At 40.6% G+C, this 72,089-nt stretch overlaps 2 protein-coding genes across 3 annotated transcripts; one reads left to right on the top strand and one right to left on the bottom strand.

The window, feature by feature from the left end:
- Nucleotides 1–16,130: 16,130 nt before the first annotated feature.
- spata2 (spermatogenesis associated 2) lies at nucleotides 16,131–25,609 on the bottom strand. Of its 2 annotated transcripts, XM_034172602.1 has the most exons (4): nucleotides 25,520–25,609; nucleotides 23,409–24,236; nucleotides 19,975–21,341; nucleotides 16,131–19,793 (listed from the first exon to the last, which is right to left on the bottom strand). In XM_034172602.1, exons 2-3 carry the CDS (start codon nucleotides 23,754–23,756, stop codon nucleotides 19,989–19,991), a joined length of 1,701 nt encoding a protein of 566 aa, XP_034028493.1. In that variant the 5' UTR covers nucleotides 23,757–24,236; nucleotides 25,520–25,609; the 3' UTR covers nucleotides 16,131–19,793; nucleotides 19,975–19,988. The 2 variants fall into 2 exon arrangements, with proteins under 2 accessions (XP_034028493.1, XP_034028492.1); XM_034172601.1 differs by having other exon boundaries at nucleotides 16,131–21,341.
- Nucleotides 25,610–39,308: 13,699 nt separating this feature from the next.
- rnf114 (ring finger protein 114) lies at nucleotides 39,309–66,511 on the top strand. The gene is made up of 6 exons (XM_034172600.1): nucleotides 39,309–39,542; nucleotides 43,373–43,523; nucleotides 54,700–54,806; nucleotides 57,492–57,606; nucleotides 57,703–57,810; nucleotides 64,830–66,511. The coding sequence occupies exons 1-6, from the start codon at nucleotides 39,406–39,408 to the stop codon at nucleotides 64,893–64,895; spliced, it is 684 nt and encodes a 227-aa protein (XP_034028491.1). The 5' UTR covers nucleotides 39,309–39,405; the 3' UTR covers nucleotides 64,896–66,511.
- Nucleotides 66,512–72,089: the final 5,578 nt, after the last annotated feature.

Below are 72,089 nucleotides of genomic sequence, written 5' to 3'. Positions count from 1 at the left end.
TAAGGACGGCCCACGGCGCCTGACGGCGATCTGCGCTTTGAGGCGGCAGCGTCTCGCGGTTTCAAGTTGAAAACTTCCACATTTCAGGCTCTGTTGACCCAGGAAGTCGTCAGAGAACAGAGAACTTTCAGAAGAAGTCGGCATGAGGAGTTTATTCGGACATTCCATTGTTAACTGACATTTTGTAATGAAAGAACATGCGGGCAGAGTCGCATGTCGGGCCGGACCCGACCGCGGGGGGTCGCGACAGGAAAAACACCTGCGTTGGAAACCTTAACGGGCAAGTTGGAACATGCCCAAGCTGTTAACCAATTTCTCAGTTACTCACTTGTTGAAAGCCATCAAAAGCCCTGAATTTTACAAATGGTTTTCAACACGGAGGTGTTTTTCCTGTCGCGGCGCACACAGATTTGCCGAGTCGTCACGGAAACGACTCGGCGAATTTGCGCGCACGTCTTTCATTAAAAAATGTCCTTAAACAGTGGAATGTCCGCATAAAGTCCTCATGCCGGCCTCTTCTGAATCTTCTCTCTTCTCTCACGACGTCCTGGGTGAATTAAGCCTTAAATTAGGATGTTTTCAGCTCGAAACAGGCCGACGACGGCGCCTGGAAGCGCTGCAGGACGTCCCACTCCATGGGAAGTCCTTACACCGACAGAAACACCCCATAATCTCTCATCAGCCGTTAAACTTTTCACTGAAAACCAGCTTAATTTCTTGAATAGTGTCCACTCGGATATTCCTCACAGGTCCAGAAAAAATTTTGATAAAGCAATGCGCGCCGTCTCGAGCAGCGTGTGAAACAAAGGAATTCAGCCGAGAGGGCGGGACCACATCTCACTCAAGGCCTGCCCACAGGGAAATGACGTCACCGACACGTGTGAAAAAACTCACGCATGCGCACGAGGGTTAACGCACGATTGGTGTAATCGCACGACATTCAAATCCATATAGTTAAAAAAAAAATAAAAGGGTCGGTTTGTTATCTAAGAGACCTCGTAATTCTGAGTTTGCAGACTCTGTTTAAGTGTGACTTCAGGATCTGTACAAGCTCCGTGTGCATTGTGATTGAGAGGTGGAGGTGCTTTCCACCTTTATGTTGAACTGTTTGCTGGGTGTTCACGCACCCACCATCACTTGTCTGTTCTTCCTGCCAGCAGTACCCGATCTGACAGCTGGAGGCAGTGGCCACATGGGGACCCAGTGCTTGGTGGCTCCAGGATTGCTTCAGGTCCGGTGGAGTGGAAGGCATGTGGGATCCGGCTCTTTTCTGGACGGGCATCTTCTATCTTCGAGCCTGCTCACACATCACCGTAACTTATTTGACTGTTGATCTCAATTGTGTTGTCTGTTGCTCTGTTGTACACATTCACAACATTAAATTGTTATATTTGGCTTATTCCATTGGCCGTTCATTTGCGCCCCTGGTTGTGGGTCCGTGTTCCTACACTTTTCACAACAGTTTAATTTGGCAGAAAAAAAGCAGGTCACAGACATGACACAAAACTAAAGTCATTTCAAATGGCAACTTTCTGGCTTTAAGAAACACTATAAGAAATCAAGAAAAAAAATTGTGGCAGTCAGTAACGGTTACTTTTTTAGACCAAGCAGAGGGGAAAAAATATGGAATCACTCAATTCTGAGGAAAAAATTATGGAATCATGAAAAACAAAAGAACGCTCCAACACATCACTAGTATTTTGTTGCACCACCTCTGGCTTTTATAACAGCTTGCAGTCTCTGAGGCATGGACTTAATGAGTGACAAACAGTACTCTTCATCAATCTGGCTCTGATTGCTGTTGCCAGATCAGCTTTGCAGGTTGGAGCCTTGTCATGGAGCATTTTCTTCAACTTCCACCAAAGATTTTCAATTGGATTCAGATCCGGACTATTTGCAGGCCATGACATTGACCCTATGTGTCTTTTTGCAAGGAATGTTTTCACAGTTTTTGCTCTATGGCAAGCTGCATTATCATCTTGAAAAATGATTTCATCATCCCCAAACATCCTTTCAATTGATGGGATAAGAAAAGTGTCCAAAATATCAACGTAAACCTGTGCATTTATTGATGATGGAATGACAGCCATCTCCCCAGTGCCTTTACCTGACATGCAGCCCCATATCATCAATGACTGTGGAAATTTACATGTTCTCTTCAGGCAGTCATCTTTATAAATCTCATTGGAATGGCACCAAACAAAAGTTCCAGCATCATCACCTTGCCCAATGCAGATTCGAGATTCATCACTGAATATGACTTTCATCCAGTCATCCACAGTCCACGATTGCTTTTCCTTAGCCCATTGTAACCTTGTTTTTTCTGTTTAGGTGTTAATGATGGCTTTTGTTTAGGTTTTCTGTATGTAAATCCCATTTCCTTTAGGTGGTTTCTTACAGTTCGGTCACAGACGTTGACTCCAGTTTCCTCCCATTCATTCCTCATTTGTTTTGTTGTGCATTTTCGATTTTTGAGACATATTGCTTTAAGTTTTCTGTCTTGGTGCTTTGATGTCTTCCTTGGTCTACCAGTATGTTTGCCTTTAACAACCTTCCCATGTTGTTTGTATTTGGTCCAGAGTTTAGACACAGCTGACTGTGAACAACCAACATCTTTTGCAACATTGCGTGATGATTTACCCTCTTTTAAGAGTTTGATAATCCTCTCCTTTGTTTCAATTGACATCTCTCGTGTTGGAGCCATGATTCATGTCAGTCCACTTGGTGCAACAGCTCTCCAAGGTGTGATCACTCCTTTTTAGATACAGACTAACGAGCAAATCTGATTTGATGCAGGTGTTAGTTTTGGGGATGAAAATTTACAGGGTGATTCCATAATTTATTCCTCAGAATTGAGTGAGTCCATATTTTTTTCCCTCTGCTTGGTCTAAAAAAGTAACCGTTACTGACTGCCACAATTATTTTACCTGATTTCTTATAGTGTTTCTTAAAGCCAGAAAGTTGCCATTTGAAATGACTTTAGTTTTGTGTCATGTCTGTGATCTGCTTTTTTTCTACAAAATTAAACAACTGAATGAACATCCTCTGAGGCCGGTGATTCCAAAATTATTGTCAGGGGTTGTATATATATACACAACCCCAATTCCAATGAAGTTGGGACTTTATGTAAAATGTGAATAAATACAGTGATTTACCAATCTTCTTCAACATATATTCAATTGAATACACCACACATACAAAATATTTAATGTTCAAACTGATAAACTTTACTGTTTTTGTGCAAATATTTGCTCATTTTGAAATGGATGCCTGCAACACGTTTCAAAAAAGCTGGGATAGTGGTATGTTTACCACTGTGTTATATCAGCTTTCAATCTAACAACACTCAATAAGCATTTGCGAACTGAGGACACTAATTGTGAGTGTCATGATTGGGTATAAAAGGAGCATCCTCAAAAGGCTCAGCCATTCACAAGCAAAGTGGTGAGGATCACACTTTGTGAACAACTGTGTGAAAAAATAGTCCAACAGTTTAAGAACAATGTTTCTCAATGCTCAGTTGTAAGGAATGTAGTGATTTCATCATCTACAGTCCATAATATAATCAGAAGATTCAGAGAATCTGGAGAACTTTCTACACGTAAGCAGCAAGGCTGAAAACCAACATTGACCTTCGATCCCTCAGGCGGCACTGTATTAAAAACCAACATCATTGTGTAAAGGATCGAACCGCGTGGGCTCAGGAACACTTCAGAAAACCATTGTCAGTTAACACAGTTCGTCGCTACATCTGCAAGTGCAAGTTAAAACTCTACCATGCAAAGCAAAAGCCATACTGATAACATCCAGAAATGCCGCCGCCTTCTCTGGGCCTGAGCTCATTTGAAATGGACAGACGCAAAGTGGAAAAGTGTGCTGTGGCCTGATGGGTCCATATTTCAGATTGTTTTTGGAAATCACGGACGCCGTGTCCTCTAGACCAAAGAGGAAAAAGACCATCCAGATTGTTACCAGCGCAAAGTTCAAAAGCCAGCATCTGTGTTAGTATGGGGGAGTGTTATTGCCCATGGCATGGGCAACTTACACATCTGTGATGGCACCATCAATGCTGATGCTGAAAGGTACATCCAGGTTTTGGAGCAACACATCTCAAGAGGGATGAAAAAGAAAGTCAGAGAATCTCTCTTAAGATGTGTGGCAATGTCATCACAAACCTCAATGTGTGTGTTGCAGCTGTAATCCAAAGAAGAGGAGTGTGGATTGAACATGTCATCAATTTTTGAACTGTGCAGAAAACAAGAGGCAAAGTGGAAAACCTTTGGTATCAAATGTTAATTTGATGCTTCTGTTACAAGTCTGTAAATAACATTTTTGAATAAGTTCTCATTTCAAAAACTTGTGTACGATCAAAAAGTGTTAACATTTTATTGGCCCACCCTGTATTTCTTCTTAATTCATGCTTAGACCAATGAATGATAAATAGATTGATAAATACATTAATGTATGAGGTGGGTGGTCTGCGTAGTTTTTTTCCCCAGTATAAACACACCCGTTGTGTTATGTGGCCCTGGGATTTGTCAGTGATGAGCAGGAGGATATAGGCACACCTCTTTATGTTAACTGCGTAATTCATCCCGGGGAGAAACATACATGGCCGCCCACCTCATACATTTATGTATTTATACATTTATTTGCCCTTCAGAGGACTAAACATGAATTAAGACTAAATAAAAGGATAAATGTATAAATATATATAAAAATAGCATAAATAATCATATAAAAGTATAAATGTCTAAAGGTATACATGTATTAAAATATAAGTAAATGTATAAATAAAAGCTAAAAATGCATTAATTCATACTTTTATTTCTTCATTCATACATTTTTCCAGATACAGGGGCAGGGCCAGCGGGGCAGTGGCAGAGCTAAGTAGAGCTGTCCTTTCTACAAACCAATAAATATACATGGAAAATTTACTGTGTGACTCCCACTCTGGAATAGAAAGTGGTCGTAATACAGCATGAAGATGGATTTCAACTGCAGTAAAATAAAAGAAGACTCTCCAAGGACCACCCACTTTACTTGTTGATTATTTTAATCTATTATCCCCCAGCAGCTGTAGCCCCCGGACATTTTTCCATATTCCAAACCTAATAATCAGCCACAAAAAACCTTCCACCTTTAAATTTTGAAAGCAGACCTGCCAATGTTGTATTTACTCACATTCCAGTGTCATATGGTGGTTAGTTCAGTGACAGTATTAGATAGAATCCAAAAAGACATGCTTCAGGGAATATCTCCTACTTTATGTGCCAAAGTGAGGAAGACAACATTAAGCCACCAGGCGAGGCTCGACACACAAGTGTGTCTTCTTGTGCTTTAATATATAACACTTTTTAAAGTTCTATTTCTTTTTTCAAATGCGGCTCCCTGACCAACTGTAAAATCATAAAAAATCAAATCAAATCAATTTTATTTATATAGCGCCAAATCACAACAAACAGTTGCCCCAAGGCGCTTTATATTGTAAGGCAAGGCCATACAATAATTACAGAAAACCCCAACGGTCAAAACGACCCCCTGTGAGCAAGCACTTGGCGACAGTGGGAAGAAAAACTCCCTTTTAACAGGAAGAAACCTCCAGCAGAACCAGGCTCAGGGAGGGGCAGTCTTCTGCTGGGACTGGTTGGGGCTGAGGGGAGAGAATCAGGAAAAAGACATGCTGTGGAAGAGAGCAGAGATCAATCACTAATGATTAAATGCAGAGTGGTGCATACAGAGCAAAAAGAGAAAGAAACACTCAGTGCATCATGGGAAGTCTATAGCAGCATAACTAAGGGATGGTTCAGGGTCACCTGATCCAGCCCTAACTATAAGCTTTAGCAAAAAGGAAAGTTTTAAGCCTAATCTTAAAAGTAGAGAGGGTGTCTGTCTCCCTGATCCAAATTGGGAGCTGGTTCCACAGGAGAGGAGCCTGAAAGCTGAAGGCTCTGCCTCCCATTCTACTCTTAAAAACCCTAGGAACTACAAGTAAGCCTGCAGTCTGAGAGCGAAGCGCTCTATTGGGGTGATATGGTACTATGAGGTCCCTAAGATAAGATGGGACCTGATTATTCAAAACCTTATAAGTAAGAAGAAGAATTTTAAATTCTATTCTAGAATTAACAGGAAGCCAATGAAGAGAGGCCAATATGGGTGAAATATGCTCTCTCCTTCTAGTCCCTGTCAGTACTCTAGCAGCAGTATTTTGAATTAACTGAAGGCTTTTCAGGGAACTTTTAGGACAACCTGATAATAAAGAATTACAATAGTCCAGCCTCGAGGAAATAAATGCATGAATTAGTTTTTAGCATCACTCTGAGACAAGACCTTTCTAATTTTAGAGATATTGCGAAAATGCAAAAAAGCAGTCCTACATATTTGCTTAATATGCGCACTGAAGGACATATCCTGATCAAAAATGACTCCAAGATTTCTCACAGTATTACTAGAGGTCAGGGTAATGCCATCCAGAGTAAGGATCTGGTTAGACACCATGTTTCTAAGATATGTGGGGCCAAGTACAATAACTTCAGTTTTATCTTAATTTAAAAGCAGGAAATTAGAGGTCATCCATGTCTTTATGTCTGTAAGACATTCCTGCAGTTTAACTAATTGGTGTGTGTCCTCTGGCTTCATGGATAGATAAAGCTGGGTATCATCTGCGTAACAATGAAAATTTAAGCAATGCTTTCTAATAATACTGCCTAAGGGAAGCATGTATAAAGTGAATAAAATTGGTCCTAGCACAGAACCTTGTGGAACTCCATAATTAACCTTAGTCTGTGAAGAAGACTCCCCATTTACATGAACAAATTGTAATCTATTAGATAAATATGATTCAAACCACCGCAGCGCAGTGCCTTTAATACCTATGGCATGCTCTAATCTCTGTAATAAAATTTTATGGTCAACAGTATAAAAGCAGCACTGAGGTCTAAATTAATGGTAGGGCTTCCTTGAGCAGCCTGGTAGGAATGGCGTCTAATAGACATGTTGATGGTTTGGAGGAAGTAACTAATGAAAATAACTCAGATCAATCGGAGAGAAAGAGTCTAACAAAATACCAGCATTACTGAAAGAAGCCAAAGATAACGATATGTCTTTGGGATGGTTATGAGTAATTTTTTTCTCTAATACTTGTAGTTAAAATTTTATTAGCAAAGAAAGTCATGAAGTCATTACTAGTTAAAGTTAAAGGAATACTCGGCTCAATAGAGTTCTGACTCTTTGTCAGCCTGGCTACAGTGCTGAAAAGAAACCTGGGGTTGTTCTTATTTTCTTCAATTAGTGATGAGTAGTAAGATGTCCTAGCTTTACGGAAGGCTTTTTTATAGAGCAACAGACTTTTTTTCCAGGCTAAGTGAAGAACTTTTATTACACTCCATAATTTCATATGAACACAAATATAAAACTGTGGGGTCAGACATATACAGTGGAAAAGTAAATGTTGCTGCTGATTGCTGCACTTCAATTTCACAAGTACTGATTATTGAATGTCTGTATCTCATGACTATGCAAACACTACAAACATAAACACTGAGTGCAATTCAAGTGAGTGAAGCCATTAGCGAGACAGCAAAGAGAAGTGATCTTTGTGTTCCTCTTCTGTTGAGTAATCATGCTGTAATAATCAGCTTACACTGGGACACATTTACACACAGAATACAAAAACTTGACTCTGTGTAGTATTGCGCTCATCACACGCACACAAGCGGCACACAAAGTTTGCCACAAACAAAGCCGACGTTCATGTTTGTGTGTGTGGCCATGAATGATTTATACAGCATGGGTCCGGGGGCAGGTAGAGGTGTACGTGGAAGAAGAAAGAAAACACAGAGTACGAGTTATTGCTGTCATTACTTGCGAGTTGCCACCTGATGCAAGATGCAGAACAGGTCTGGGAGCACGTTCCAGTAGAGCATCCACCACATCCATGTTTGACCACACTGTGGCAGACAGATGGTTATGTTCTAGAGTTGGGATTGAACTGGTTGCCTATCGGAGTGGTTGTCATCCACCACATCATGGAATCCTGGATGACAAACACCCAGGTAGACAACCCCACATCTGCAAAGTAACCACCTACCTGCTTTAGCCAAGTAAAATGTGGGTGTGTCCCACTGGGCCTTTTCCAGTCACTGGGGTCCTCAGCACTGAGATATTTGCCTGCTGGATCATGCCTACAGAAATGTGCTGCATGGCCAAAATGTCATAAATCATTAAATATAAGGTAATGCTAAAATACCCTTGGCCACATGACCATGTAATCAATGAAAGCCATCTTTGAACTTGTCCAAGGTCTATGTCCCAAGAATGTTCCCTGTGTATTTGAAGATCCAGGCAGTAATAGGACTGGAGTTATGCTGAACACAGACAGGCGGACAGACAGATAGACGCAAAGTATTTGCAGTACCCAATGGCCATATTTTGGCCTTGGGTAAAAATCATTTACAGTCTTGTACAATGAACACACTTTCAGATGACACCTTACTTGTTAGATTTGACCACTTGTAATTTGACCAAAAAGTAAAAATAAATCAATAAAAAACATTGAAATACAGTGAAATATTGGGTAATTGTTGCTTGACCCCTCACCTCTACTATGATACACTTCTAAATTGAGTCCGAACACTCTGTGTATGTATCCCATGTTCCAGACATGTCAGAGGTTCAGAAAAAATATAGTTTAGTTGTGAGTTTACATGTGTGCGGTGAGTAGGTGTGGGTTCATGGCCCATATCAAGCCCATGGACTAAGTCCAGTAGTACCCAAGGACCTTCTGAGGTGACCTAGTAGCAAAGACGTCCATTGGTCACTGGTTACTGTCAAAATCTCACATCTGTACAGTACAGGAAACACCGTCCTAAAAACCTCAGATTCACCTCTGTCCAGTAACCTCATGAGCCCATAAACACTTGCCAGATGTCAAACTGTGAAAATTGTGTTCATACTCTTCAGCTGCTGGAATTTTAAGATGGAAACTCAAAACATCGCTTTTCGTCAGTTGAGGTGGAAAAATGCTATATGTAAAAGTTTTCTTGACCTGTAAATGCACCAAATATTTATTGGTAAAATCATATTTCCATATTACTGTTGTGAAAGTGTCGTGACACGGACCCACAACAGGGGGCGTTAATGAACGGACAATGGATAAGCCAAAAAGTAACAATTTAATGTTGTGAATCGCACAACAACGTACAGACAATAACAATATGGTGGACTGTCAATCATACACCAGGTGACGTGTGGGCAGGCTCGACGATAGAAGACGCCTGGAGAGAGAAGAGCTGGATCCCCACACAGCTTCCAACACCAACGGAGCTGAAGAACACCGGAGCCGCCAAGCCCTGTGCCCCAGGTGGCCACTGTCTTCAGCAGTCAGACCCGGTACTGCTGGCAGAGAACAGAGACAGTCCAGATGAGTGTGAGGACGCACACTCAGCAATCCCACAGTCTGTATTAAGTAAAGGAGGGAAAACCTCCACCTCCAATCACACACACTCGTGCAGCTCCTGGTCAACCACTTACCTGGGTTGGGGTGTGAGGCGAAGCCGTCGCTGTCACACCAAACGCCAATCCCTCAGATAAGGACACACTCCAGGAAAACGGCTGCAACAGAAGTTCAGGTTATTACACACAAAGTGTCAGTCAGCAGAGAAATTACCTGAATGGTAGTTGATTTCTCGGCGAGGAGGTGGAGTTGCAGTCCGGTCTTTGTAGTGGTGGTGATGGGTGACAGCTTGTGTTGATTAATGACAGCTGTCACCTCCAGCAAAGCCGACGCCCTCTCGTGCTTGGAGCCCGCACTTCAAGCAGGGCGCCATCTTGTGGTGGTGGGCCAGCAGTACCTCCTCTTCAGCGGCCCACACAACAATTACCACACATTGTCTTTGCTATACCTATACTATATTATTGATTTGAATAGCAGTTCAATGCAACCACTGAGCAACATTGTTGCCTGTAGTAAATTTATTAAAAGGCAAAGTAGCGGGCAGTCTGTCATCATCTCCCTCTCCCGCTGAACAGTAATGCTGTTTACCCAGCATGTCGTAGACTTCCTCAAGGCTGGTAAAGGATCTTGTCAGCACGTTCTGACACATCTTGTAGAATGGTGGCTCAAAGCAGGCTGGTACTCAACACTTCAGTCACTGCAAAAATCCTGCTGTGTCCACTGCTGATACAAGTATTCCTTTTTTTTTTTTCTTGGGGGGGTAAATCTCAGCAGAAGTAAACCCACATCTCATATTAGCTTTGTGAAAGTGGGGGGTGGCGGCACTGAATTTGATCGAGTTACTGTTTGGAAATGAAGTGATTAGTGACAGACTCCAATCTCACTCTTTTCAAGAACCGGGAGCCAAAATAGAAATCCAACAGTATGATACCGTCTGGTAAAGCTGTCTGAAGCAAACACTTATCAAACACCCAATAACCAGACAATATACTGTGTGTGTGTGTGTGTTTTTAACCAGTAAAAAACCCATTGAGATTAAGAACCTGTTACAATTGAGGACATTCTATCTGTCATCAACATTATGAAACCAACCTCTGGTATTTTGGATGTAGTTCCTTTTAGATTGTTTATGTTTTTGACTCTATTGGGCCTTGTATTGTTAAAATTTTCAATATGTCTTTGTCGACTGGTGTGTTTCCTTGTTCTTTTAAACATGCTGTTGTGGAACCACGGCTAAAGAAAGCAGGATTGGACTCTATGGAACTGAAGAACTTTAGGCCAATATCAAAGACCCCCTTTTTGGCTAAAGTCTTGGAAAAGGTGGTCTGTGTCCAACTTAAATCATTTTTGCAGACTAACAGCATCTATGACACATTTCAGTCCAGGTACCGTGAGTTTCATTCCACTGAAACTGCCCTGTTGAAGGTGGCTAGTGACATTATGATGGCCGCTGATAGTGGTAAATGTTCTGTGCTGGTTTTATTGGATCTGTCATCTGCATTCGATACCGTTGACCATGGCATTTTGATTAATAGATTGCGGGATACGGTTGGCATGTCAGGTCCTGTATTGGAGTGGTTTAGCTCTTACTTGGTTGGTAGAACTTTTAGTGTTTCTGTGAACAATGTGATGTCTGAATCTGCTGATCTTTTGTGGGGTGTCCCGCAGGGCTCAGTCCTGGGTCCGATTTTGTTCCTGCTGTATATCCTTCCTCTTGGTAAGCTGATCCAGCAGTTCTGTGTCCTACCATTTGTATGCCGATGACTTGCAGCTGTACTGTTCTTTTAAGACAACTGAAGCACAGAAAATTTGTTCTCTCATTAGTTGTCTCACTAAAATTACAGAATGGCTTACTGAAAACAGCCTGCAGTTGAATTCTAATAAGACTGAGACATTGATTGTAGCTCCAGATAGTGCTATGTCTGTCATTAAGAATCACCTTGGTAATCTGAGCAGCTCTGTTAAAGGCAGCCTGCGTAACCTGGGTGTCATTTTGGATGGAGGGATGTCTTTGGAACATCACACTAGGCAGCTCGTTAAGAACTGTTTTTTCCAAATTCGAAACATTTCCAAATTACGCAAAATGGTGGCTTTTAATGAGCTAGAGATGATTGTGCATGCATTTGTTTCTTCATGACTTGCTTATTGTAACAGTCTCTTTACATGCCTCAATAAGAAAGAGCTGGCCCGCCTGCAGGTAGTGCAAAATTCTGCTGCACGACTTCTTACCCGCACCCACAGGAGAATGCATATTACTCCTGTCCTCAAGTCCTTACATTGGCTCCCTGTTTTTTACAGGATAAATTACAAAATCCTCGTGCTGACCTTTAGAGCTCTACATGGGCAGGCACCGGAATACATTAAGGACCTGATTCAGCCTTATGTTTCCAGCAGGAGTTTTAGGTCTTCCAATCAGAACCTGCTGATGGTTCCCCGAACTTGTTTTAAAACTCGAGGGGACAGATCTTTTAAAGCTGTGGCACCTCGCCTCTGGAATGAGCTTCCCTGTTCTCTTCGCTCACTAGATTCTGTGGATGTTTTTAGACAGCAACTAAAGACACATTTTTTTAAACTGGCATTTTAGTGTCAATTTATTTTATTGTTCTATATTTATATGTGTTGTTTTTATTGTCTATTTATATCGTGTGAAGCACTTTGTGACCTTGGTCTGTGAAAAGTGCTATATAAATAAAGCTTACTTACTTACTTACTTAGTCTTTTCCAAGGGAGTCCTGACTCCTGACCAAGATGGACATCAGCAAATTCAAAGCACAGTTGCACATTTACACAAACACAAACAAAAGGCAAATAAAAACATGATAAAAAATTTTAAATTACAAGCATATTATAAAAAAGTGCATGTTATGGAGTTGGCCTCAAGTCTTCTCGATTTTGATTTAAAAGCACTCATTAAAATTAATACTATTAATTTCCACTCTTCTTGCAACTTATTCCAGGCAAAAGATGTGGAGTGGACAAAAGCCCTCTAACCCAGTTCCGTACGAGCATATGGAACACAAAACAAAAAGTAATCTTGTGAGCAGAAAGAGTAACAATTAAAAGTACAAATGTAAGAAGACAACAGAGTCCCAGTATTGCTTTGTATTTACACTGCAAAGTGTATCTGAAGGAGGCTAATGAGAGAAACCACCTCCACACCATCTCTGAAGGAGTTCCAGGCTTCTGTTATTGGGATTAGAGAAACTATGCATGGTGCAGCTTTTGTATGTTTCACCGCCAGCTCTCCATCTTACTGGTGGAATGGCACAGAGAACTTACTTTGGGGAAGGAAAAAAAAAGTTACAGTTTCAGCTAGTTTTCTAAGACACACAGGAGACTCGAGCTCATCTGTCTCCCTTGTGTTCTTTCTCTGGACAATTCTTCTCCAAGAGTTGTGCAATGGAATGAATCCAATTTTAACCTTTTTTGAAACTCATACCGTCTGTCCAAGTATAAACCATAGCATGTCAACATGTTGCCACATAAGTTTAAAAAGGTTTATAAAAGTGCACTTGTCAAAGAACGTATTTCAGAGTTGCATACCAGGACATTTAATGCTGATAAATTTGGATACTATAGATTTAGCTAATAATCCTTAATCAGAGTACTGCAGTCTTAGAGCTATGGATATTTACCACCATCTGCTGGTGGTAGAGGAAAAGGACAATGTGCACCAGCCCAAACAGCCAGCAAACTCAAAATACTGTGCATTTGGAAAGTATTCACAGCACTTTACTTTTTCCACATTTTGTTATGTTACTGCCTTATTCCAAAATAGAGTAAATTATTTTTTCCCTCAAAATTCTACTCACAACACCCCATAGTGACAACATGATTTTTTTGTATCTTTAATTTTAACAAATTTATTAAAAATAAACTAGCGTGTTGCCTGTGGGCATCCACGGGCTCTAGATTGGGAAGTGTTTATAAAATAGGTAGCTGACATTTTTAAAGGGTGGTAATAAATTAAGCAAAGCTTGGATAATGAATTGGAATGGCATGTGAGGCCAGAATGTTTTTAGAACATAAGGCCTCAACAATTTTTAAAAGGGAAATTCAACCATTTCATTTCCTGTTAAGTATGTAATTTTTTAATGTTAATTTTCTGTCTTAATGTATTTATAAATTGTTTATGTTCTACACACACACACACACTTATTATTATTACTTCTATTTTGTCATTTGATTTTTAAATGGACCACAATGGAAATAAGTATTTTCAATTTCTTGTGTCATCCATGTATTTTTAATGTATTTACAATTATATTATGTACTTACACTGAACTTACTAAATAAAATCACACACGCACACTTTTAATATATAGATGATTTACCGCCCCGTGCTGGATTGGCATGCGAGTCCAGAATGTAGTTAGTAACGTCCATTGCTCAGTGTTGTTACCTAATATCCGTAGCGTCTCTAAAAACACTAGTCCTATCAACGTTGCATTTTGGCAGAGTTCATCCTTGACCCAAAATACACAAGCATACCCAATGGCAAATGTCAGCTCTCCCCTCTTTCTCTGTAATCAAAGTTACACACACGCACGCACAGAGCTTTTTGTTTTTTCCACATTCTGTCACAAGCATGTGCTTTTAATTTTTAAGCAGGCAGAAACAGAGACAGTCACAATGGCGGAAGACATCAAACACAATACACTTTTCAGTCATGGTACCAACAACATGAAACTTAAATCACTCATGGTAACATCAACATGAGACAACTGACAACCAATTGAACTACAAAAACACAATAAATCAGTATCACTAACAACACTGTTAAACTGACATCAAGCACAATAACATGTAAACCCCCAAAACCCCGAACTCCCATGGTGCTTTGCAGCACAATGTCCATTGTTTACTGGCTAGCTAAAATTGCTCATTTCTCCTTCTCATTCATGCTTGACACAAAATACATAAGCCTACCAAACAACAAATGTCAGCTCTCCCCAATTTCTACGTAATCAAAGCCACGCACACACACAGAGGCCACTTGGTGATCATAATTTAGAAAACTAAGAAATCACACTTGCATAAGTATTCACAGCCTTTGCTCAATACTTGTTGATGTACCTTTGTGGCACGGTGGATTAGTGGTTAGCACTGGTGGTGCCTCACAGCAAGAAGGCCATGGGATCGCTTCCCACCCTTTCTGTGTGGAGTTTGCACGTTCTCCCCGTGTCTGCATGGGTTTCCTCCCACAATCAAAAACATGCTTATTTAGGGTTTGCTCCTTTCTTTGCCCGTGACCAAGGCAGGGTCTCTACATCTGGAGTTGGTCCCCGGGTGCCGGACTGTGGCTGTCCACTGCTCCTAGTGGTTGGATTGTGTCTGACTGTAATGAGGATGGGTTAAATGCAGAGGGAAAATTTCATTTTATGTATATATCCATGTACAATGACAATAAAGACTCTATTCTACTCTATGTCTTCCTGAATATCATGCCACAAGCTTGGCGCAGATATCTTTGGGTGGCTTTGCAGTCCTTCTCAAGCTCCACCAGGCTGGATGGGGAGCATCAGTTCGTGTACTGATGCACTGTCAACTGTGTGGGACCTTATATGTAGACAGGCCTTTACATTTCATGTCCAATCAACTGAATGTACCCCAGGTGGACTCCAATTAAGCTGTAGAAACATCTCAAGGATGATCAGTGGAAAGAGGATGCACCTGAGCTCAATTTTGAGCTTTGTGGAAAAGGCTGTGAATACTTGTACTTATGTACAGGTGATTTCGTAGTTTTTTCATTTTTAATAAATTTGCAAAAATCTCAAACAAAAAAAAAGTTTTATCACATTGTCATTATGGGGCATTGTGTGTAGAGTTTTGAGAGGAAAATTTATTTATTTTGGAATAAGCCTGCAACATAACAAAATGTGGAAAAAATGAAGCACTGTCAATACTTTCCAGATGCACTCACTATAGGCTGAATTACACTAGTACAGACAGAGTTCAGCTCCAGCTCTTCAGATGAAGAGAAGCATGTGTATTAATTCAAATATCACAGCAAGTTGCTACTAAAAATCAATCCTTTGGTTCCAGGTTTTGCTGTGCAATTATTTACACGTACTGACCCAGAATGGTTAAAACATACTGACTGAAGTGTATACCATTTGACACACAAAATAAAGGCAAAAAACCCCCAACTTTTTTTCAGAATTTTATTCCTTAAATTATTTTATAAAATCTCATTTACATTTTAATATATTTTCACCAATTAACAATTTTGGCTATTTTCCCTTTCCACCCCCACATGTTGATAGTAAGGTCAATACCCTTCATTGTAGACATTGTGCAATGTTCCTCAGTGCCATGGTGGTGGGGGTCGGAGGGAGAGCAGATGAATGGGTGATGGTACATGTATGCAGGGGTGAGGGAGAAGAGAAATGGGTTTTGGACTCGCATAGAGCATGGCAAGAAAGGGCAAGGCAAAAACAAAACGTAAGGGAAAGTCTAATTACACCATGGTTACTCTCAATGAGAGAGAGAAGAACAGATGGGGAGGAAGAAAGGTAAAGGGAGTCCCAACTTCCACAAAAACTTAGCGTAGGTTGACCCTACCATTTTTAAATGCCTCAATGACACAAAATAAAAAAATAGCGCTTTTGTTCTTTCAAGATCAGTAATGATCCACTAATGAGTGTAATGTGAGCATCAAGCTCTTAGCTATGTCTTTTTTTGTCCTTCACTACAATACAGAACTGAGTCCACAAACTTAGCAGCAGCCCCAAGAGCTGTTAGCCCTTTGTAGTGATGCACACAAACAGCTAGCCCACTGTTCCAAGTCACAACATAGTACATGGGAAGATGTGCATTATGATTCCTTTCTCCATTTCTTAAAAAGCCAATGTTAACACAAAAAACTATACACTTCAACAAAGCCACTAATTTGTTACACCTACGGTTCTACGTACACATCAGGCAAGCCACAGGATTTTGTTTTCTATTCCAACACATTTGTTCTTCATTTGGCCATTCGATTACCTTTATTAACATGGCTCAATTTCTGAACATCATCTTCATTGCTGGTATGATCAGTGATGAACAGAATCAAAAATGATAAAATATTCCTCTCAAACCATTTTTCAAGGCGCTGTTTCGACAGTAATGGCACACTTCTCAAAAGTCACATTATTTTTGTGATACTGAAGATTGCATTTGCCAACATTAACTTAAGGATATTTTAAACTCCTTAAAAGGAACTGTAAACTATATCCCAACAATGTCAAACCATCTGCAATTAATTATCTTTTTTAAACCAGGAACACTTATTAGATGTGAACCTAAAACTAGGTTTTAAAGGGTAAAAGTATAAAATCTGCCCTTTATAATGGCAACAAAATTTGTTTAATAAGAGTATGTATAAGAGTGTATATACGTACTACTCAAATCTTCCTAGGTATAGCATAGCTCATATGTGCAATATACCTCATTTCACTCCATCACGCTTCACCAGTGGTTGATTTAGCTGTGTTTTGACTTAATACATACCCCTTAAACACCATGTCACGCATTATGTTAAAAGTACAATGGTCAGGCAGCGTAAACACAAAACTGTGTAAATGACAATTCTGCAATTCCAAAAATAATAACATAATACAGCAGAATAAACTTAAGGCATTTCAAGGTGGTTTTTTTTAAACATAACTAAAGGCTATGGGGCCAAAGAGTGTGAAGTAATCCAGACTTACACATTATGAAATGTGATTAAAAACTTGCCCTTGGTGACAATTAATTACAACACACTGTGTTGTCTCTGAAATCAGTCTAATGACAAAAGATCTTATTTAAATTCACAACACAATGTTCTAAATTGTCACTTGTCATTGTTTACTTGCAAGTGAATTCTTAGGCCCTTTACAAATAATTGTGTTTAATGAAATTTTTGGAGCATATGGCAGTGACATGCTTCAGGTATATGCAAAGTATTATAAAGCGCTATGAAAAGTATTATGAAACTAATTTGGTCACAGTGTGATAAAATCCACACTTACACTGGCTCAGTATAAGCATACCAAGTCTACCTTTGGTTCAAGCCCGTTTCTAATTCCAGTGTGCGTAAATGCATTGACACTACATGGCAGACAGCCGTGCATGCTAGTTGTCATGGTTGCGACATCACTGCATAGCATACACAATGACAATCATGATCCCATTTTCCATATGGAGCTGCTTACATTTGCATTTGCTTAGAAATGCAGAGAGTTGACATTTCCTTGAGAGTTTTTCACAGAACTGTTCCCAACTTTCTCTAAAACCATGTAATTAAGCAACGCAAAACAAAATGAGACTTGGAACAAGAGATATTCAGGTGGCAATACCATGTGTGCAAATTTAAAATGGACTTCAGTGTTATAGCCTATTCAAAAAGAGGCACACTGCAATGGGTTAGATTCAATAAAATTTGGTTATGTTTTCTACACAGATTACATCTGCACATCTGTTTGCTGTTTTTATGCTGTGTGCCATGGTGTGTCCCAAAGCACTGCTCAATTAAAGACGTTTATGAGGAAGGGCATAGAGGGCAACTCATTCACACATTTTAAAATGTACCAGACTCTGCCAAACAACAAATGTTACAAAGACCACTGTGTGCATCAGAGAGAGACAAAAAAAAGGTTCATGTGCAGTGAAGAACCAACAGAATAGCCAGTGTTGTCACAAAGCATGCCAGAATAGTCTTGATTTGTGTACACTGCAAAATTTCTCAATTACATCTTGAATCAGAGGGCTCAACTTGGTTGCATGTGGCAAAAGGCCAAGTTCATCAAACCAGTTTGCATGGGATATTTTTGAACTAAGTCGGTCTGAACTGAGACCCAAGAATGGTTTCATTTCTGTTGTATAAGACAGCCCAAACACTACCTCTGGAAGATAAAAGTTCATTTAGTTGACTGTCAGGAGTGTTGATTCAATCAGTAGCCTTTCATGCACTTTGAATTACTGACAAACTACTATTATGCTCTATATGGCAGAAACAGAAAACATGCAAAATGATAAAACCACATCAATCTGTCTCAAACATTGATACAGAGTTGGGTCAAAATCTTTCTGGAATAACTTGATGCATTTTCTATTATTTTTCTACACAAAGGTTGTATTTGTTGCGGGGCTGTTGTTTTGTTCTCCACTTAAAAATTTGTATGACAGCACACATTTTTCAGACAAAACGTGCTGTGCTTAATCATCCTTACCTCAGAAACTGTCGCTGCTAAATTTGGAAAGTAACTCAAGTAGTCATTTGCAAGATAGAAAGCAGCTTGGCCAAAACAAACTCATATTATGTTAATAGATACAGTAATTCTTACATTCCGAGGGCTATCTTAAGACCACAATATTGTCTTGGGTGATGAAGTTGAAGCAACTTGAGGTAGGCAGACAAACCGTGTCACTATACACTTTCCTACCGTCTACAACCAATCAATAAACACATATGTGCAAACGGTGGAAGAGCCATATAAAAACTGTGGTTCAAACCCTTGTTTGAGATCTCCCGTGACTTCACCTGAGACTTATTGACTGGGAATATTTGATCAATGATGGCTAAGGGGGCCACAACTACATGGAGTATGGAGGTTATGGAGTGCAATGAAAAGGGCTGGGAAGCAGAGGGGATAGACCCTAAACAGAACTTAATGGTTATTTTTCATAAAGAAGTAAACGTCATACATCTTCAATGCTTCAAGTCAACAGCAGCATCTTAACCTCATATAACTAGTAACAATTTAATAATTTACAAGGCATAATCTTTTAAATAGAATATATGGCATCTGACCATTGTCTCAATATGTCCACTTGATGCATCTCTCACCGCAGAGCCAAAAGTTTACTCCTCAAAAAAAAAAAAAATCATCATTCGCATTTAACAGTCTCACATTGTTCTAGAGATTAAAAATATATACTATTAACTTCCAGTGTATGTTTTCTGCTCCATTTTACCATACTATTTTTCAAGTTTAAAAAGATCTCATCACAATGCAAGTTTAGAAGTCTTTTCTACACACACGCACACACACACACACACACATATATATATATATATATATATATATATATATATATATATATTTATTTATATGTTAGGAATTTTTAGCTGAGAAGTTAGGCAAAGAATATATATGTTCATCTGGACGGAATTCATTCAAAATAAGGAAACTAATTTTTCTACAGTTTCCCTTTTCAGAAGGTGAAAATTGGAGAATTTCAGAAGCGCTACAACATCACATGACTACTCAAGAGCAGGTAGCAAGATAAAAAAAAGAAATAAATTAAAGGCCTGAACTTGAACAAGGCAGACAGACAGCTTGGCTCTCTGTGGCGTGTGCATTCCAGGGCCCTACTGCAAGAGAAATGTACAAGTTCAAGAGAGTTAGAGAGGCAAGAAAAGACCGTCAGCTAAAGAGGAAGGTATTAATGATTTGTTAAAGCAGGAACAGCTAAAGCAATAGTGCAAGACTACGTTACAGGTCAAGAGACTAGGAAGGAGAAAGAAAAAAAACATATATATATATATATACTCTGTCTGCCTGATTCATCGGTACACCAGGTGAGATATGGTGCCAGATTTGAAGTTGAGCTGATGGTTGGGCACAAAACTGTGCTGTGGATTTTTTCGCGTGCACATATCCTTTGCATACAAACCCATGCATGAGTCACATGATACCTTAGAGCAGTTCACACAAGTATGTGATGCGCCAGGCTTGTTGCAAAACCCACATCGTGATCCGCCTATGGCTACTCGCTCACTGCTGCCTCCCTTTGGTGTTGTCAAGGCAACAGACTTGCTTGCAAACAGCTTTGTGGCCATGAGGGGTTTCTCCACCATCTGGGGGTGAGGGTGGGGGTGAGAATGTGAATGGGTCAGCGTAAGAGGATGAGGGTGGAGATGGGAGTGAGAGTGAGTACTGGAGTAGACAGAGAGCTTTTCCTTCACAGGAATGTAGCCATCAAGGGGTCGTGGGGATTTGGGGTAGTCCTGGAGGCCGCAGCATGGGGAGGGATCCACGTCGTGGCAGGCAGAACAGAGGATCATGTCACACCTCTGGCAGGAGGCCATTGTGGAGCAGCCCAACCCACAACTCTGACACTTCACACCACCATGGGCTTTAAGCAGCCATCCATCCCTCGCTTCTCGAGGCTCTCTGGATGGAGGTCGAGAGGGGGTTTGCCTTCCTCCTGTGCCGGGGCCGCCCCTCTCTGTGTACAAGTCAATCTCATCCAAAGAAGACAGGTGGTAAGATGAGTAAGCATCAGTGGGTGGAGGTGACTGGATTGGGAAGAAATCGGCAACAGGGCTATAGGAAGGTGGAGCTGCCACAGAGAAAAAAGATGCTGAAGTACAGGGCCTGATGATCTCATCCTTCATATCCTCCTCTGCATCCACAAACAGAGGCTCCTTCCTCAGACTCAATGAGGCCTTCAACACAGGCTTGTTAACTGCTGCATGCCAGTGACCAGCCCCATCTGTAACATCCACCGACTTCGATGGTCGGCTACCTCTCCTCAGGAGGAGAGCATGAGGCCTCTCAATATCCACTGGCCGCACAGATAGCCGAGCCATATCTGCCCCGAGGCTGTCACGTCTGCGAAGTGCCTCGGCGCAGCCAGCTGCATCATCTCTGCAACCTCTGCGGAGTTCCAGGGCTTCCAGCTCTGAGGCAGAACCACGGGCCAGAGCCACGACCTCTCCCAGAAGACAACATTCTGCCTGAGCCAGGAAGAGCTCAAAAGCCAATTGGCGGAGATGATTTGTACCTCCCGAGTGCTCTTGCAAATGGAACTGCGACTCATGGTCACAGGAGTAGCCAATGATGTTCATAATGGATCGAAGCTCAGGGTCAGGAATTGCAGACTGCAGATGGTACACATATGGACCAGTGAAAGTCTAAAAGAGAAATAGATTCATTAGCATAAATGACAATTAACAATGGCTGACAATGCAATGACTTCAAAAAGGATGGGGGAAGAAAACAGGAATAGTATCCATTTGCACATCAACTGGTACCAGTACTCATTTTACTAATTTCGTACACACACACAGAACACGGTAGATCTACAGTTATCATGCAACTATAGCATACAAGAAACTACAAAAACATCCAAAAGTGTCTGAAGAGAGACAATGTTTCAGTGCGGCAGATGGCAGACAACACAGGCATACTCTCCGTTGACACCTAGTTTTAGTTGTCTCCAGTGATTATGTAGACTAAAAGTCCTGCTAGGCAATCTAGGTCTGCCAGTTGGTGACAATACCCCCCATCATTTACATTTAACAAGAGTTTTATGTGTGAGCAGTATGGTGGCATACAAATATTTCAAGACCAACACTCAAACAAACTGTACTGAAATTTCTAATCGATGAGTGTATATGCTCTGCACAGGATGCAAAGATGGACAAAGAATTTATGCTCTCGAAACTCTTGTCTTTTTTTTGTTTTGTTTTTAGAAAGAAGATGTGACCTTCCATTTTCAGCACAAAGCTATAATCCAAATCTGCCAAGCAACTTCGCAATTTTTTCTTCTCATAAATGGTTTAGTGTTAAGCCGCGTTCACACCGGGCGCGATCAGATGCTACAAATTCGCGTGGGTCGCCAGGCGACGGACGTGCCTCCTTCGCCCGGTGTGTCGCTCTGCTTGGGTGGACTTTCGCTGCGAAAATTCGCCCCGGTGCGTCATCAAATAGGAGGAGCTTCCATTCCGCTCGCCGGCTCCAGTTGTCAGTCAAGCTAACATGACGGACCTTGATCACACGGAGCGAGTTGTTGTGAAAAGCTCCCAATACAGAGAGTATCATTATTTGCTGCAGGAGCTGTGTCTGTGATGTCGGTGATGGCCGCTTTCAGCGGTCCTTCCACCTCTGCGGGACCCAGTTTGAGGATCAACTGTCCCGTTCGCGCGCACACATGTAAACAATAAAAAAAAAAAAAAAAACTCTGCTGCTTGCTGCAGCTGGCTCTTCCCCCAAAAAACTCTGTCATAATTGTGTTTAGAAACCAGTCACCATTTATTATACATCTGTGTAGTTAATTAATAAAATATTCTCTACAGACGATTCGCTCGCGCGCGCACGTAAAAAAAAAAAAAAAAAAAGGAAAGGAAAAAGCTCCGCTCCTCGCTGCTGCAAGTAGGGCTGCTGCTCGCTCCAAAAACTCTGTCATAATTGTGTTTAGAAACCAGTCACCATTTGCTTTATACAGATATGTAGTTAATAAGTAAAATAATCTCCAGGACGATTTGCGCGCGCACGTAAAATAAAAATAAAAAGAAACTCCGCTCCCCGCTGCTGTGGTGCTGCTGTTCGCTCCAAAAACTCTGTCATGATTGTGAAATAAAGGACAAAAGAGACATAAGTCCTGCTCACAGGCTGCTACCAGATACAGGACATGTTCACATCTTCAGTCAAACTCCAGACATCTCCACGTCACTACATATTCAGTCCCTGATTGGTCATCGCGGCGCGACAAGACGAAAAAGTTCAGATTTTTGAACTTGGGGAGGAGGGCAGCGTGACGTGAGGCGACGCAATATCGCGCCACAAACACGCAAAACACTCAAAATCGCTTCACTCGCGTCACTTCACTCGCCTCCATCGTGTCGCGCTGCGCGGTTTGGCACCAAAACGCGTCCTTACATAGGGATTACATGGCAACCTGTGGCTTCAGTCGCTCACGTCACGCCCGGTGTGAACGCGGCATTAGAGCTGTGATAAGGATAAGTGTTAAATTTTTCTGAAATGCATAAAAAGTGTGCAAAGTGGAATAGTACTACTGCATTCTGACAATGACTTTCCACACTTCTGGAAGTCTTGTAGACTGAAAGAATTACAATATGGTCTTGGCCCAATTCCATAATTTTCCACCATTGCATACTGCATGGAACAAATATATGAATATGGTTTTAGATCAATGTAAATAAAACTTTAAGAAAACATGGCACAAAAAGCAAACTCACTTTGATACATCTGAACTCCTTTTTCCAGGGGAAAAGCAAGAGGTTGGTGCAGATGGTTTCCAAAGTGTGGAAGGCTCTCTCCAGGCTCTTGAGGTTGCCCCCTCTCAGGCAGCGAAGGGAATTCTCTACCACCTCATAGAAACGCACCATACGAAAACGCTGTCCCGGATCTGGTTGGTAGGCCCCCAACAGAGCTGTGGCCGTGGAGAGTAGGGCCTCACTGTCCTTATGTCTTCCCTTGTCCACATCTGGTGCAGCTCCTGTCGCTGTGTATTCCCCATCCTCCAGACGCCTCTCCAGCGCTGCCACATACCTCCGGAATAGGTCCTCCTTCAACTTTGCATCCATCACAGGCAGCAGACTATCAGTCAGCTGTTACACTTTTTTGTGCAAGCCTCACTGCTTTCAGCATAGTCTGCATGAGGATGCATTTAGGCACCATTTTTTTGTTGTCATTATTCACAGTGCATAGTGGCACACAGTCAGCATCAGTGACAGTATTGTGAGAGATGGAAGAGAATGAGAATTTACATCCAATCAGCAATGCATCTTCTAAAATAGAAAAAGATGCAGCACTTTCAGTTATGGTGGCTAGGCTGCAAGATGTAGCCTTCTTCTTTTCAACCACCTTATGGGCATCTCTTCTACTTGTTTAAAGTCCAACTCATTTCCAGACAATGACAGAAGATGAAGTCAAACAGAGCTGCTGTTTTGCACTGTATTAATGCAGAGTTGCATCTACTCCATATCTTTCAGCTTCCACTTCAGTTCACGGTTGCTTATCGTGAAAATAAATCCTTATGGCATAATACCTCTGACATCACCAAGCTGTAATGACACAAAGAACAGTATAAAAATCACATTCATATACCAAAGGTCAGAAGTCAGCCCACAATTAAATGCACCTGCAGTCAGATCCAGAAGTATTTAGACAGTGATCTTTTTTTTTTTGTAATTTTCCTTCTGTATGCCACCTTAATAGAATTGGAATGAAGCAATCAACATATTTGTAATGTCAAATTTTATCTTTAAATCAAAGGGTTTCATAAATATAAGTGAACCATTAAGGAATTACAGCCATTCTACACTACAAATACATCTTGTGTTCATTTCAACTCCACTGTGGTAGTGCACAAAGTAAATATACAAACATTGCATCACAGTCCAACTACTTTTTGACCTTACTGTAAATTAGTGCTACACAATTTATCTTTTTTACTTCTTTACTGTGATATGAGCAGGCACAATAAACATGTTGCAAAAAAAAAAACTGCCTAAGATGTAATGAATAAGAAAATCATTTTATTCGGAGACACCATGATATGGGGTAAGAAATCTGACCCTAAAGTGCTGACATTCATTCCATGTTTGTACCATTTGTCACAAGTCAAATCATCAATGCAATATTGTGCAGGCCTATAAATGACCTATATCTCACAGTAATAACATAAAGTCATTACTACAATAAAATGCCTAAAAAAGACGCTCTGTTTCCCCCAACAAACAAATCAGAGTGCACTGAGGTGATCACCATCGTTCTTGTGGTTTGAATAGTTTGTGTACGCAACAACACAAGAGAAATCGATTACTGAGCAGCAGACAGGTGTCCTGCTTTCCATGAGAGCCACGAGTTTATAAACCAACCCAAGTAGGTCAGGTCAGAGGTAATGAGGAATTAAAAACCTACAGCTAAAACACAAATACATACGAATTGCTGTAACAAATTCAGCCATGCTGAACCACGTCTTGCTGACTTGATATTACCTCACTCACTACCTTAGCAAGCTAGCAATCTAGGTAGCTAACATTACCATGCGTTACTACTACGTATCAGCTGAAACGGTATGTTACAACCATTTCAGACTGGAAGATGAGAACAGTCTACACGTCAGTTCTTCGTGAATTTTATATTCTGCCACTGTATGTTAGTGAACGCCCATTTCAGCGCAGCTGCTTAGCTAAGAAGTGCTTTAGCTAACAGGGCGGTCCCCTGCTACATGTAGATATTTGTTGATTTTGGGCTGAGGAGTTATTGCACGACTCTTACACGACTGACTCGTATTCTGCTTCGGCTAAGAAACGCCAGTTTTGTTGCCAAAAAGACATCTTACCTTTAAGAAATTCTCGCTGTTGCTAGCTACGCCTCCTCAGCTGTAGGAAATTCCCATCGTCACAGTGCGCGTGCGCACGGTCCAGACAGTTGCTCGGCATTAAGGATCACGTGATGTAGAGTAGGGCGGAGTTAGACAAAATCGTACTAGTTTTTAGAGATGGCATAAAAATGGCTTCTTTGCTGATATTATATTTAGTGATGTAAAATTAGTATAGGAATATTATTGTTATTAATATTACATTAATATGAATAAAGTATATTATATCTATCACATTGTTACTATTACAATTTACAGTCAAGTTAATCCATAATCAATCATCACCAGTGGTTCTGGTTATTGGGGCAGTCAGTTGTCTTATAAATGGGTCAATACAGTTTCTGAACTCATTACAGCTGTATGGCCTTTCAAATTTCACAAAACTGGCAAACCTGGCACTAGGTTTATTTTTGTAACATGTTACAAAATTACAGCTCATTTTAATGAAGAGAACATATTTACCTGGGGGATATATGAATATTTCCTTTTCCTTCTAATGCCATGGACTGTAGTCAGAACCGTATGTGTACATGTATGAGGTTTTGATAATACTTGTGACCTGACCCACTTGCTTGATGCACGTTACCAGGACGTGCACACTAACATCCATTATAAATCATTTCAGAGGTGGTATCTGGTTTTGAAAAACAGCGTTTTTAGAATTAGAAGTGCTTATTTCTCACTAGCTTTAACAAAATAAATGAAGACTATATTAGATTGGTTTATTTTGTTCAAGTGAGCAGCCAGCTAACAACATGCTGTCTTTCTTTAAATCAATTGGCTGTTTGCGTGTGCTTCCAAGCATCCCTTATGCAGATCAAACGAAAATACCCCACATGATATATGACGTCGCTACCAAATGTAGGTCATGCCATCTGATCGCTTGAATTTCTCCCCTTCAGGGGGAGAAATTATTTATTTAAATTGTTAATACTACTGAATTTTGGAGACTAACAAACATACATTGCAGGGGCAAATCGGGGCGGGGGGGTGCACCCCCTTTTCGTGGACCAAAAAAATGTAAATCCTGCCAAATGCTGCTTCTGAACCCTTTATTCAGCAACAAGTGACTCAGCTATATACAATTATACCAGACCATGGTTGAGCATATATATATATATATATATATATATATATATATATATATATATATATATATATATATATACGAGGTCTCTTAGATAATAAACCGACCCTTTTATTTTTTTTTTTAACTATATGGATTTGAATGACATGCAATTACATCAATCATGCTTGAACCCTCGTGCGCATGCGTGAGTTTTTCACGCGTGTCGGTGATGTCATTTCCCTGTGGGCAGGCCTTGAGTGAGATGTGGTCCCGCCCTCTCGGCTGAATTCCTTTGTTTCACACGCTGCTCGAGACGGCGCGCGTTGCTTTATCAAAATTTTTTCTGGACCTGTGAGGAATATCTGAGTGGACACTATTCGAGAAATTAAGCTGGTTTTCTGTGAAAAGTTTAACGGCTGATGAGAGATTATGGGGTGTTTCTGTCGGTGTAAGGACTTCCCACGGAGCGGGACGTCCTGCAGCGCTTCCAGGCGCTGTCGTCGGCCTGTTTCGAGCTGAAAACATCCTAATTTAAGGCTTAATTCACCCAGGACATCGTGAGAGAACAGAGAAGATTCAGAAGAGGCCGGCATGAGGAATTTATGCGGACATTCCACTGTTTAAGGACATTTTTTTAATGAAAGACGTACGCGCAAATTCGCCGAGTCGTTTCCGTGACGACTCGGCAAATCTGTGTGCGCTGCGACAGGAAAAACACCTCCGTGTTGAAAACCATTTGTAGAATTCAGGCGGCTTTTAATGGCTTTCAACAAGTGAGTAACTGAGAAATTGTTTAACAGCTTGGGCATGTTCCAACTTGCCCGTTAAGATTTCCAACGGAGGTGTTTTTCCTGCCGCGACCCCCCGCGGTCGGGTCCAGCCCGACATGCGACTCTGCCCGCACGTTCTTTCATTACAAAATGACCGTTAACAATGGAATGTCCGAATAAACTCCTCATGCCGACTTCTTCTGAAAGTTCTCTGTTCTCTGACGACTTACTGCGTCAACAGAGCCTGAAATGTGGAAGTTTTCAACTTGAAACGGCGAGACGCTGCCACCTCGAAGCGCAGATCGCCGTCAGGCGCCGAGGACCGTCCTTAAAGCGACACTACCAGACCAAAATCTCTCATCAGCCGTTAAAATTTTTACCGAAAACCAGCTGAATTTATCGAATGGTGTCCACTCAGTTGTGCCTTACAGTTTTGAAAAATTTTTTATCAAACAAAGCAACAGTCTCTGAGCCATTCCTAAACAATGAAAAAAATTGACGAGCGGGTGGACGACTCCTCACTCAAAGACTGCCCACAGGCGAATGACGTAACCGATAGGCGTGAAAAAACTCTCGCATGCCCACGAGGGTTCAAGCATGTCTGATGTAATCACACGTGATTCAAATCCATATGGTTTTTGAAAAAAATAATAAGGTCGGATACTTTTCTAATAGACCTCGTATATTCACTCAACAAAAATATAAACGCAACACTTTTGGTTTTGCTCCCATTTTGTATGAGATGAACTCAAAGATCTAAAACTTTTTCCACATACACAATATCACCATTTCCCTCAAATATTGTTCACAAACCAGTCTAAATCTGTGATAGTGAGCACTTCTCCTTTGCTGAGATAATCCATCCCACCTCACAGGTGTGCCATATCAAGATGCTGATTAGACACCATGATTAGTGCACAGGTGTGCCTTAGACTGTCCACAATAAAAGGCCACTCTGAAAGGTGCAGTTTTGTTTTATTGGGGGGGGATACCAGTCAGTATCTGGTGTGACCACCATTTGCCTCATGCAGTGCAACACATCTCCTTCGCATAGAGTTGATCAGGTTGTCAATTGTGGCCTGTGGAATGTTGGTCCACTCCTCTTCAATGGCTGTGCGAAGTTGCTGGATATTGGCAGGAACTGGTACACGCTGTCGTATACGCCGGTCCAGAGCATCCCAAACATGCTCAATGGGTGACATGTCCGGTGAGTATGCCGGCCATGCAAGAACTGGGACATTTTCAGCTTCCAAGAATTGTGTACAGATCCGTGCAACATGGGGCCGTGCATTATCCTGCTGCAACATGAGGTGATGTTCTTGGATGTATGGCACAACAATGGACCTCAGGATCTCATCACAGTATCTCTGTGCATTCAAAATGCCATCAATAAAATACACCTGTGTTCTTCGTCCATAACAGACGCCTGCTCATACCATAACCCCACCACCACCATGGGCCACTCGATCCACAACATTGACATCAGAAAACCGCTCACCCACACGACGCCACACACGCTGTCTGCCATCTGCCCTGAACAGTGTGAACCAGGATTCATCCGTGAAGAGAACACCTCTCCAACATGCCAAACGCCAGCGAATGTGAGCATTTGCCCACTCAAGTCGGTGACGACGACGAACTGGAGTCAGGTCGGGACCCCGATGAGGACGACGGTTTCTGACAGTTTGTGCAGAAATTCTTTGGTTATGCAAACCGATTGTTTCAGCAGCTGTCCGAGTGGCTGGTCTCAGACGATCTTGGAGGTGAACATGCTGGATGTGGAGGTCCTGGGCTGGTGTGGTTACACGTGGTCTGCGGTTGTGAGGCTGGTTGGATGTACTGCCAAATTCTCTGAAATGCCTTTGGAGACGGCTTATGGTAGAGAAATGAATATTCAATACACGAGCAACAGCTCTGGTTGACATTCCTGCTGTCAGCATGCCAATTGCTCGCTCCCTCAAATCTTGCGACATCTGTGGCATTGTGCTGTGTGATAAAACTGCACCTTTCAGAGTGGCCTTTTATTGTGGGCAGTCTAAGGCACACCTGTGATAGATAGATAGATAGATAGATAGATAGATAGATAGATAGATAGATAGATAGATAGATAGATAGATAGATAGATAGATAGATAGATAGATAGATAGATAGATAGATAGATAGATAGATACGAGGTCTGTCAATAAAGTATAGGTCTTTTTTATTTTTTTCAAAAACTATATGGATTTCATTCATGTTTTTACGTCAGACATGCTTGAACCCTTGTGCGCATGCATGAGTTTTTCCACGCCTGTCGGTGATGTCATTCGCCTGTGAGCACTCCTTGTGGGAGGAGTCGTCCAGCCCCTCGTCGGAATTCCTTTGTCTGAGAAGTTGCTGAGAGACTGGCGCTTTGTTTGATCAAAATTTTTTCTAAACCTGTGAGACACATCGAAGTGGACACGGTTCGAAAAATTAAGCTGGTTTTCCTTGAAAATTTTAATGGCTGATGAGAGATTCTGAGGTGATACTGTCGCTTGAAGGACTTCTCACGGAGCGAGACGTCACGCAGCGCTCTCAGGCGCCGTCGTCAGCCTGTTTCAAGCTGAAAACCTCCACATTTCAGGCTCTATTGATCCAGGACATCGTGAGAGAACAGAGAAGTTTCAGAAGAAGTCGGTTTCAGCATTTTATCCGGATATTCCACTGTTAAAGGAGATTTTTTTAATGAAAGACGTGCGGGCGGATTGCAGCGTCGGCTCGCAGCCGCCGCGACGCTCCGTCACAGGAAAAACACCTCCGTTGGAAGCCTTAAGGACAAGTTGGAACATGTCCAGCTGTTAAACAATTTCTCATATACTCACTCCACTGAAAGCCATCAAAAGCCGCCTGGATTTTACAAATGGTTATCAGCACGGAGGTGTTTTTCCTGTGCCGCCACACTGCGCCAGCTGCGTCCCGACGCGCGGACCCGTCCGCACGTCTTTCATTAAAAAAATCTCCTTTAACAGTGGAATATCCGGATAAAATGCTGAAACCGACTTCTTCTGAAACTTCTCTGTTCTCTCACGACGTCCTGGATCAATAGAGCCTGAAATGTGGAGGTTTTCAGCTTGAAACAGGCTGATGACGGCGCCTGAGAGCGCTGCATGATGTCTCGCTCCATGGGAAGTCCTTAAAGCGACAGTATCATCTCAAAATCTCTCATCAGCTGTTAAAATTTTCACCGAAAACCAGCTTAATTTTTCGAACCGTGTCCACTTCGATGTGTCTCACAGGTTTAGAAAAAATTTTGATCAAACAAAGCGCCAGTCTCTCAGCAACTTCTCAGACAAAGGAATTCCGACGAGGGGCTGGACGACTCCTCCCACAAGGAGTGCTCACAGGCGAATGACGTCACCGACAGGCATGGAAAAACTCACGCATGCGCACGAGGGTTCAAGCATGTCTGACGTAAAAACATATGAATGAAATCCATATAGTTTTTGAAAAAAATTAAAAGGACCTATACTTTATGGACAGCCCTCGTAGATAGATAGATAGATAGATAGATAGATAGATAGATAGATAGATAGATAGATAGATAGATAGATAGATAGATAGATAGATAGATAGATATGTAAATTAGCAAAAATCCCATAACACTTTTTTCACATTGTCATTATGGGGTATTGTTTGTAGAATTTTGAGGAAAAAAGAATTTCATCCATTTTGGAATAAGGCTGAAACATAAAAAAAAGTGGAAAAAGTGCAGTGCTGTGAATACTTTCTGGACGTACTGTAATTTTGATAGTGTAGATGACTTTAATGGTAAAATTAGAGAAATAACGCATTCTATGGCAGTAAAAGTAATTGCTAAAGAGAAAGGAGCTGGACAATGCGAAATGGTTCCTTAGTGGTCAGGTGAGTGTAAAAAAGCAGTACAGGAAGAAAAAAAGCTTTTAAAAGAGTTAAAGTCTCTTTTTCTTGTACTAGCAGGGCAGATATGTGACAAAATATGCAAGAATTGTGCATTTTGGGTTAAAAGCATGAAACTTTGCATGAAGATAAAAAAATTTATACCAAAAAATATTAGGATGGGAGCCAAGCTGAATTTGGATATTTATGGCAGCCATATTGGATTCCAATATGGCCACCATTTTGGTAAATGGTAAATGGTAAATGGACTGCATTTATATAGCGCTTTTCCATCTGCATCAGACACTCAAAGCGCTTTACAAATAATGCCTCACATTTACCCCAATGTGAGGGTGCTGCTATACAAGGCACTCACTACACACTGGTAGCAATAGGGGATTAAGGGCCCAAGGGCCCTTAGTGATTTTCCAGTGAGGCAAGGATTTGAACAGAGGATCCTCTGGTCTCAAGCCCAATGCCTTAACCACTAGCCATCACCTCCCCTGGTATATTGGTATATTCATAGAGTATTCTGTTACATATACCTTTACTTAACTATAGTTTTTGTAAGTATTACACTGGTATCAGTAGCGCAGGATACTAAATCTGAATGAACATGCTGAAACCTGGATCTGCAAAGACCTTTGAAGATTATGCAGAACAAGTGTTCATTCCATATGTGATGAATCAACTGAGAAATGTCAAAATGCTTGATATAGTCTGGGATCAGTATTTTGTGAATAGCCTGAAGGGACAAACAAGACAGAAACGAGGACAAGGAACCCGCCGCAGAGTAACAACTAACAACCAACTACCGGGAAACTGGCCAGACTTCCTTAGAGTCGATGACAACAAAACTTAACTCTTCAGTTTTTTGGCTAGCTATCAGTGGCGGCTGGTGAAAAACAGTCTTGGTGGGGCTGCTGTGCCAATAGATTCCCTTGCCTTGTCCAGTACAGGCGTTCAAGTGAACAGTCGGAAAATTACTACAATTCCACAATAATCATTGAATGTCCTTCTCAAAATCAGCAGTTTTACGGATAAAGTTAACCATTTACAGCTTTATTAGGCCCCATTTCTACTTTGGAAAGGAACAGTATCAAATACAACACTCAAGTTCTTGAGCAAAGAACATTTCACCATTTGATACCAATTACACACATAGTACACCAAACTGTACTGCACTGCCATTATCTTAAGACAAACAGATCCTGGGGTTCACAATGACACCGACCTTAACAAAACAGAAAATATCAGCAAATTTACATTCTTTCAAAATATGGAAAAATTCAATTGACAAAAGAACATTATGTACATACTACAATGTTCACACCACCTTCCAAAAGAGAGAGAGAGAGAGAGAGAGAGAGAGAGAGAAAGAGAGAGAGAGAGAGAGAAAATGTCTGTGTGTGTGTGTGTGTGTGTGTGAGTGAGAGAGAGTGTGTGTGTGTGAGAGAGTGAGAAAGTGTTTGTGTGTGTGAGAGAGAGGGTGTATGTGTGTGAGAGTGTGTGAGAGAGTGTGTGTGTGAGAGTGTGAGAGAGAGTGTGTGTGTGTGTGTGTGTGTGAGAGTGTGAGAGAGAGAGAGAGCGTGTGTGTGAGAGAGTGAGAGTGTGAGAGAGAGAGAGTGTGTGTGAGAGTGAGAGTGTGTGAGTGAGAGTGTGAGAGAGAGAGTGTGTGTGTGTGTGTGTGTGAGAGAGAGAGTGAGAGAGAGCGTGTGTGTGAGAGAGTGAGAGTGTGTGTGAGAGAGAGAGTGTGTGTGTGAGAGTGAGAGTGTGAGAGAGAGAGTGTGTGTGTGAGAGTGAGAGTGTGAGAGAGAGACAGTGTGTGTGTGAGAGTGTGAGAGAGACAGAGAGAGTGTGTATGAGAGTGTGAGAGAGAGAGAGAGTGTGTGTGTGTGTGTGTGTGTGTGTGTGTGTGTGTGTGTGTGTGTGTGTGTGTGTGTGTGTGTGTGAGAGAGAGAGAGAGAGAGAGAGAGAGAGAGAGAGAGAGAGAGAGAGAGAGAGAGAGAGAGAGAGAGAGAGAGAGAGAGAAAATTAAGGTAATATTTTGCATGAACATTACTGAGTGGAATGGAGGTAAACTAAAGAAGCTTGAAAAACTTAAATTAAATAAGTTGACTAACTAATAACACCAAAACCTTTAAATTAAATTGGTTAAAATTAACAGTGTAGAGGACAAAGCAAATTAAGTTTACAAAACCACTTAATTAAATGCGTTGCTAAACCTGGGTTTGTCTTACTATAAGTGTCTTGTGTGTACTCAGTGGCTGAGTTAGAATTTCTTTAAAAAACATGCAAATTGCTATTTTAGGGTTTTGTTTTGTTTTTAAACTGAGCAAATAATTTGTTTTAGAGTGTGGAATACTCCAAAGAATATTTCACTTCTCTGAACTGATCCTCATAAAGTGTAAAGTGAAATCAAAATACCAGCATGGCTGCAGCTTTGAACACTGTTACAAACAGCCCCGGCCTCCCCTATTACCATTATAACTGGTCTGCTGTCCCAATAAAGATCACAGCTTTGACCCCCTAAAACAAACAAAAAAAAACATCACTCATTCGTTTTATCTTAAATTTTCACCCTCGTTTCCACACCAGGAGCAACATTCGGGAATAAATCCGATCCAATCGCGTGATTGGGATGGGACGGGAATAAAAATGAACGGGAGCGGGAATGCCAAAAATAGATGATGATTTTCATCTATTTAAAACAACCAAAACACGTTCACACTGCGATCAGATGCTACAAATTCGCGGGGGTCGCGTGGCGACGGACGTGCCTCCTTCACCCGGTGTGTCGCTCTACTTTTGCTGCGAAAATTCGCCCCGGTGCGTCATCAAATAGGAGGAGCTTCCATTCCGCTCGCCGGCTCCGATTGTCAGTTAAGTTAACATGACGGATGTTGATCACACGGAGCGAGTTGTTGTGGAAAGCTCATTATCAGTATCATTATTTGCTTCAGGAGCTGTGTCTGGATGACGGCCGCTTTTAGCGGTCCTGCAGGCGCAGTTTGAGGACCAACTATCCCGTTCACGCGCGCGTATGTAAACAATAATAATAATAAAAAAAAGAAACTCTGCTGTCTGCTGTGGTATTGTTGCTTGCTCCACCCCCCAAAACTCTGTCATAATTGTGTTTATAAACCAGTCACCATTTGTTTTATTATACATCTGTGTAGTTAATTAATAAAATATTCTCCACAGACGAACTCGCTCGCGCGCGCACGTAAAAAAAAAAATCAGCTGCTTGCTGCTCCTCGCTCTTTCCCAAAAAAACTCTGTCGTAATTGTGTTTATAAACCAGTCACCATTTGTTTTATTATACATCTGTGTAGTTAATTAATAAAATATTCTCCACAGACGAACTCGCTCGCGCGCGCACGTAAAAAAAAAAATCAGCTGCTTGCTGCTCCTCGCTCTTTCCCAAAAAACTCTGTCATAATTGTGTTTAGAAACCAGTCACCATTTGTTTTATTATACATCTGTGTAGTTAATTAATAAAATATTGTCCATAGACGAGTCCCTCGCGCGCGCACCTAAAAAAAAGCAAAAAGAAAAACAAAACAAACAAAACAAAACTCCACTCCCTCTGCTGCAGGGGCGTCGGACTGGGGGGGGGGGGGGGGGGTAAGGGTACTATGTACCCAGGGCCCAGAGCATGGGGGAGCCCACAAAAAACTGGCATTAAATACATTTTTGTGTTGCATATTATTAATGTCCATACAATTCATGTTGTAAATGAATATAATTAGAATGAATGTATAAATGTTGCAAAACATAATTCTGCTCTAACAATAATATTGAAAGATCTCTGAGGGCCCCTGCACAGTTGTACAATAGTTTAGTCCAGGCTCACAGGCGGCACCTTTATTTCGCTTAATCTTAATTTTTCCCCACTAAAACCCTAAAGATCATATGCCTGTGAGTAACATTTACCTTTTTATGTTAATCTGATCTGTTATGGTCTTCTGAAACAGTTGATAGATGTATTTTATAACTTAAAAACGGGACCGGTGCTAACACGTTAGCATGTCTATGGCGTTTACAATGCTGAAGTTAGAATTAAGCTGTTTCAGCTGTCAGCACATTTGTTTTCTTTATAATAATTCATGGCTCAGCGTTTGTTGTTGTAAAACAGTCAAATGTATTACAAATTGTAATATTTGATTCATTTATTTTTATTCATATATCAATAATAATAATAGAAACAACAACAATAACAGTAATAATAATAATGCCACAAAGTTTTAGAGAAACGGACAAAAAGAATATGATAAAACAAAACAGAAAAGATTAAACCAACTAACAAAGAACATAAATAAATATAGAAATAACTGTTTCCTGTGAACACCTAGTGACTCTTAAACCTCCACTTCATCCCTGTTTTATTAAGTTTAATGACAATTTGTTTCGGTCAAACCACATCTAAGCTGTGTTTTTACACAAGAAAAAAATAAAATGCAGTAAACTGCACATTTGTGTCTTTTTTCATGAAAATATCTTATTAAATATAACATATTACACTTTCGTCAGGCCTTTAAAATACTTTTGTGGACTCTTGCTGTAATATGTTGTCAGTGGTTGAGATAGTTGCTGTAGGCATCTACACCTGATGGAAATCTCTTTGTGGTGTGTCGGTGATGTATGTATGTGCAAAATAAAACAAAACACTACTCCAGGTATGTTTATGATGACAATATAACATAACTTTATTACAAGGTCAAACGTTGATGTTGTGTGACAAAGGCCTTTTAATAATAACTCACTTAAAGAAATAATGGCAAAACTCAAATGTAAGTAAAAAAACCCCAAAATGATTAATCGAAAAAAATAATCGATCGATGAACTGATTAGTAAAATAATCGTTAGTTGCAGCCCTGGTGTTTAGACTGAAATAAAATATGTCTTTCCTAAAAAAATCAAAGTCTGGATTTCAAAAAAGAAGAGAAAAAACGGACAGGGAAAGAAAACTAAATGAGGGAAAGCAGCTGCTAACCAAATTCTTTGAAAAGAGAGGTGAGCTTGAAAACTAGCTATATAGAGTTGGGGGGTCTGGGGGATCAAATCGCACCATTTTCTAGAATAATGGTGCTATTTGGTCCCCCAGACCCCCCAACTCAATATTACTCCCCTAACTTTAAAAAGGGTTCTGATTCCCAGGTGTGATCTAAGGTATACATGATTTAGACCTGGTTTGACTACGCATTAGAAATTTGGTGTTTGCGTTAATAAAAAAAAACATAACAGTGGGGGGGGGTCTTCAATATGGCTAGTATAGGGCCCACAATTTGGTGCTACGCCCCTGCCCTGCTGTAGTGCTTCTGCTCGCTCCAAAAACTCTCTCATAATTGTGAAATAAAGGACAAAAGAGACATAAGTCCTGCTCACAGGCTGCTACCAGAGACAGGACATGTTCACATCTTCAGTCAAACTCCAGACATCTCCACGTCACAAGTCCCTGATTGATCATCACGGCGCGAGACATACGGGAGTGGGATGGGAGTGGGACTGATTTTGAGTGGGAGAGGGAGGGATTGGGAGTCATCTTTACAGGAGTGGGACGGGATGGGATTTATTTTTTTACTCCAGGCCAGGATTGGGCAGGATGGGATTTTTTTTCTGGGAGCGGGATGGGAAGGGAGTGAAAATCCACTCCCGTGTCATGCTCTACTATACAGTACAGCATCCTGGAATTCAGGCATTAGGGAAAGAGGTCTATATAACACAAGGCAACAATGTCCTTACTGTCCCAGAACAGCTTGATACAGTCCCACTGGCACCATGCTCACATGAAGAAGCTGACACCCGTATCTTCATCCATGCTTCTCATCCAGACGATGGACATGACAAAATAACAATTCGGACAGTTGATACAGATGTTGTGGTACTAGCTATTTCACTGTACAGCTCATTTCATTTCTCAGAATTGTGGATAGCATTTGGGCAAGGAAGAAATCTTCGATTCATTGCAGCCCATAAGTTAGCCCAGATACTGGGTGAAGACAAATCACAAGCCCTATTAATGTTCCACAGCTTCACAGGATGCGATACTGTGTCTTCCTTCAATGGAAAGGGCAAGAAAACTGCTTGGGAAGTGTGGAGAGCTTATGGGTGATTCTTTAACTACGGGCACTATTGGCCTTGTAAATGTAATTTCCACCACACCATTGCCTTACAATATAAAGCGCCTTGGGGCAACTGTTTGTTGTGATTTGGCGCTATATACATGTGCTCTGATGTCACTGTTTATCTCCATAGAAACTACCCAAACAATCTTTCATACAAACTGTTTAGGGACATTACAGTGTTGTGGTGGAAATTACGGCAATAGTGTGGGACAATTACATTTTGTTTAAAAAAAATCACAACAGTTGTATGACATTGAATACCCCAATTATGTTTTGATTATTTTACTGATATTTTATTCAGATATATTTTAAAACATTAGAAAAAACGTTTCTTTACCATTCATTTTTATCACTGAAGATCAAAAGTCTGGGTGTGGGACAAGCACAAAACGGCAATATTTGCATATAATGATGCTGAAAAAAGGTGAAAAAGTCATCATAGACTACTAGAACAAATTTCTTAACACACTTTCATTGTAAAGATAACTATAAAAGTGTGAAATTTCCCCTTTTTTCTGTTTTTCATACAATATGATCAAAGGACATAATAAGTGCCCGTAGTCTAAGAATCACCCTTATGCAGATGTTACCAGGGTATTCTGTGGCCTTTCCTCAGCACCTCTGTCACTAAGTGAGGAGGACTTTGCCATATTACAATGTTTTTTTGTACTTCTGTATGATCGCACAAGTAGAGACCTAGAAGTAAATGTGTGTCGGAAACATCTTTTCACAAGCAAAGGAAGAGCCATCGAAGGAATTCCACCAACACAAGGAGCTCTGCTTCAACACACCCAGAGGGCTGCCTATCAGGCTGGTCATATCTGGGGCCAGTCACTTTTCCTGAATCCAGAAATAGCATCTCCAAGTGACTGGGGATGGCAGCAAAATACATCAGGATCATGGCAACCCTTGTAGTCCATGTTGCCAGAAGCAAGTAGAATCTGCCAAGAACTACTGAAATGTGGCTGCAAGAAAGGTTGCCAAAAGAACTGCAGATGCAAAGGGGCCCACCTTAAGTGCATTGCACTGTGCAACTGCCGTGGCGAGTGCCCACAGCCTTAATTAACTGATTAATTATATACTATTAATGAAGACAGATATATTATTATTACTAGGCAAATATTAATAGGATAATGAAATACTGAAGAAATACAGTGAAATTTAAGATTTTTATAAAGGTGACAGGTTTTAACAGCACATCAGAATCATTAGTTAACTGACAACTTGGTGCTTTGGTGCTGAGGTATATAGTGTTGTATAGTATTTTTGCAAATACTTTTCCACTGGGACGCCATTTTGAAATTTGATATGAGCACTGCAACCCAGCCAAAAACAAAATCTTAAACTAATTAAATGTTGTAAATCAAAGTATTAACATTGCTCTCTCTTCTAAATTATGACAGCTGTCAATACATGTTCCCTGTGATGCATTATAATGAAAATAGCGATTATAATGGCGGCTATTTTAAAAAATTCAAAATGGCCACCGCAAAAATAAAATTTCAGCTTGGCTCCCATTCTGATAATTTTTGGTATATTTTTTCCTAACTTCATGCAAAAATTTCATGCTTTTAACCCAAAGTGCACAATTATTTCACATATCTGCCCCAGCTATACTGACCTCATAGAAAAGAGAAGAGCTAAGCAGCTGTATGGTGATAAGGGAAGGCCAAACAGGACCAGTGACAGCAGTTCTGCACGATCATTGGAAGACAGACACAAAGATTAGTGGAGGCATGTAATTACATATTTAAAGGGATTATGGTTATTCAGCAGAATATAATACACTGTCATTTCCCCCCACCTTTTTTTCCTCCCCCTTCCTTATCTCAGAGACGCCATTAATGCTCCACACCCAAACAGTTGGTGGCGGTACTGCACCGTGTCGGTTTGTAAACCGCCAAAACACTCAGTAGAAGAAGAAGAAGGTTCATAGACTGACGAGAGAGACAAACAGCTGTGTGTGTGTCTGTGTTTTTTTAGGAGGACTGACACATTAAAGAAATGGCGACGCTCGGGGGGTTTGGCTCTGTACAACACAAGAAAAACGCTGCCGACGGAGACAACGACGTCTCGGAATTTGTTTGCCCGGTGTGTCTTGAAATCTACGCCAGTCCTGTGACAACACAATGCGGGCATACGTGAGTATTCTTGCTTTTCTAACCGTCCTTCCATTAACCCAAATCTTAAAACAGGGGGAGAGGGAAACATGTTGACATTCACGTTATGCCTCCAGAATCGTTAAACATCCACAATTCGCGTGTCTACGTTTGGTGTGACATAATTGTTATACATGATTGGGTTGCACATTTAGCAAAGCCAAAGATCCTGAATCAGTTTCAGTTTTGTTTACACCGATCACGAGCCGTCATCTGGGAGTTGTAGTTTCGGTGTGCTTTTCATGCAGCCAAGAAACTATTGGAAAGAACTACAAGTCCCTGCGTTCCATTCAGGCGGGGGCTGTCCTGTCGGATTACAGGAATCTAATGGGATTTTACAGCAATCAACAGCACCTGCTCCCTCTTTGTAAATACTTGCAAAAAATATAGAAGGGTTTTCCTTTTGTTCGCTTTTAAATATATCCCTGTTCGCTGTTAATTAAATCTGATCACCTTCATAATGGTCTTATTGTTGAAAATTGTGAATCTGCCTTTTACATTTGTTTGTAGTATGATGTTAAATATCCCAGAAACTCACAGCTTCACCCCTTTATGTTCATTTATGATATCCAAGGAGCTTTGTGTTACCTCAACCTATGCGGTCCAAACAGCCCCAGTTGATGGTTCTATTCTTGAGGTCGGTCATCCGGGCATTTAACCTCTGAGGGTGGGTTTTGTCAGTGAAAACATGTCCAAACTTGATACAAATACATGTAATTTAGTCACTTTTCAAACAGGTCAGACTTGTCAATAAGGTCAATTTAATGTATAATGGTTCCTTTCAGGTCAGCTTGGTGTATAAATCTCACCGTTCCAGGTAATGATAGCTGTCAGCTGGCTGATAGAGGCGAGTTAGCGACATTCCTTAACCGTATACAGCAGGCAGAGGTCTTGGAAAATAAAGCAGTTTTGACTTATGGTTTTATTCTGTATAGAATAACTACATTAATGGCAATTCTGTCATTTGTACAAAGTGAAAATATAACACATAACTTTTAATTTTAAGTAATGCACTAATTCTGAAGTTTTGTAACAAACACACACAGATGCCAAAGGGATTATGGGTAAAATAGTCCCCACTAACACTGATTATTTGACTCATTCATTCTATGTTAAAACAAACACGTTAATGTGACGTTTGTGTTGGTTTATATATGAATGTGCTTTTGTAAAATATGTCATTTTTTTTCTTATGTAAAAAAAGCCATTTGCAAAAGTCAAGTTGTGATTAGACAACCATCTGATATAACCTGATAATACTGCCATGAGCACTACTGGCCAGTAGATGGCAGTAGAGATCATGAAAACCTGCCAAAACAACAATTCCAAATAATCAGTGTCTGCTACGTTTAATTTGGTTGGAATTTAATAAACACAAATCGAATTTCAGACATCTCATATATTTTACTCTGGAACAAAGATGACAGTGTTGTAAAGGACAATAACCAGGACATTATAGAGCAAACAGGACGCGATTGCAGCTCACAGTGATTCCAATTGAAAATAATGGAGAAGCAACCTGAGCTTCTTCTGGCATTTTTACATAAAACAAACACAATAGCAACATCTATAAACCCAGAGAATATATTCACAAGCATTTTAGGCACAATATACAAAGGGTTTAATGCTGTTGTCCGTGTGGAGCCTGATCAGAGCGTCTCAAATGCATTCTCCTGTCGTGAACTTTTACAGTACCCATAATGCACTGCACACACACCATGTCCACACTAAAACCTTTAAAATTAGTGCAATACTTTAAAACTAAAACATATAGCTGATATTTTCACTTTATGAAACTTCTGATGTGACTTTAATTTAAATAACTTGTCCAAAATTAGTTGGATTAAAATTTTAACCATAAGTTAAAACTGTATGCCTATGGATGACTTGGGTGATATTGCTTGATGGTTAATAGGGTGTCAAGAGAAATGGTCTCATTTTGTTTGTATTCTGTGACCAGTTCTCCTCTGATTGCAGAGCATGGAGCGGTTTCTCCTGAAATCAGCTCTCCTCTGTTTGTAGAGGATAGAACTGTATGTCTGCTACAAAACATTTAACAGGTAGGCGCTAAAATCTTTGATATCAGACTTAAATGTTTATTAACTGTTAAAGCTTTATTCACTAAGCTTGCAATAATATGTTAGTGGTCTAAAAATTATTGGACCAAAACTTATCGGAAATTAATTGATCCGATGATGGTTTTCAAAGTTATCTGAAAAGCTGATCTGATAATGAAAATGTTAGCTTCGATAATTAGCGGATTAGTGGAACTGTGCCCACCACTGGGAATGAGGCAGATGGGACAAGATAGATTCCCAAAAAGCATTCAAGAATCTGCAGTGAACACTTGAATGTTATATTTATAAGATTCATTTTATGTGTTTTCTGTTATTCAAAATGAAAATCATGTTTTCTTTTTTAAAAGAAGCAGACAATTGCTCATGATTCGGACTCGGTTGCCAAAATGACAATGATGTGAAATCAAACCGGCTTCAGTATGTTTAAAATAAGTCTTGTCTAGCTATATGAAACTGAAAGTGACACATTAGTAATTAATGACTAATCACTAATGTGCTAACTGTAAAGCTGCTAAAAGTGAAGGCAAAGCTTTAATTGCAAGATACGTATTAAAATTTTGGCAAAAACAGGATGACATAAAAGGACAAACATACTATGAAATACAAGTCAGGTAGAGCAAAGAGAATTACAGAAGGAAGCAGGTGGGAGCAATGACTGTTAACTAGATGGAGGTTTGTTCACATTGGATCAATAAAGGTGCTGTTTTGACACGTTTTGTTCTAAAATAGCTTGGTAATCTTCTGATTTGATCATTCTTTTGATACATTAATTGCCTCCAGTACTTCAGGGAGGGAACAAAGCAGGCTCACAGCAGTTATATGTGATGAAATCAAACATTTTGTTGAAAAACCATGCTCACATGCTGTCCACCCCTTCATATATTTCAATAAAATGTCTGATTAAATCACAAATAAAAAAATAAATCACAATCACAAATGACTCATTCGCTTAATGTCAGATCCATTCTGCCTTGTGTGCAACTCTTGCACTACAAACTCTCAGATTGATGTCATTGGCATGTCACTGCTACTGATTTAAAAACAAAATATATGCATTGGTAAAATAATTAATGAATTAAAAAGAAAAAATTTCCCAAGCAAAACGAAGGTTATTGTGGGTCACAAGGTACATTTCCGGAACTCAGGAAAGACCATCCGCACGCGAACATCATCACAGGTAAGACATGGAAACGACAAGAAAAACATCATGAAAACTTTATTTTTTTGCTTTTTAGAATGTGTTGGGGTCACAAATTAGTTTATTTTAAGGGGCTGTTTTCTCAACTTTAAGAAAAAAATGTATTTAATTTAGGGTGCGCATTTAACCAACTTTGATTGGGGGGGGGAGGGGGGGGTTGGCCGTGCATCATTCATCCACCCACCCTATTTTCAGGCAGAATTTTGCAAATGCCCTGGTGTTTCACCATTCGCATATGGTAAATGCTGTTATCAGTTAATGTAATCATACATTTTTTGATGCTGGGAAGGTCAGCTTAACAATTAAGCACATATGAGTCTTATTTGTTTTGCATTTATTTTGAGGAACTATTTTAAATTAATGTGGCAATAACCACTTTTATTTCAACATATGAAAGGTTTTTGCTGTTTTGTTTAAATGACATCTGACTTAAAGGTGAATTCAAAAATGCTATTAATATACATAGATTTTAAGTGAATTCATCAGTTTTCCACCTGCTCTCTGTTTTCCGTATTCTCTCTTGCATGTGTTGACAGGTTCTGTCAGAGTTGCTTGCTGGAGTGTCTGCGTCCACAGAAGCCTGTATGTGCAGTATGTCGGGCCGCGCTGGGCCACTGGACTAAAAACATGGCACTGGAAGCCCTCATCCAGTCATCTGCAGCTGCTTGCAAGGGGTGTGGTGTTCAGGTATGACAATAGCTGCATAATATGTGCTGTCTTGTTGAAACACCTTGCATGCTTCCAAATATAAGGAAAGTCTATATTTAGTACAAGACTTTACAGACCTTGGATCACATGTCTATCACAATTGGCAAAGGCTGTTCGCCCAACCGTTGGGCAGATAAGTCATACATTGAACATTACACGCCCAACCGTTGGGCAAATACCTTATTTAAACCTAATTTTTTTTCCAATTATAGGCCAATATCTTTGCTACCACAGTTTTCAAAAAGTTTGGAAAAAATATTTATAAAGAGGTGGAATGATTTTATGGCAAAACATCATATACTTAATGAACAGCAGTATGGTTTCAGGAAAAATCGAACAACTTCTTTGGCTTTAATAGACTTTGTGGAATAAGTTACAAATGCAATAGAGAAGAAGCAATACACTGTTTGTTTGTTTTTTTGTTTTGTTTTTTTGTTTTTATTTACAGAAAGCATTTGATACCATTGATCATACCATACCATTGATCATACTTTATTACTGGAAAAATTACAGATGTATGGTATTAGAGGACTGGCCTTTAACTGGATAGCTAGTTATTTATGTAATAGATATCAGTGTATTAATCTTGGTGGGATAAAATCAGAATTTTTGAGGATTACTACGTGTGGGGTGCCCCAGGGGTCAGTCCTTGGGCCATCATTGTTTTTGTTGTATATTCATGATATAGGTTTGGTTTCTAAGTTTTTGAGTTGTATTTTGTTTGCTGATGATACAACTGTGTTTGGTAGCGGGGATAATTTGGGACAGCTCTTGCACTTGGTAGAGAGGGAATTACAAAAATTTAAATATTGGTTTGACTCTAATAAATTATCACTTAATTTCAGTAAAACTAAGTGCATCATATTTGGAAATAAGCCTAGAAATTTAAGCAGTAAGTTATTTTTGAATGGCATTGAAATTGTATCTCAAAATGAATTTCTTGGAGTTTTTGTTGATGATAAGTTGCATTGGAAAACTCATATAAAACATGTTGAGTCTAAAATATCAAAAGTTATTGTTATCTTGTACAAAGCTCAATACTTTCTCCCCTAGCATCTGCTGGTTTCGTTGTATCACTCATTGCTTGTTCCTTATATGACTTATTGTATTTAAGTTTGGGGAAATACATATAAAACAAATACTAATGACTTGTTTGATTATTTTACAATACAGATCGTGTATAAAGTTAAAAATTGACTCTTGCCTCAACATGTCCAAGAGCTGTTTAAACTGAGAGTCCAGTTACAATTTGCGTGGAACCTTGGTATCTGATAGAAGGAAGTTTCGAACCACTGCCAAAGGTCATTGTGTTTCAGTAAAGTGTTAAAGTTTGGAATGATTGTTTAGATTGTATTAAGGTATCTAGTACACTGGCTTGTTTTAAAAGACTTTATAAAAACAATTTATTAACTTGTTATAGTTTGAATAATTAAGTAAATTGCTTGTGTGGCTACTTTTTGTTTGTTTGTCCGTTGTATTACTTTGTTTCACTGAGTTACATTACTGACTGGCATTTGTTTTTCGTGTGTATTTTTTTGTTTGTACATAGAAACTGAGGTACGGGGTGGGCGTTGATAAGCCTCTGCTTCTGCCCACACCCTTTCAGCCGCACCAAATTGGTAATTGTTTGAGTTTTGTTCTATATGTTTTAAAATTTTGTTTTCTTTTGATTTGTTTTGTAAATGAGAGATTTTGTTTGTGGATGTGTGCTGAATCAACTATTCATTCATTCATTTGCCCAACCGTTGGGCAGATAAGTCATACATTGAACATTACATGCACAAATGTTGGGCAGATAAATATGATGTCTTACCTTATTCACCCAACCGTGATCGTGTATTTGACACGTTTTGTGCATCTAAACTACGTTTTTTTTTACACCACTTTTTAAGGCTCTACTGCGGCGTATGTTTGACACATTTAACGGCATCGTGTTTAATTACTGTGAAAACACCGCAATGGATGAAAGCAGACAAACTTCATATGCTCGCGTATTTACTTTATTGAACCAATGGTTGGGCGAATAGCCACTCCGATCACAATTACAGATAGATTCCCCGCTTGTTCAAAATTGATTTTGGAGAAAGAAACTTGTGATGATGTTCAAATGTAATTGCATGCATGTTTGTATATCTACATCTTGTTTTTGTGTTGTATGAGTGTTGCATCTAGGGCTGGACGATGTACTCTCTAAATTGTATCAAGAAATTTGCAATAACTGTGTGTGTATGTGTATGTATATATATAATATATATATATGTGTGTGTGTGTGTGTATATATACGAGGTCTGTGAGAAAAGTATCCGACCTTTTTATTTTTTTCAAAAACCATATGGATTTGAATCACGTGTGATTGCATCAGCCAAGCTTGAACCTTCGTGCGCATGCGTGAGTTTTTTTCACGCCTGTTGGTTGCGTCATTCGCCTGTGAGCAGGCTTTGTGTGAGCACTGGTCCACTCCTCTCATCGTTTTTTTATTGCGAATAAATGTCTGAGCGATTTGGAGCTTTGCTGCATCAATTTTTTTCCAGAAACTGTGAGAGACCTCCAGGTGGACACCGTTCGGAAAATTAATATGGCTTTCAGGGACAATTTTGTGGGGATTACACAGATCAAGGAGTGTTACTGCTGCTTTAAGGACGGCCCACAGCGTCTGAGAGCGCGCCGCTCTCGGAGCGCCAATCGACAAGCTCACACCCCGCTGAAACAGCCAGATCATTTCCAGCGTGAAGGCTTTGTTGATCCGGGACGTCGTCTGACTTTCACAAAAAGGCAGAAGGTGTGGACATCAGCACTTCTTCGACACATTCCACTATTAGAGGAGTTTTTTTCATGGAAAGAAAAGCGGAGCGGCGCGCCACGGAGCCGTTCATTACGCGGCACAAAACCACCTCCGTGTTGGTCTCTCAGGACGGCTTTCAGGTGGATTTCAGACGGCTGTCGGTTGCTTTTCAGTCGTGTGATTATTCGAGAAATTGAGCATGAGTTGGACATGTCCCAGCATGTCCTGTGAGGCTTCATCACGGCGTTGCTTTGCACCATGCGGCTCCACTGCGACGCGCGGAACTCCTCCGCACGTCTGTCTCAGTGTGCCGAAAAAGTGCTGATGTCCACGTCTTTTCACAATTCCTGTGCTAGTCAGACGACATACCGGATCAAGACAACGTCCAGTTTAGAAATGAACGGCACATTCCACTGTTACAGGAGTTTTTGTCATGGAAAGAGGAGCGGAGTTCCGCGCGTCGTGGTGGAGCTGCATGGCGCAAAGCAACGCCGTGATGAAGCCTCACAGGACATGTTGGGGCATGTCCAGCTCATGCTCAATTTCTCGGACAATCACATGACTGAAAAGCTTGCCTCTTGCTTGCCTCTACTGGTGGTTGGCTCTCACTGCGGTATTGTATCACTTCCTGTTCCGGAGCACAGCGGTGTTTTTCTGTATCTGTTAGCTGTTTAATCTGCGCAGTTAGATTGATCTAGTTATCTAGATTACGATTTGTTTCCCAGTGTAATCTTTACGTGCCTTAACTAAAGCACTCCTTCTGATGAATCACCTCTAAATTATTTACACATTATTCACTTTGCGTGTTTTTAGGAATCCACTAGCTTAGCGTAGCTACTAGCTCTTAGCCGATTTAGCATGGCGGCTTCTCCTGTCTCTCCCGCACTTTTCTGCTCTGGGTGTGAAATGTTTAGTTATTCCTCGGCCTCCTTTAGCAGTAATGGTACTTGTAATAAGTGTAGCTTATTCGTAGCTTTGGAGGCCAGGCTGGGCGAATTGGAGACTCGGCTCCGCACCGTGGAAAATTCTACAGCTAGCCAGGCCCCTGTAGTCGGTGCGGACCAAGGTAGCTTAGCCGCCGTTAGTTACCCCCTGGCAGATCCCGAGCAGCCGGGAAAGCAGGCTGACTGGGTGACTGTGAGGAGGAAGCGTAGCCCTAAACAGAAGCCCCGTGTACACCGCCAACCCGTTCACATCTCTAACCGTTTTTCCCCACTCGACGACACACCCGCCGAGGATCAAACTCTGGTTATTGGCGACTCTGTTTTGAGAAATGTGAAGTTAGCGACACCAGCAACCATAGTCAATTGTCTTCCGGGGGCCAGAGCAGGCAACATTGAAGGAAATTTGAAACTGCTGGCTAAGGCTAAGCGTAAATGTGGTAAGATTGTAATTCACGTCGGCAGTAATGACACCCGGTTACGCCAATCGGAGGTCACTAAAATTAACATTAAATCGGTGTGTAACTTTGCAAAAACAATGTCGGACTCTGTAGTTTTCTCTGGGCCCCTCCCCAATCGGACCGGGAGTGACATGTTTAGCCGCATGTTCTCCTTGAATTGCTGGCTGTCTGAGTGGTGTCCAAAAAATGAGGTGGGCTTCATAGATAATTGGCAAAGCTTCTGGGGAAAACCTGGTCTTGTTAGGAGAGACGGCATCCATCCCACTTTGGATGGAGCAGCTCTCATTTCTAGAAATCTGGCCAATTTTCTTAAATCCTCCAAACCGTGACTATCCAGGGTTGGGACCAGGAAGCAGAGTTGTAGTCTTACACACCTCTCTGCAGCTTCTCTCCCCCTGCCATCCCCGTAGAGACGGTGCCTGCTCCCAGACTACCAATAACCAGCAAAAATCTATTTAAGCATAAAAATTCAAAAAGAAAAAATAATATAGCACCTTCAACTGCACCACAGACTAAAACAGTTAAATGTGGTCTGTTAAACATTAGGTCTCTCTCTTCTAAGTCCCTGTTAGTAAATGATATAATAATTGATCAACATATTGATTTATTCTGCCTTACAGAAACCTGGTTACAGCAGGATGAATATGTTAGTTTAAATGAGTCAACACCCCCGAGTCACACTAACTGTCAGAATGCTCGTAGCACGGGCCGGGGCGGAGGATTAGCAGCAATCTTCCATTCCAGCTTATTAATTAATCAAAAAGCCAGACAGAGCTTTAATTCATTTGAAAGCTTCTCTCTTAGTCTTGTCCATCCAAATTGGAAGTCCCAAAAACCAGTTTTATTTGTTATTATCTATCGTCCACCTGGTCGTTACTGTGAGTTTCTCTGTGAATTTTCAGACCTTTTGTCTGACTTAGTGCTTAGCTCAGATAAGATAATTATAGTGGGCGATTTTAACATCCACACAGATGCTGAGAATGACAGCCTCAACACTGCATTTAATCTATTATTAGACTCTATTGGCTTTGCTCAAAAAGTAAATGAGTCCACCCACCACTTTAATCATATCTTAGATCTTGTTCTGACTTATGGTATGGAAATAGAAGACTTAACAGTATTCCCTGAAAACTCCCTTCTGTCTGATCATTTCTTAATAACATTTACATTTACTCTGATGGACTACCCAGCAGTGGGGAATAAGTTTCATTACACTAGAAGTCTTTCAGAAAGCGCTGTAACTAGGTTTAAGGATATGATTCCTTCTTTATGTTCTCTAATGCCATATACCAACACAGTGCAGAGTAGCTACCTAAACTCTGTAAGGGAGATAGAGTATCTCGTCAATAGTTTTACATCCTCATTGAAGACAACTTTGGATGCTGTAGCTCCTCTGAAAAAGAGAGCTTTAAATCAGAAGTGTCTGACTCCGTGGTATAACTCACAAACTCATAGCTTAAAGCAGATAACCCGTAAGTTGGAGAGGAAATGGCGTCTCACTAATTTAGAAGATCTTCACTTAGCCTGGAAAAAGAGTCTGTTGCTCTATAAAAAAAAAGCCCTCCGTAAAGCTAGGACATCTTTCTACTCATCACTAATTGAAGAAAATAAGAACAACCCCAGGTTTCTTTTCAGCAACATGTTTATTAGACCCCATTCCTACCAGGCTGCTCAAGGAAGCCCTACCATTATTTAATGCTTCGATCTTAAATATGATCAATCTATCTTTGTTAGTTGGCTATGTACCACAGGCTTTTAAGGTGGCAGTAATTAAACCATTACTTAAAAAGCCATCACTTGACCCAGCTATCTTAGCTAATTATAGGCCAATCTCCAACCTTCCTTTTCTCTCAAAAATTCTTGAAAGGGTAGTTGTAAAACAGCTAACTGATCATCTGCAGAGGAATGGTCTATTTGAAGAGTTTCAGTCAGGTTTTAGAATTCATCATAGTACAGAAACAGCATTAGTGAAGGTTACAAATGATCTTCTTATGGCCTCGGACAGTGGACTCATCTCTGTGCTTGTTCTGTTAGACCTCAGTGCTGCTTTTGATACTGTTGACCATAAAATTTTATTACAGAGATTAGAGCATGCCATAGGTATTAAAGGCACTGCGCTGCGGTGGTTTGAATCATATTTGTCTAATAGATTACAATTTGTTCATGTAAATGGGGAATCTTCTTCACAGACTAAAGTTAATTATGGAGTTCCACAAGGTTCTGTGCTAGGACCAATTTTATTCACTTTATACATGCTTCCCTTAGGCAGTATTATTATACGATATTGCTTAAATTTTCATTGTTACGCAGATGATACCCAGCTTTATCTATCCATGAAGCCAGAGGACACACACCAATTAGCTAAACTGCAGGATTGTCTTACAGACATAAAGACATGGATGACCTCTAATTTCCTGCTTTTAATTTCAGATAAAACTGAAGTTATTGTACTTGGCCCCACAAATCTTAGAAACATGGTGTCTAACCAGATCCTTACTCTGGATGGCATTACCCTGACCTCTAGTAATACTGTGAGAAATCTTGGAGTCATTTTTGATCAGGATATGTCATTCAAAGCGCATATTAAACAAATATGTAGGACTGCTTTTTTGCATTTACGCAATATCTCTAAAATCAGAAAGGTCTTGTCTCAGAGTGATGCTGAAAAACTAATTCATGCATTTATTTCCTCTAGGCTGGACTATTGTAATTCATTATTATCAGGTTGTCCTAAAAGCTCCCTAAAAAGCCTTCAGTTAATTCAAAATGCTGCAGCTAGAGTACTGACGGGGACTAGAAGGAGAGAGCATATCTCACCCATATTGGCCTCTCTTCATTGGCTTCCTGTTAATTCTAGAATAGAATTTAAAATTCTTCTTCTTACTTATAAGGTTTTGAATAATCAGGTCCCATCTTATCTTAGGGACCTCGTAGTACCATATCACCCCAATAGAGCGCTTCGCTCTCAGACTGCAGGCTTACTTGTAGTTCCTAGGGTTTGTAAGAGTAGAATGGGAGGCAGAGCCTTCAGCTTTCAGGCTCCTCTCCTGTGGAACCAGCTCCCAATTCAGATCAGGGAGACAGACACCCTCTCTACTTTTAAGATTAGGCTTTAAACTTTCCTTTTTGCTAAAGCTTATAGTTAGGGCTGGATCAGGTGACCCTGAACCATCCCTTAGTTATGCTGCTATAGACGTAGACTGCTGGGGGGTTCCCATGATGCACTGTTTCTTTCTCTTTTTGCTCTGTATGCACCACTCTGCATTTAATCATTAGTGATCGATCTCTGCTCCCCTCCACAGCATGTCTTTTTCCTGGTTCTCTCCCTCAGCCCCAACCAGTCCCAGCAGAAGACTGCCCCTCCCTGAGCCTGGTTCTGCTGGAGGTTTCTTCCTGTTAAAAGGGAGTTTTTCCTTCCCACTGTAGCCAAGTGCTTGCTCACAGGGGGTCGTTTTGACCGTTGGGGTTTTACATAATTATTGTATGGCCTTGCCTTACAATATAAAGCGCCTTGGGGCAACTGTTTGTTGTGATTTGGCGCTATATAAAAAAATTGATTGATTGATTGATTGAAAAGCAACCGACAGCCGTCTGAAATCCACCTGAAAGCCGTCCTGAGAGACCAACACGGAGGTGGTTTTGTGCCGCGTAATGAACGGTTCCGTGGCGCGTCCCTCCGCTTTTCTTTCCATGAAAAAAACTCCTTTAACAGTGGAATGTGCTGAAAAAGTGCTGATGTCCACGCCTTCTGCCTTTTTGTGAAAGTCAGACAACGTCCCGGATCAACAAAGCCTTCACGTTGGAAATGATCTGGTTGTTTCAGCGGGGTGTGAGCTTGTCGATCGGAGCGCGGCGCGCCCTCAGACGCTGTGGGCCGTCCTTAAAGCGGCAGTAACACTCCTTAATCTGTGTAATCCCCACAAAATCGTCCCTGAAAGCCATATTAATTTTCCGAACGGTGTCCACCTGGAGGTCTCTCACAGTTTCTGGAAAAAAAAATTGATGCAGCAAAGCTCCAAATCGTTCAGACATTTATTCGCAATTAAAAAAAACGACGAGAGGGGTGGACCACTGCTCACACAAAGCCTGCTCACAGGCAAATGACGCAACCGACAGGCGTGAAAAAACTCACGCATGCGCACGACGGTTCAAGCTTGGTGATGCAATCACATGTGATTCAAATCCATATGGTTTTTGAAAAAAATAAAAAGGTCGGATACTTTTCTAACAGACCTCGTGTGTATGTATGTATGTATGTATGTGTGTGTGTGTATATATGTGTATATATATGTATATGTATATATATATGTATATAAACTGAACAGTGATTGGAGGCTGACACACTTCCCACTTTCAGACATGTTTGGACTTGTGTTGTTGTGCACTAGGGCTGCATGTAAATGCAGAATTGAATGATTTGAAGTACTGAATTGAAAATGCACTTAACACCTTACATAAGGCGTCTCAAGGCGCCTTATGTAAGGTGCCTTGAGACAGCTTTTGCTGTGATTTGGCGCATTATAAGATAATTAAATTAAATTAACACATATATTACACACACAGATGTAGGATTATTTAGCAGGACTTACCCATCCATCGTAATGACAGCAGCAATAAAAAAACATTTATGCCAGGCGAGTGAACTGTCCAAAAAATGTCCTCGGACCCCAGAGGGTTAACCACTGAATCTGAAGCATGACGGTAGATGCGTGAAACGATGTGGAATAAGTCTCTTTGCCAAAGGGTATTCCATGTGACGTCAGTGACCCTATAGCCTTGGTGGAGGTTTGCGCTCTCCAAGTGCTTCTAGTTTGTCCTGGTTTCACATCCAGTTTGGGTCAGTGTTGCACTTCCTATCAGGCTAAAACAGTCAGTTTGAGGGCTGAGATGAACTACTTACACACACACACAAAACAGGGCCTGTTTGTGGAGGATCTATCACACTTTAAACCAGTCAGCCTGGAAAGTGAGTGGAATTTAAAGCCTTACAATCTACATTCCACTCGTGCAGCATTTGTCCTCACAAGATAAGTTATGTACTCTCTCTCACACATGCACTAAACAGGAAAATTACTAGCATTGTAAATGAACATTGGCAAATAAATATAACGACTGAAAAGGCTGCTGTGCAGATCAGCCAGTGTTTTTTTTCACATTACGAGGTCTGTTAGAAAAGTATCTTACATTTTTTATTTTTTTCAAAAAGTATATGGATTTGATTCATATGTTTTCTCTCCACAATTTCTGTTATACTCACTCGACTGGTAAGCACTGAAAGCCAAGATAGGCATGTCCCAACTTGTCCTCTAACTCTCCAAAACGGAGGTGTTCCTTTTGTCTCACTTCATCAACGAATCGGTCATGAGGCGCGAAGCCTCTGCGCAGCTTTCCATGACAAAATCTCTTGTTGAAAGTGAAATCTGCCGGAAAATTGCTGATGTCCAGCTCTTGTGATAACCAGAGAAATTGCACACGATGGTCCCGGCTCCACACAGCGATCCGTTTAGAAATGATGTGGTTGTTTCTGCCTCTCGATGGCGGCTCGGAGCGCGGCGTGCCGTGCGCCATTGTGGGTCGTCCTTAAAGCTGTAGTAACACTCATTCTCTGTGAAGGCCGTAAAATTTTCACCGAAAGCCAGATAAATTTTTTTCGAATGGTTTCCAGCTGCCTGTCTCTAACAGTTTCTGAAAAAAATTCTGATGGGGAAAAAAGCCCAAATCATTCCGCCATTTCCTCGCAATGAAACGACGAGAGGGGTGGAGCAGTGCTCACTCAAAGCCTGCCTACAGGCGAATGACGCAACCGACAGGCGTGGAAAAACTCACGCATGCGCACGAAGGTTCAAGCTTGGCTAACGTAAAAACATATGAATCAAATCCATATACTTTTTGAAAAAAATAAAAAGGTACGATACTTTATTAACAGACCTCGTATGTAGGCTGCTTTTGAAGTGTATCTTATAATTAATTAGATAGAGATTACAAAATAATGTGCATAATCACAACAGTGACTCCACTTTAAGTGGACTCTGAGCTACAGAGGAGTCACTCGACTCAGCCGCTATCACTCACAACAACCACACCCACAATTATACAGAACTTTATGGTTTAAAATGTCTTAAACTAAGAAGAAATTTACCCTACCCCATACAGTCCTTATGGAGGAGGAAGCTATATATTCACCCTGTTGAGGTTTCAAATCCTGCAAAATCTTGCAAAATTTCAGAGAGGTTGGCACTTTGTGAAATGCCAGTAACATTGAGAAATGCATTGAGATGCTCTGACAAGGCTGCAATTTAACCGTTGTGCACGGACAACAGCATTAACATCACAAGGTAAAGCCCTTTGTATATTGTGCTTAAAACTGTGTTGAATATTTTATCTGGTTTTTAGGCATTATTGTGTTTGTTTTATGTAAACATGTGAGAAGTTTGGGATGTTTCTCCATTATTTTCACTGGAAATTGCTGTGAGCTGCAATCGCTTCTTGTTCATGTCATTGTGGTGGAAAGTGAAGTTTGCTCTCTTCACGTTCTGCTTATTGTCCTTTACAACACTGTTTGCACTGTTTGTTCCAGCGCAAGCACACTCCCTTCTTGATATACAAAGAGAACACCCTGGTTGGTCCACAGCACAAGTATGGTCTCTTTTTTTTCTGCTTTTAGTTTGATTTGAAAACTTTTCCAAAAATGATTACGTAAGGGTGGTGGCCAAGTGGTTAGTGCGCTTGGTTTCAGTGCGGAAGGTTCCCGGTTCAAATCCCACCCCTGCCACATTTCTCCATTTAATGTCATCAGGAAGGGTATCCGGGGTAAAACCTGTGCCAATTCAACATGCAGATCCACCTTGGATTTGCTGTGGCGACCCTGAGTGCAAACAAAGGAGCAGCCGAAGGGACTTACTTTTATTCATAAAGTTTTATTTTGCCATGCTCCTGTAGTGTCTCATGACATGTGCTTTCTGACAACCCAGGTTGGTCTGTCTCTAATGAGACTCCACACAGCTGCCTGTCCCAAATACCAGGAGTACATTGAGGAGGGAGTGAGGACCAGTGCCCAGACCCAGCCTGCCATCATCAGGTATCTAGAAGAACAGACAATTTAATTCCAAGGACTGTTACAGGCCATTGTTAAATTTAGCAACCATCAGTGTGTAGAACATCAGTAGAAGAAAAAATATATATTTATCACCAGCATTGTAGCTGAGACCTGAAAACATGTGACAGTGGAATGAAGTTAGGAGCACAGATGGCAAAGGACATACAACACATTTTATACCCAGAATTATTTTGCAGAAAAAAAATGTATATGGGGTATCAGTTAGCTTCTGTCATAATCAACTTGTTGGTTCAGCTTGAAACTATACTAGCTACATGGATCAGTGCTTGGAATCAGTTCCGCTTCATCATGAATCTGTATTATTGTTGAGGCAACAAACAAAAGTTCCACTTTGCAGTTTCCAATCACACCCACAAGTTAGTTCAGTTATACCTGGTTCCATTCCAGATTTAATGCTTGTGCAAAATCTCTAAAAATCATCTACAATGCCCTTCTTTTGTCAGCAGATATTTGCAGCAGCTTTAAGAAATGTTTCCTTCACCAGAGCTGCTCAAAGCCACAAAATCACATCACTGTTCCAGTCCTCTCAACCCCGACAGTACATGTCACAGCATCTGGGGCACTTTAGTGACTCCACCCATCCATCCATCCATTTTCTTCCGCTTTATCCGGAGTCGGGTCGCAGGGGCAGCAGCTCAAGCAAAGCCACCAGAACCACATCGTCCGCAAACAGCAGAGACGAGATTCTGTGGTTCCCAAACCAGACCCCCTCTACACCCTGGCTGCGCCTAGAAATTCTGTCCATAAAAATAATGAACAGAACCGGTGACAAAGGGCAGCCCTGCCGGAGGCCAACCTGCACAGGAAACAGGTTTGACTTACTACGGGCAATGCGAACCAAGCTCCTGCTGCGGTCGTACAGGACCGGATAGCCCTTAGCAAAGGACCCCGTACTCCCGGAGCACCCCCCACAGGGTGCCCCGAGGGACACGGTCGAACGCCTTCTCCAGATCCACAAAACGCATGTGGACTGGTTGGGCGAACTCCAATGAACCCTCGAGCACCCGATGAAGCGTGTAGAGCTGGTCCAGTGTGTCGCGACCAGGACGAAAACCACACTGCTCCTCCTGAATCCGAGGTTCGACCATCGGTCGAATTCTCCTCTCCAGTACTCTGGAATAGACCTTACCGGGGAGGCTGAGGAGTGTGATCCCCCTATAGTTGGAACACACCCTCCGGTCCCCCTTCTTAAACAGAGGGACCACCACCCCGGTCTGCCAATCCAGAGGCACTGTCCCCGATCACCACGCGATGTTGCAGAGGCGTGTCAGCCAAGACAGTCCCACAACATCCAGAGACTTAAGGTACTCAGAATGGATTTCATCCACCCCGGGAGCCTTGCCACCGAGGAGCTTTCTAACCACCTCGGTGACTTTGGCCTGGGTAATGGATGAGTCCGCCTCTGAGTCCCCAGTCTTGTGCACTTATGGACACCCTTGTGCTCGAACATGGTGTTCGTGATGGACAAACTGTGACTAGCACAGAAGTCCAACAACTGAACACCACTCGGGTTCAGATTGTGGAGGCCGTGCTTCCTGATCACACCCCCCAGGTCTCACTGTCGCCGCCCACGTGGCCGTTGAAATCCCCCAGGAGAACAATGGAGTCCCCAGTCGGAGCGCTATGTAGTACCCCTCCCAGGGACTCCAAGAAGGTCGGGTACTCTGCACTGCCGCTCGGCTCGTGGGCGAGACAACGGTGAGAGACCTGTCCCCGACCCGAAGGCGTAGGGATGTGACCCTCTCGTTCACTGGAGTAAACTCCAACACATGGCGATTGAGCTGGGGACCAATAAGCAATGCGACCCCAGCTGTCCGCCTCTCCCCGTGGACAACGCCAGAAAAATGAAGCGTCCAGCCCCTCTCCAGGAGTTGGGTACCAGAGCCCAGGCTGTGAGTGGAGGTGAGCTCTACTATCTCTAGTCGGTATCTCTCAACCTCCCGCACAAGCTCAGGCTCCTTCTCCCCCAGCGAGGTGACATTCCATGTCCCAAAAGCCAGGGGCTGTGAGCATGGACCGGGCCGCCTCGACCGCTACCCAATCCTCTCTGCACCTGACCCCCATGGCCCCCTCTGCAGGTGGTGAACCCACAGGAGGGCATCACCAGAGCTGCTCAAAGCCACAAAATCACATCACTGTTCCAGTCCTCTCAACCCCGACAGCACATGTCACAGCATCTGGGGCGCTTTAGTGACTCCCAGTACCCTAAAAAACATCTGGCATTGGCATGACTTGTTATGAAAATAACAACTATATTTCCTTCTACCGTATTTTCTAGAGTATAAGTCGCACTAGACAAGGAGTTGCACCTTTTTCTGTGTTACAAGCTATTTAATTTGGGATTTTTGTGCGTTGTTTGGTATTTTTGATTGCTGGCATTTATTCTTTTATTGTTGGCATTTTTGTTCAGTGCTTGATTCTTTGAAAAGTTCTAAATAAATAGTCATTATAATTACTGTTATGAATGACAAACGTGAATTTATCAATGTATAAGTCGCAGGCCCTCCCAAATGAGTAAAAACGGTAATTTCTTTACTTTAAACGTATATCGGCTGAGAAATGACATTTGCTCACAGCTTTTAACAGAGCAAAAAAATAAATGTTTCCACTACGATGCTTTAATCTGACTCCCCCCCCCCCCTGCAGTCCAGTGCCAAATCGTTACACCTTCACCTGCCCTTATTGTAACTACCAGAACCTCGATCAGGATGGCCTGGTTGAACACTGCACGACTCAGCATGCCCGAGATTCACGCCAGGTGGTAAGACATCCGCAGGAATTGTGATTACATGAGTTAACACAAAATTAAGATTCCATACATGATTTAGATTTGACTGTGTCTTAATAATCTGCATAGGTGTGCCCCATCTGTGCCTCCATGCCCTGGGGCGACCCAAACTACCAGAGTGCAGACTTTTTTCAACACCTGAAGATTAGACACACATTTTCCTATGACACTTTTGTCGTAAGTTAACACCCTAAACACACTGGATTGTTTATCTCCATCAAGGAGGTGATGTTTTTGTTGGCAATTTTTGTTTGTTAGTCAGCAGGATTTTAAAAGGACAAGAGTCTGTTATAGAGGAGGTTGCTCAGGAGAAACGAGTTGTGCTGCTACTAATGTTAATTTTGTCACCTGTTTTTTAAATTTAGTCTTTTGTCAAATGTACTTTTTAGTTTACCATATTTAGTCATTCACATCGTTTTTATTTAGTCATGTTTCAGTTGAGACATTGTAGTCTCTTTGATTAAGAAACAGATTATTTCTGATTACCATTTCAGTCAATATAGTGTTTCACACATTTCCAAAGCCGAAAGTTATCATTACCTGACAAAATACACTTGTTGGATTATTGAAGGTTTGTGGTGTTTTTCAACAATCCGTGAGGCTTCCTGTCACATACAATTAGACATTTGGTTTTCTTGTAAATCCACAAGGCTGTAGGGATGCAGGTCTTTTGAAATGAAACATTTGTTGGATTTAGTTTTTCTATTTGCATGTTTGAATTTGCTGGATTTTTTTTTTTTTTTTAAGCAAAGCAGAATAAAATAAAACGATTCAAAATTTGCAATGTTTTTATCTATTGTAAGATCCACAACTTGAGCCAATTTAATTGAAATATGATGCACACTTCATATTTCATTTTGTTATATTTAATGTTATTTCTTGTTGTATATTAGTCATAAATAATGTTAAAACAAATTGATATTGATATTAAATAGATCTAGCGTTTGTTGCTGTTAAAATTTTTTTTACATACAGTAATTTTAATCTGAGTCTCTCAGAGCTGATCAAACACTTTAACACTGCAAGACAGCGTGTAAATGAGCTTAAGCTAAATTTAGTTCTGCTAACTTTCAGTCCACTATCATTTTTTTTGCTGGTAAAGTCAGTAAAATTTAACGGTCAAAAACATTTAGAGACCCCAAAATCATACAGTAGTGTTCAGAATAATAGTAGTGCTATGTGACTAAAAAGATTAATCCAGGTTTTGAGTATATTTGTTATTGTTACATGGGAAACAAGGTACCAGTAGATTCTCACAAATCCAACAAGACCAAGCATTCATGATATGCACACTCTTAAGGCTATGAAATTGGGCTATTAGTAAAAAAAAAAGTAGAAAAGGGGGTGTTCACAATAATAGTAGCATCTGCTCTTGACGCTACAAACTCAAAACTATTATGTTCAAACTGCTTTTTTTAGCAATCCTGTGAATCACTAAACTAGTATTTAGTTGTATAACCAGTTTTTCATGATTTCTTCACATCTGCGAGGCATTAATTTTTTTGGTTTGGAACCAAGATTTTGCTCATTTACTAGTGTGCTTGGGGTCATTGTCTTGTTGAAACACCCATTTCAAGGGCATGTCCTCTTCAGCATAAGGCAGCAGGACCGCTTCAAGTATTTTGACATATCCAAACTGAGCCATGATACCTGGTATGCGATATATAGGTCCAACACCATAGTAGGAGAAACATGCCCATATCATGATGCTTGCACCACCATGCTTCACTGTCTTCACTGTGAACTGTGGCTTGAATTCAGAGTTTGGGGGTCGTCTCACAAACTGTCTGCGGCCCTTGGACCCAAAAAGAACAATTTTACTCTCATCAGTCCACAAAATATTCCTTAATTTCTCTTTGAGCCAATTGATGTGTTCTTTGGCAAATTTTAACCTCTTCGGCACGTCTTTTTTTTTAACAGAGGGACTTTGCGGGGGATTCTTGCAAATAAATTAGCTTCACACAGGCGTCTTCTAACTGTCACAGCACTTAGAGGTAACTCCAGACTGTCTTTGATCATCCTGGAGCTGATCATTGGGTGAGCTTTGCCATTCTGGTTATTCTTCTATCCAATTTGATGGTTGTTTTCTTTTTTCTTCCACGTGTCACTGTTTTTTTTGTCCATTTTAAAGCATTGGAGATCATTGTAGATGAACAGCCTATAATTTTTTGCACCTGCGTATGTTTTCGCCTCTCCAGTCAACTTTTTAATCAAACTACGCTATTCTTCTGAACAGTGTCTTGAACGTCCCATTTTCCTCAGGTTTTCAAAGAGAAAAGCATGTTCAACAGGTGCTGGCTTCATCCTTACATAGGGGACAATGCTTGGTTTTGTTGGATTTGTGAGAATCTACTGAATCTACTGGTACCTTGTTTCCCATGTAACAATAAGAAATATACTCAAAACCTGGATTAATCTTTTTAGTCACATACCACTACTATTATTCTGAGCACTACTGTACATGTTCCTGTCTGTTATGTGTCTGCAACAGTCAGGCCGGTGTTCTGTTGAGATGAGCTCCCATAGCATAAATTGACAGTATGTCTGCTTTAAAGACAGCATGTACATGCATGTCTTTACTTTTTTAAAGTGAAAAGACACTTGTTGCTGTATTTTTATGTAAAGACAAAACTTACTTGGGTTTTCTTTGGTGGGGAAGCTCAATGCGATGGATAAAGTGTAGATTTTACCAGATAAACTGTGACTGTTAATACTGCGATTTACTGCTTTTTATAAAGATGATGCCTGTGTTTGGGATTTTATTTTTTATTTATTGTTTTCATGCATTTGTGTTTTGAGGTGTAGATTTTTACCAGTTGCATTGAACGCAACACTGCTGAGCCGTTTCTGTCTTGGTTTATAAATATAATACGGAGATAAACTGTGACTCCTAATACTGCACTTTACTGCTTTTGATAAAGATGATGACTGTTTTTTTTTTTGTTTTTTTTTTTCCCCCCCATGTGTTCATTTGTTTGTGATCCTGGGAATTTACCCAGAAGCTCCTGCAGCGCTTAAACTCAAAACTGGTTTGTCAGAAGCCGACAATGTAATCCGATGTGGCCGCGACCAAGTCAATACTAAAAGTTAGCTGTAACTTCCGCTAATTTTCTTTTTCTTTTTTCTTTTTTTTTTTAGGTTTATCGGTATAGCGTTATAATAGTTAACTTTTCAGTTAGTGGATTAATGGTTATCAGAGCTAACTTTTTGGTTAGCTGTGCCCACCACTGGAAGTATGTTTAACTATGGGGTCATATCAGTGACCAAACCCCACTCGCCTAAAAAATGCATTCACGCGTAGATATAACTGCACGCACGCAAATTATCACTCCATGCACGCAAATTATCTCTGCACGTGTGCACAAAGGTGCTGCACGCGAGGACCAGCGCTCCCCCCCACCTGCTTGAACTTGATTTCTGCTCGCGCGAAGTTGATTTGTGCTCATGCGCAGAGAATTCCTGCTCGCTTGCTTGCAACGTATGGCACTATGGGGAAGGGAACCAGGTCGGCACTGGCTGTGTTGTGATTGGCGGTCTCTGGAGAGAGGTTTGATTGACAGCCCTCCTCTCTGACCCGGAAGTCAGTCGGAGACACCTCATTTCTGCTTAAAACCTCACTCCAGTCATCATCTATCTCAGCGACATCTCTGAAGCTCCTGTACAACAATCATTTCCACATAAATTCAGCATTATTTCATAACAAATTACAGAAAGTCATAAAAATCACCTCCTAACATTGGTGCATCTGCAGACTGACTCTGTACACCCAAACCGATCAAAGGGAAGAATGTGATTATTAACCATCAGATGACAAATTAAAACCTCTTAACTCACGTGCAAACCATGGCGCCACCACCTCCGAAGGAGACAACGGTGTCTCCTTAAAAAAATAAAATGATTTATTTATGAATCAAATCCAAATAAAACAGGTCCTGTACAAAATCCTGAAATGGTGCATACATGAAAATACAAATACAAGAACATAAGGGGCTTATTGAATATTTTTTACAAATTATAAAAGAAAAGAAAATATAGGACAACCAAACATTTACGAATCAAATTTGTCAATAAAAGAAACTAGTTTTAAAACATTATTGGATTCAGTCAGTAATAGAGATATTAAGTTTAAACTCATTTCTCCAGTGAGTAATGTTTGGTTGTGTCTTGAAAAAATGACATTTGTGTATGTAATGTTTGCTTAGTAAAATTATATTATTAATACCAAAATCATTACAGTTCCTTAATGACTATCTTAAAAATTATCCTGAAAGAGATTAAATACAAAAGATTAGATGTAAATATTTAACATTTCCAGTCTCACCAAAGACGAAAGAACTCCAATTGAAAATTACTAACAAGATTTATCCAGCTAAGGAGTTTTTAAAGCAGAGATTCCAAATAGATGTCGGTAACTGACTGGAACTGAAGACCTGCTGGACCATCTTTTCTTTTTGTGTGAAACAGTGCAAAGCTTTTGGTTTGACATTCAACAATGGATTGTTTCTGAAGGAATTTGGATCGGCGAGCTAAACATCACAGACATCATTTCTGGAATATTAACTGTCATGACTTTGTTATTAATAATGGAATTTTACTAAGCAAACATTACATACACAAATGATTTTTTTTCAAGACAAAACCAAACATAACTCTTTGGAAAAATGAGTTTAAACTTAATTATAAGTCTCTGTCATTTATTGAATCCAATAATGTTTTAAAAATAGTTTCTTTTATAGACAAATTTAATTTGTAAATGTTTGGTTGCCCTATATTTTCTTTTATTATTTGTAAATAAGATTCAATAAGCCCCTTAAGTTCTTGTATTCATATTTTCATGTATACAGCTATTTCAGAATTTTGTACAGGACCCGTTTTGTTTGGATTTGATTCATAAATAAATAATTTTTTTAAGGAAACACCGACTCTCCAGAGACAGCCAATCACAGCAGAGCCAGTGCCGACCTGGTTCCCTCCCCCATAGTGCCACAAGTTTCAAGAGAGCGAGCAGGAATTCTCTGCGGGCGAGCAGAAATCAAGTTCAAGCGCAGCACCTTTTGTGCTCATGTGTAGAGATAATTTGCACACACGCAGTTGATATCTACGCGTAAACGCATTTTTTACTCGAGTGGGGTTTTGTCACTGATCTGATGCCATGGTTAACTTTCTGGATGCTTGTGTCCGCTGTAGTGGCCTTTACAGATCTATGCTCAAAAACACAGCAGGATGACCCGTTGCCCTCCTCCGGCAGACAGGAGATGGAGGACAAAACAGAGACGTTATATTAAAAACTTATTTATTTATTTTTTATGTTTTGATTGTGCGGACGTGTTGCACATTCTCAAATGTGCCTGCGGTAGATATTATACGTTGGGTCCAGCCTTCTTGAGTTTGCGTCAGTGAACTCTGCTGAATTCAACACATTTTGGAAACATTTTCAAAGTGTAACTGCTTCTGTATGAAAGTGGAGAGATTTTATTTCATGCAAAATGGTTTAGTCTCATCTTTTCCTTAACAATAATGCATGTTAATTTCATCTTAGTGTTTAAGAACACTGACTGAGTATTGTCCTCGTCTTGTTTTCGTCATGAAAAATGCCTGTTGATTCATATATTTTGTCGTCTGATGAAATTAACACCAGCTGCTACTGATCTTGGTGTTGAATATTGTGTGGCTCGAAAAACTCTCCATTTTATGGCACAAACACAATGTAATGTGACATCATATTGAGCGGGTAGCTCACTGGAACAAAACGTCAGGCTACCAGTATGTCGACCTGGGGTCGATTTTCAGTTATGCTACCTGTCTGTGTCTGTTGACAAGACATTTTATCTGCATTATCACAGTCCACCCAACTGTAAATGGGTACTGGTCTTGACTGCGGAAGCATGTGCCTCAGGGCCTATATGGGACACACTTCTTTCTTCAAAGAGGTGACTTATTCATTCCTGTTAGTGTCTTACTTTATTTGTCAGCAGGTTATCTCAAAAGGACAAACTGTATTTTCCGGAGTATAAATTGTTTTCTTTTTTGTCCCTGTCATCCTGACAGAGGGACACAGAAATGCTGTCTGTCTGTACTTCATATAACGTCTCTTAGATTTGAGACAAGTTTACCAAATTTGCAACAAACCTGCATCCCTTCAAGGTCTAGGCCAGTTTCAATGATGACTGACCTCATTTTGAAGGTTATAGGGCCAAAAATATCCATAACACTTTACTCCCAATAACTTTTCAAAGAAATAACACTGGTTTACCTCATTTGGGAGCAAGGACACATCTGTTGTAGGTCTGGGTCAAGTTTGATGGTTGAGCCTCAACTAGTTTTGAAGGTCACAGACCCAACATTTTTGTCTGTGTATGATGAACAGGCCTCTATAAATTTCCAGGGGTTTCATTAGCAGCAAGGATGCATCCCTTGAAGATCTACGTCAAGTTCCTTCTCCAGCACTGTAGCCTTTATGCCCTTTTTACTCAAACTTCTACTTCCTTCCCACACCTTTTCTTAAAAAAATAAAATCACAACTTATAAACAAATTGTTCCTGATTGCCTTTTTCCCACTGAATGTAATCTCCCAATAAGAACTTGCAAACTAGTCTCCACAGTGATTTTTAGAAAGCAGTTTGAAGTTGCCCTGTTACATTCTTATTATGACATGGCTGTTTGAAACTATTGCCCACTCACAAGGAGTTATGGCACTACACATATTGGTACGATGGGGACACAAGACCTTCAGGCCAGTATTGCATTTTTTTTCTGTACTATCACCTCTTTCATTTGGTATTTTTTTGTATTGTGTTGTTTTTATTATTGACATTTATTCTTTAATTATTGGAGTTTGTTTTATTGCTCTGATTCCTGGGAAAGCCCTGTTTAGTTGTTGTTATTAATAATGAACATGTGAGTTTCTCTCTGTATATAAGTTGCATCGTAGTGCTAGGCTCAGAGATCAGCAATCGGGATCAAAGTTCAGTGATCAAGATGACAAGTCAACAATCAGAAACAAAGATGATGACCAATCAGATATTCAGGGTGTAAGAATATTATAGAAGCATTCAAAGGATGTACTCATAATGAAAAAGGAAAAATGTCAGATCTTGGTTAGGGTTTCTGCGCTCTGACTGTGGTTAGGATGTTTTTTTTATGTATAAACTGTTAATGGTTATTTGCAGTATTGTAATTCTGTTTTGTATCCTCAGGATTACTCTACAGATGAGCACACTATGATGCAGGAGGCTCTACAGCGCTCCCTCTTGGACAACTGAAGTGTGAAGAGTATTCCACTTTTGAAGGAAAGGGACAGAAAGATGATTGTGATGGGGTGTGTTGAGGGAATACTACACTTTATTATCATTCATCTAACAGTGGTGGTGTAACCATGGCTAATTCGTTTCACAGAGAATTGGCAGTGTAAGTGTAAAGCTATAGGTCATTACTCAGAAAATAAAGCCAATAATTTTGGTAAATGGACTGCATTACAATTAAAAAGCATATTGTCCCCATCTGATTTATGAGTGATACCATGTTCCTGGTGTGATGACCTCTTATATCCCCCGAGCTGAGCCCACAGACGTAATAGTTTGTTGAATAACATATGCCATTAGCAAAAACTGCAAAATGTGTTTTTAAAATTCTGTCGTCAATACCTGACGTTATAGGGGGGTTCTACCACTAGGTGGCTAACTTGGTACCAACAATATTCACTCAGTGAAGTTTTTAAGTAATGTTAACAATATAAAAACTTCTAGTCAAGTGCGTCTCTGCATGTTTACTCAGAATAGAGGATTTTTTTTAAGATTCTTTGTTTATTATGTGTGACTGGCGTGTATATTTGTTCTCAGAAGTACTGGGGTGACGAGGTTTAAAACGGGCAGAGATGACATTCTGTTGTAAGGTTTTCTGGCAGGTCCTTGCTGGTAAATCATGTTTCTGGCTTCTACGATTGTTGAGGGCAAGAAAACATTAAGCGAGCTGTAGGATGTGGAGGCAAAAAGCATTCTGCCAGGAATTGTTTCGATCGCTTTCATTTTGTAGGAATGTGCACAGTTTTGGCCAAAGGGTGGCAGTAGCGTTTCAGCCTTCTTTTTTTTCCTTTCTTTTTTGGCTATCCATGGAAAAAAAAAAAGCCTGCCTACTCTTTCTGCAAAAACATAATTCAACACACAAGTCCTTCCTTTAAATGTGCAGTATTGTTTTAACAGGGTTGTTTGACCAGTTACTGATCCCAACTGTGTTTTAAGGGGAATCATGGGGTTTATTCAGTAACAAATGCCACTTTTAGTCTGTGAAATGAAATTGACATTTGCTTATCAATGAAACCTACTGTTGTGTTTTTTGTCACCCCCATGCAGCCCCCCCCCCCCCCGACTATCAACATCACTGCCAACCGTTTAGAGAAAAGGAGTCATAATGTACAGTATGCATCTAAAAACTTGACAGCATGTGACAGACGTCTGTACTTGTTTTTCACTGGATGTTTTAAAATTTCAGTTAAAAAAAAAAAAAGTATATTATGTGCATCTGTTAATTTTTTTTTGTTTTGTTTTACTTTTTTCCAACACCAGTGGTGGTTTCCATGAACATTTAATTGTCAAATACTCGACACAATTCCAATACATTTCTGTTTTTAACCAACAGGCAAATAAAACAACACTCCTGGGTAGCTGTCGACCACCTTAATACGTTTTCATGTAGTCCTTGTGTCTCTGTTAAAATGCATTGCTGGTGTCTTTTTTTTTTGTTTTTTTTTTGTATGCGTTTCTCATGTTTAATAACTACATTCCTCCCCCCTTCTCTGTATCTCTCGTTCTCTTTTGTCAGCCCTACTGTCAGGCGGTGCTAAATCCTGATAAATTAAAGCTCTTTAATTATTTACACCCTGGCCCCAGAAATCAGGCTCGGTGATTTATACCTGTGTGTACAAGACGTGCGGAGGGAAGAAACAACAACTCGCTGCTTTGATGGATGGCTGCTGTGCAAGTGTGTAAAAGTGAGGCCAATAAAAGTCAGATACATCAGTTGAAGGTCTGGTTATGTTCAGCTGTCCTAGTTGGGACAAGAGGGTAAAAATGTCCTGCAGTGGCGTGCTGTTTCTCAACAATTTCTTATTGTGGGGTTGGCACCACCTTCAGATGTCTGGTTAGTTGGTTTGTTTTTTCAGATGCCACATCTTCAGCCCTTTGGATGACGTTTGGTTTCAAGCAGTGGTGGACACAGTTCACCTCTTCGTCTGACTTCTTTTTTTTTCATTGAAGGATTAGCTTTTCAGCTAATTTAGAAAATAATTACCAGACCAATTACCTTACACTAAAATTAGTTCTAACTTTAAGTCTGCAAACATTAAAAAAAAAAAAAAAAGCTTTCCTGGTCAAAATCCATTGCAAACCTTACAATCATACTTTTTTTTGTGTGTTGGAGCTGATAAATGCATCCAAAAAGCAAAATTGACCCCACTTGAAGGTATAAAGCATCACTTTGATGAGCAGGAGGTCAAGCCAGAGTAAATTCAAATGAGAAAAAAATACGCTTGCATGACTGTAACTTCAATTGACAGACTAAACCTTTTTGGCAATCTCCATGTTCAACATATTTAATTTTCAGGTCTCATCTTTTTCAGGCAACCTTAAATATGTGCTAAATGTGTTTGTGGTTTAATGTTATCACAGTTAACTTTTCAGTTACAGATTAGCAAGTATTGAACCTATAGCATTTAGGTTAGATGCTTACACGTAGCTTCCTTTTAAGGCAGTCAACGCGTAGACTGAGGCTAACCTTTGTTCATGCTGGAAATCATAGCGGTGCTATGTCATACCGACAGTGATCGTGCAAGATGTTTTGCGTGCATCTGTGCTATGATGAAACGTAAGTCTGTTTGCACACCCAGTCCACAGGGAGAGCTTCTTGTCTGTAATTATTGTGGCTAAATGATATTACGGTTTCTCACCTAGCTCTATGGAGAGCCCCCACCCCCAAATAAACTTCTTGACGGTGTCCCCTCTTCCTTTCTTCGTTCTCCCCCCTCGATCAGGTTTTTGCTCCTGGCAGATACAGAAGAGACATTAGCTGTGAGAGAACTAACGAGATACTCCAGCGCTTCTGGGCAGGAAGGAAGTGGAGCTGAAAACACGACAGCGAGAAGTCTTTCTTGTCTATTTGGTGGCGGAGCTAAAAGGGGAGAAGGGTGGGCCAAGGTGGGGAATAGGAAGAAAGGGGGAAGAGCGAAAAGAAGTGAACACATTGAATAAAAATTTCATAAAGTTCAGCTTGTGGGTTCTTTGATGCGAACAGTGGATTGTGTGCCGAGTCTGCGGGCTCTGTAGAGGCAGCAATTAATGCTACATGTGCCCGAAGGCGCACTGAGAGAGGGGTTGGGATGCAAGTGTGTTTTCAGAAGTATGTCACACCTTCACTGCACCCCAGACACCTAGCTACCTTCTTCTTGTGTTCTTTTCCGTGTGTTGTAAACCTCTCCTTCCATTTGAGTTTCCTTTGGTGAGAACTGGCATTAGTCAGTTGCAAGCTGAAGCGGAACTGATGCAAAAATTGGAATTTTGGAGTATTTCTCAGTTCTGGAATTTATGAAGTCTACATTCAGTCGCATTGGTTTTGTATGTCACATTCAAGTTGTTTGCACAAAAAACATTTTCCATTTTGACATGATAAACATAATGTTCAAAGTAGCAGGAATGACATGCAGAGCATCTTGTAGGGAATCTGTCTGTCTGTATGCCATGGAAGCATAGAGTAAAAGTGCATATATGTACTTCCACCAGGATAGAACCATTCCAGCAACTGACAGGCAGCAGTCATAATTCTGACTTTCCCCCATTGGATCTTTATGATGTCATGAAGTGAGAATTTATAAGTCTGAAATAAAAGGAATCACATCTTGCACTCTTAAAGCAGTTAAAGAAAGATGACTTCTTTTTCTAAAGCGAAATTGGATCACCACCAAATTTTGCTCAACTCTTCTATAACCAAAGGATTTTGTCTCCAAAACATTTCATTATCTCCAGACCATGTTCTGAGTAATAGGCCCCTATGTGTCACTTTCCACTCGACACACTTGTCATTTTCATGTCCACTTTCTTAAATTACCAAATAAATGTGTCTCTGCACCTACAGGCATGTGAATTTTAAAATAAGGGATGGTCAGGTATAGTGCCAGTGCATTGCTATAGACCACTTTCTATCAGGTCCTGAATTGCCCACAAACCCCCGCAGTCGGTCATCTTGACGGTCAAGCCTTCATTGTTATTAGTCAGTGAAGCTTGAGACAATGCGAGAACAGCTCAATTTATCATGAATTTGCAGCATTATAAGAGTGACATGGTGGAAAAATCTCAAAGTATCTAGAATCTCTAGAAGGGTTGACATCTGGGGTAGGCAGTGAGTCGTTGATGCAGGCATCAGCACTATCGGATGTCAGATTCAGCTCAGCACTAAAGTCCTTAACTTTTGCAGATCGAGCAGAGCAAATGCTGCTTTGGACTTGCTTTTTCTAACATCATCCTTTGACATCGTCATACTGCTTCTGGTTACATAATATAATATATTCATCAATATAAAAGACCACTGTGTGCAAATTGAATGAAAACTTGACAGTTACCCTCGTGTACTATTTTTGTTCTGCTTTCCCAGATGAGTAATGGCGTTCGGTATAACATAATACAGTTGGCTTGTATCTCAGGCATTCAGTTTGTTTGTACAACCCCAAACTGCTCAAGTATTCACCATAATTGAGCACATAGATATGAGTGTGTCAGACCTGTTCGCCCTATTGAGGTTTCAAATCCCGCAATATCTCGTAAAACTTTGGAGAGTTCGCCGTTCTGCGAAATGTCGGTAACATTGAGAACTGCATTGAGACACTCTGATCAGGCTGCACTCTAACCGCAGCTCACGGACAACAGTATTAACATCGCAACATAAAACTCTTCGTATATTGTGCATAAAACTCTGTGAATATATTATCTGGGTTTTTAGACGTTATTGTGTTTGTTTTATGTAAATGTACGAGAAGCTCAGGTTATTCCTCCGTTATTTTCAATGGGAATCGCCGTGAGCCGCGGTCGCTTCCTGTTCATGTCGTTCTGGGGGAAAGTGAAGTTTGCACTTTAACGTTCTGCTTATTGTCCTTTACAGCACTGTTTGTCCTGTTTGTTCCAGAGTAATATATATATATATAGGATGTCTTAAATACATTTTGTGTTTATTATATTCCACACAGGTTAAATGTAGCAGACACGGAATATTTGGAATATTTGTTTTAACAAGTTTTCAGGGTCTCATGCATGCAGTCTTCTATTAACGTGATGAAAAGCATAAAAAAATTACATTTTGGTAGTATAATGTTCATTTGCAATTGTTGTCATGTGGATTATCTATGCTGTTTTGGCTGCAGTGACTCTCTGGTGCAAGGGATTATGGGATATCTCAATAGGGCGAATGGACACTTTGGGTAGCCCATCAAGATGGCTGACTGTTGCATTGTAGGTAGAGGTCGTGATGTCATAGGAAAACAGTCTATTGTGAGGAAGGGGAAAGTAGGGCCTTAGGCTGCCAAAGACCTGGTCTCAAGTCCAGCAGAGTATTTTCTGTTATTTATAAGGCAGGATGTTCAGATATGCCTTACACTAATGGAAACGTACAAGTACAGAGTGCACCAAGATAGGGTTGGCCACAGTGTCCAGGTGCGGCAAGAACTGAGGTGGTGGGGTAGCTATCTTTGCCTAATAGAATACGGAGCGGATTGCAGTTGCAGAAGAGGAGGTGCTTAAAAGTTTTATCTCGTGGAGCAATGGTGGGTGACTGCTGCCTATGTGCTTTTCACACAGAAACCTTTATTTGCCAGAAAACCTCTCTGTTCTGAGTTTGCCATCTAACTAGGATTGTTCAAGATGCTGGCACACTTGTCTTAAAGGTAGTGGCAGGTTGATTTATTTCACACTACGCAAGAAAACACCTGGGATTAACTAAATATCACCCCTTTGTGCCCTGTACCCTACTTTGCTCTCAGATTATGTGTGATGTAAATAATAAAGTGGAGATGAAACTGCTTCAAAAGCAGTTGCGTTATATGCTTCAGACTGTGTGCTCTAGAGGGTGGTCAACTGTCAGTTAGTAGGTTGTCTAGAACATCATAAAATTGATTGTTTTAAAATGTTTGTGCATTGAAAATTAAACTGATTTCAACACTGAAGAAGTGAGCATCACTAACTTTGCCCAACCAGATTGTTTCCTCCCTCTTTTGGCAATTTCACGTTTGGTCGGAAAGAAAGGATCGGAGAGGATGGCTCATTTCCATTCCTTAAGCTTTGGTTCATTCCATGGAATATTTAAAAACTTTTCTGATGCTAAAATAGTTCTGAAACGGAAATGTGCAGGAAGGCTGACAAAAGGTAGAATCTGCTTGACTGCCTGGAAAGTTGTCTCTCTTCATATATTTCTCTAGTTTTGCTGAGGTAGGTATCTGAGATGAGATGTGGGGTGGAAAGAGAGCACTGGGAGTTCGTTTACCGTAAAATTCCTCAAAGTCGGGAGAAACAGGAAGAGCGGGAATCTTGCCGCCTGGGCGATACGGCTTGCCCCTCTCAAATGTTTGAACAGAAAGTGCCATTGGGCATTCCCAACATCAATAGTCATTCTGCCCAACTCCGCTTCCGTTTTTAAAATCTAAACAACCGACTCCGTACCTCGGCCACATGCTTGCTTACTTCTGATATTGCTTGCCCAAGAGAAACACAGATTAACTTTGATTTAATAACGCCTATAACCATCTTTGCCCTGCATCAGCTGAAGTTAAACTTGGAAAAATCATGTGTGTAAATTGTATTTCTATACCATTTAAATCCGACTTGTCTCGGCAGAGACACAGAGTTTGCGTTCTGCATAAATTTGCAATAACCAGAATATCACAGGACACTATAGCTCTCACGTTTGTTTGAAATCCAAGTGAGTTTCTTGTCCTCTTCATTAGCCCAACAAAGAACCCTTTAAACGCTTCACTGGTTTTGGAGGCCTCTCAAGCTTAGGCATAAATAAGTAAATAAATACAGTACATTAAATAAAAAAAATAAAAAATCACTGTTTCTGCAGAAATATTCTCCTGCAGTGAAAATGAATATCAAATGCTGTGATAAAACTATCAGGAGAATTGCTAATCATTGCATCCTCATTTATTTATTTATTTGAAATCTGTGCAGCCACTGTACTAATATTTGAAAGTCAATCCCTCAAAGGTGGAAATGAAGGAGGAGCCGAGGTCCCCAGTGTGTGTGAGAGACCATGGAATAGCAGCCCTGGTGAGGGGAATAGATCTTAAATTTTGCCGCCTCTGTACCTCTATAGACCAACTAAGACTTTTGTGCATGGAAGAGAGCACTGCCCAAAGCTATTATTCCCCATTAATTTTTCCATTTGAAATCAAATCTCAAGGGGGTGCACCAGGGGATTGGGGG

This window comes from Thalassophryne amazonica, chromosome 6 (genome assembly GCF_902500255.1).
Source record: "Thalassophryne amazonica chromosome 6, fThaAma1.1, whole genome shotgun sequence".
In the NCBI taxonomy this organism is placed as follows: domain Eukaryota; kingdom Metazoa; phylum Chordata; class Actinopteri; order Batrachoidiformes; family Batrachoididae; genus Thalassophryne; species Thalassophryne amazonica.
This window is presented reverse-complemented; position numbering and strand designations above follow the sequence as displayed.

Coding starts and splice junctions, on each gene's coding strand:
- spata2 (XM_034172601.1), bottom strand. CDS start 23,756: ATGGATGCAAAGTTGAAGGAGGACCTATTCCGGAGGTATGTGGCAGCG. Junction 21,342..23,408: donor AGGAGTTCAGATGTATCAAA/GTGAGTTTGCTT, acceptor TTTCTCTTTTAG/ACTTTCACTGGTCCATATGT.
- rnf114 (XM_034172600.1), top strand. CDS start 39,406: ATGGCGACGCTCGGGGGGTTTGGCTCTGTACAACACAAGAAAAACGCT. Junction 54,807..57,491: donor ACCCAGCCTGCCATCATCAG/GTATCTAGAAGA, acceptor CCCCCCCTGCAG/TCCAGTGCCAAATCGTTACA. Junction 57,811..64,829: donor TTTCCTATGACACTTTTGTC/GTAAGTTAACAC, acceptor TTGTATCCTCAG/GATTACTCTACAGATGAGCA.